At 36.7% G+C, this 60261-nt stretch overlaps 1 protein-coding gene and 1 pseudogene across 12 annotated transcripts; one reads left to right on the forward strand and one right to left on the reverse strand.

Moving 5' to 3' along the window:
* Positions 1-14755: 14755 nt before the first annotated feature.
* LOC148880550 (uncharacterized) lies at positions 14756-25676 on the reverse strand (annotated as a pseudogene). The gene is made up of 3 exons (XR_016109616.1): positions 25554-25676; positions 16033-16195; positions 14756-15593 (listed from the first exon to the last, which is right to left on the reverse strand). The product of XR_016109616.1 is annotated as an uncharacterized LOC148880550 (transcript).
* Positions 25677-30117: 4441 nt separating this feature from the next.
* LOC148880551 (dynamin) lies at positions 30118-55648 on the forward strand. 11 transcript variants are annotated; one of them, XM_088962488.1, is made up of 8 exons: positions 30257-30919; positions 32317-32405; positions 36853-36928; positions 39876-39936; positions 50358-50407; positions 50490-50813; positions 52989-53027; positions 55259-55648. In XM_088962488.1, the coding sequence occupies exons 3-8, from the start codon at positions 36914-36916 to the stop codon at positions 55442-55444; spliced, it is 675 nt and encodes a 224-aa protein (XP_088818614.1). In that variant the 5' UTR covers positions 30257-30919; positions 32317-32405; positions 36853-36913; the 3' UTR covers positions 55445-55648. The 11 variants fall into 11 exon arrangements, with proteins under 11 accessions (XP_088818609.1, XP_088818614.1, XP_088818618.1 ...); XM_088962492.1 differs by having other exon boundaries at positions 50490-50747; XM_088962490.1 differs by having other exon boundaries at positions 39876-39921.
* Positions 55649-60261: the final 4613 nt, after the last annotated feature.

Consider the following 60261-nt stretch of genomic DNA (forward strand, 5'->3'; position numbering starts at 1 on the left):
GGTAGGCAGCAGTCTGCCGATTTGGACATGAAGCGGCTTAGAGCGGCTATGCGGCCGTTTAGCCTCTGAACCTCTTTTACTTTCCGAGGTGGTCTCATATCTAGAATGGCTTTTATCTTGTTCGGGTTGGCCTCAATACCGCGCCGATTGACAACGTACCCTAAGAATTTGCCCGAGGTGACGCCGAAGACACATTTGTTGGGGTTCAATTTCATGCTAAACTGACGCAGGATTTGGAAGACAGAATCTAAGTCTTGTATTAATTCTTGTGAAAACTGAGTCTTGACGACCATGTCGTCTACATAGCACTCTATCTTCGTGCCAATCAGGGGCCGAAACAGCCTATTTACAAGTCTTTGGAAAGTCGCCCCAACATTTTTTAGGCCGAACTCGGTTATGAAGCTGGTTTTTTCCTCATCGGATGGGTCCATCCGGATTTGGTTGTAGCCTGAGTAGGCGTCCAGGAAGCTTAGCAACTCATTTCCCGAGGTCGCGTCCACTAGGCAGTCAATTCTAGGGAGGGGGAAGCAATCTTTCGAGCAAGCTCGGTTCAGGTCGGTGTAGTCGACGCACATGCGCCACTTGTCGTTTGCCTTTTTTACCAACACCGGGTTGGCCACCCAGCTCGGGTAATGGACTTCCCTTATGAAGTTTGCTGCGAGGAGCTTCTCGACCTCCTCGTCGACCGCCCTCCAGCGTTCTGGGGCTAAGTTGCGTTTCTTCTGTCTAATGGGTCTGATTACAGGGTCAGTATTAAGTTTGTGAGTTATCAGGCTGGGGCTAATGCCGGGCATGTCAGCCGCGGACCAGGCGAAAATATCTAAATTTTGAAGTAAAAAACTCATCAGTTCGGTTCATAGGGGTTCCTCGACGGAAGCTCCGATCTGAAGTGTGCGAGCTGGGTCCGTAGCCGAAGTCGGAATTGCGACCGTTTCCTCCAAGGGCGAAGTTCGTTCCTCACCTTGCTCCGCAGGCCGCTCCAATTCGATGTCGTCGGCCACCTTGGTTTTTCCCTTCAAGGCGGCAACATAACACTTGCGGGACTCGAGCTGGTCGCCCCGCGCTACCCCCACACCGAAGTCCGTAGGGAACTTCATGGCCAAATAGTAGGTGGAGACCATCGCCCGTAGGATATGCGTGATCGGCCACCCTATTATGGCATTGTATGGGGAGGGGGTCACGACCACCAGGAAATCATGGTTGAGTCTGACCGCACAAGGCCATGTGCCGACTTCCACAGGTACTGTTATTTTTCCGAGGGGCCTAACTTCCTCTCCGCTGAAACCCACCAGGGGAGTGTTCGCGGGCTTCAGCTCGCTCCTCTGTAACTGTAGCTGGTCAAACGCTGATTTGAAGAGGATGTCCGCTGAGCTGTCCGAATCTAGGAGTACGCGTCTGACCTCGAAGTCGTTGATTCTTAGCTTAATGAAAAGCGCGTCATCATGGGGGTAGCGGACCCCTCGCGCGTCGTCCTCTGTGAAGAAGATTGGTTCTTCGGTCTTTGGTCTCTTTGGGGGGTTCCGTTCCTCGAGGGCCGCTGCCGAGGTACACCCCGCTACCACCGAACCTCCCGCAATTACATGGATGGTTCCCCGAACTGTTTCTCTTCCGAAGGCTGTCGCTGCAACGGTTCGGCAGGTCTGCTGCTAGACTCGGGGGCATCCTTTTCATGCTCCCCTTGCCGACCGACCTTATTGTTATTATTGTTGTGCTATACAAAGTTTCTCAAGTATCCGCGATGGATGAGCTCCTCTATCTCGTCCCGGAGGTTATTACACTGCTCGGTACTATGACCATGGTCTCTATGGAAACTACAATACAAATTCTTATTTCTCTCGCTCGGATTTCCCTTTAGGCGAGGTGGCCACTTCACGTACGGGGCGTCTTTGATCGTTATTAAGATCTCGGTCCGCCTTGTGTTTAACGGCGTGTAATCCGTCCGAACTGCTAGGGGAGCTCGGAACGACTGGTTCGGCTTCGGCTCCCGGGCCAGGTTTTTTCTGTCGATCGGGTTGGAGAGCTCGCCTTCCCTCTTTCTTTTCTCGTTCCCGCCTTCGGTTCGTTGGTTGATTTCTTCCTCTGTCCTCATGAACTTATCCGTGAGCTTGAGGAATTCAACCACGGTTGCGGGTTGGTTAGCCACCATGTGCCATTTGAATTCTTTGTGCGTCACCCCTCTTTTGGCCACCGCGAGCTGCACTGCGGGGTCGAACCACGGTATCTGCAAGCATGCTTCGTTGAATCGCTTGATGTAGCCTCGGATGGATTCTCCTTTCCTTTGGACTACTCCGAAGATGCTTTCCTTTGTTCTGGGGCACCGTTGGCTGGTGACAAAGTGTGCGGTGAAGACCTACACGAACTGGGCCCAGCACTTTATCAACCCGGGGGCCAGGTTCCTATACCAAGTGCGGGCTACCCACCTGAGGGTGGTGGTAAAGGCCACGCACATGCACGATTCGCTGGCCCTAGCGAGGTGCATTTGGGACTGAAAGGCGTCAACGTGGTCGTTGGGGTCGAAGGAACCGTCGTACTTGTCCAGAGGTGGGAGCTTGAAATTTCTGGGTAAGGGGACCGCCAGGAGTTCTGATGCGAGGGGGGAAGGAACCGAGAGAATCGGGGCAGCTCCTACCTCGTCCGAGCTCGTCTCTTTGCCTCTGAGCTCTGACAAGACACGGGTGGTGGTTCGACGACTTCGCCGGCGCCTTCGTTGTTGAGTGGGCCTTGTACTGGTGCTGCTAGCCTCCGTGTTACCGAGCTCGATGGGCCCGGAATGCTGGTAGTCTGCCGCCAGGGCGCCGAATCGATTTTCCGTGAGCGGGAACTCGGGCTTGGAGCGCCGGGGTGCCGACCTCGCGGGCGAGGTTCTTGACCCGCCTGCGAGTTGCGAGGCGGGGATGATATTTTTCTCTCTTCAGCCTGGGGACGAGGCCTGGCTGTTAGGGAGGTTCTGGGGCTGGGAGGCCTTTCCCTGGTGGGGGCGTCCATCCTGCAGGGAGGCCTTGACCGGCCTCGGAGCGGGGTGGCGAGGTGGAAGTAGTGGTTGGTTCAGTGGCAGTTGGGGGAACTGCTATTGATAGTGATACTGGGAGATGTTGTGTAGTACTTGGTGCTGGTGAAGCTGGTGCTGCTGGAACTGTTGCATTTGGGCTTGCATTGCCCGCATGCACTGCATCAGGTCGTCCAACCGGTTTTGGCTGGCTGCCAGGGGGACGACAGTCGGTTCAGTAAAGGTTGTCTCAATAGGGGGAGGGAAGGGGATGCTTGCGGTAGGAAGGTTTACGGGCGCCACTGCTTGTGGCGTGTTCAAGCTGGGGATCCCATCCACAGAAAGGGGGATGGTGAACTGTCCAACGCACACCACGGGGACTTGAAGTTGTTCCCCGGTGGTGTTTGTCTCTGTGCCACGTCCGGCGTTGCTAGAGGAGGCCATGAGTGTTGGGGTTTTTGAAGAAAAGGGGTTATGGAAGTTTGGAGGGAGGCTTTTTGGAGCGTATTCCCACAGACGGCGCCAATTGATGAGGCGCGATCCGGCCGGTCTTAGCTGTCAACGATCTTGCTTCTGAACTGGGTAGCAGGGAACCTGAAACGGAGGAGATGAGGAAGCTCCGGGGGGGGGGGGGGGGAACCCGGTGTAGCGGCTCCGAAGATCAAGTTAGAATCCTTCAAAAACAAGATAACACCAGATAGCGCAAAGTTTGCATACCTTCTTTGTTGGGGGGCAGGGGGCTCTTATAATCACTTCGCGCACTCACTCCGAGGCCCTTGTCAGGTCGTGTATGATTACCCTTGCGCTTGTCAATTCGGCCTTCGTCCTTTCTATTGGGACAGAACCGTCACTGCCTAACCGTCTCTCTAACTGGAGATGGCGGTGTTAGTGGCGGTGGCAGGTGGCTGTTTAGAGTGTGGCCGCCGAGCATCAGATCCCAAGTCAGTCAGGTGCGGCGCCCTCGGGCACGGACTTCCTCAGTGTCAGGCATGGTACGACTTATTTGGTTTTGGTGCCCAGAAGGTGATGCGGAGTGGTGAGCGAGGCGAAGTCTTGAGTTCAGAGGTATCTATAGGGCAGCAGGTCAGTTCGGCGTGGTGTATCCCGAACTGTTACAAGGTTGGCCAGTTCGGCGAGGTATATCCCGAGCTGTTACAAGGTTGGCCAGTTCGGCGAGGTATATCTCGAGCTGTTACAAGGTTGGCCAGTTCGGCGAGGTATATCCCGGGCTGTTACAAGGTTAGCCAATTCGGATTACTCTAGTTTTGGGCCAAGGATGAATTTGGGCCCCCCGTAGGGAGTTCGGTCCGCTGGTGTCCCCTTGTTCACGCCTTAGATTGGCCCTTTTGCCGAGCTGTTGTTTCTGCCACATGTCGTATAACTGTGAGGTCGGGCCAAATCTTCCTTAATCAGTAAGGATACCAAGGGCTTTTCGGTGCAATTGCATTTTGTGATAGCGAAGCTTGATCCTAGATTCGTGTTTCAGTTTGATGGAGAGCTCCCTCTCTCCCCCCAGCCTCCTCCTCCCTCCTCTCTAAAATGTCTAAAATGTCGGATCTAAAAACTAGTGTAACAATGGTCGTCGTTAATCTAAAAATCGGCATAACTCTTAAAGGGTAATTTTGACTTTTTGAAAAATTTTAACCATCACATGTCGTCACGTAAACAAGGTAACGGATAGAATACTAATGATAGGGACCAACTCGGTAATTTTAAAAACTTTGGATACTACAGTCACATTTTGAAGTTTGTTTACTAACTTAACATTACCTCCAAAGTTCAAGGGAGTAAACTAGAATTTTCCCTAACATATAAGATAAACAAAAGTGAAATAGTTTGAAGCTCAGCAACTATAAAAGAAAGGACAATTATCTTTTCTACTATTTTATATGTAAAAACTAGAAATATATAAGGACCCATTTAGTTCGTGGGAATAAAGGTCTGGAATTAGAATCGAAATGGGCCATTCTGATTCCAACTATTTGGTTGGAAGGAATTGGAATCCCATTCCCATTCCCATTCCGGTATTATCCCGTTTGAGGGAATGGCCATTCCCTCCCCCTCCCTTAGGAATGAAATCTCATTAGAGCTGATTTCATTTCCCATTCCAATTCTTATATGAACCAAACAAAATATGGAAATAAACCATTTCGATTCCGGTTTTTATAAAATTTGATTCTGATTATGATTCCAATTGTTATCCAAACATACCCTAAATTTTTTATAAATAATTGTTACTTCATTTTTCCCTTAAAATATATATATATATATATATATAAACAATATCTCGTGCATCGTCAAAAAGGTCTCTTTAGTGCTCATTGGGTGGGAACTGGGAAGGTTTTGATTCCAACAAGGTCCCAACAAATAGCAGCTTATCGAATCTGGTCCAACAAGTTGCATCCTCTGAATATTTAAGATGGATCTTAGTATCTTTCACAAACCGCCTGTGTAATATGGATGTTACACAAACAACTTGTATAAGCTATTTTTGGTAAAATTCCCGAAAAAACCAAAAATATATTGTCATTATTGTAGAAAAAGAAAACATTGTCATTCAAAAAATGGATAAAATACCTACACATACTTTGAATTTTCTCAAGTTTACTTAAACATATCCTTAGTTTTATATACTTTGTGATTCTTTCACCCCCCGTTTTTTTATATTTTTTCAAAATATACCCTAAAATTTTCAAACTCATATGAGCAATGAGGATATGAATAAAAAAACACCAAAACGCAATAGGTCTCCAACCCCCAACAATAGGATGAAAAAAAAATATATTGAAATAAACAAAGAAATGTGGCAGTACTGCCAAAAGGAAATAATTTGGTTCATTTCTATCTGTGACTATATCTTATCTCTAACTCTAAGCCGTTTTTTTTTTTTCTAAATATTCACTACTACTATTTTTTTCACCAATATTTAGTGTTCATTTTGTTCTCTTCTCTCCTCCCATGCTCTTATTCTCTTTGCTTTTCTTCTTTCTTTTTACACCCCACTTATCCTCATGTATTCCTGTCTAAAAGGCATAATATGATTTTAAATTTTTTTTGGATGAACTCATATATGACTTTTTCATTGACAAGGGGTATGTTTTAAGTCCAGTGGGTAAACCCATAAGGCATATTCAAAGTATTTTTGAAAAAACTCAAGGAATGCTTAAGTCCAAGTTTTTTAAAAACTACCCGGAAATAGAACTAGTCAATGGACCGGTTTTCAGTTAAGCGGTTCAATCATCTGAGTTGAATGGTTCGAACTGTGACATCATAAATAAATTAAAAATAAAAATATATTTATAAATAATAAAAATAGCATAAAATTAAAAAAATATATATAGAGAAAATAAAACCATCTAAATACAAAAATAATATAGTACAAAACACATAGAAAATATAAAAACAAAATACAGAAAAATTCCATAAAAAAATACAAAAAAATAAAAAATATATATATAGAAAAATAAAACATGATATGATCAATTTAAAATTTTATCATATTGAGTTTTCCAATAAAAATTAAGCAAGATTAATTAAGCAAACAATTTCAAAACTCACTGCCAGTCGTTGCTACTCCTTGTTGTTGCTTATTACAAAAGAAATCAGCCGTAGATGAAGCCCTTCTGTGAGGAAGGCTGTAGTCATCGGCCATGTCACTGGTCGCCGTAGATGAAACCCTTCTATGAGGAAGGCTATAGTGGTCGGTTGTCGTAGATGAAGCCCTTCTGTGAGGAAGGAAATCCGTCATAGTTGCTAGTCGTCGTGATTCACCTCAGTCAACATCGGTCGTGGTTGTCGCAGGTCGTCGGCCGTGCGGTTGGGGTATGAGGTTTGAAAGGAAGGAAGGCTGGAAGGGTAGAACGAAAACTAACCCTAACTCGTAAGGCTGGAATTGAGGGACATGAATGTCTTTTTTTGTTTTTTAATTCAACGAAAATAAATTTCGTAACCCACAAACCTATGCTCGGTCTGAACAATTTAGCGGTTCGATCACTCGGGTCAACGGTTTTTTAACCTTTTCAACGGTTATTTAGAAAATAGTAGTTTATAGTATAACCGGACCCGGGGGCTGACAGGTTACGGGTTTTTCCGGTCCGATCCGATTTTGAAAACCATGCTTAAGTAAATTTATGAAAACCAATGATATGTTAAGTCTTTTATCCAAAGGCTCTCCCAAATGTGCCTAATTCTTGTGGTCAGAAATGGTGAATTACACGTTGGCACGGTTGGTAGTTAGCCTCCCTCTTTTTGACCATACGATCAAGAGATGACTTCTAACCATCGTTGGATTGGTAGGCTTATAAGAGATTCCTCTCCCTTAACCGAGTTCAAATGGTCGGACAAGCCCCCAAAAACCCAGATACCGGGATATGAGATGGAAAGAGAATCCCTCCCACACATTGATCGTAAATCGTAATCACATTCTTCTTTACGGTCAGATCTGGTTCACGTGGCCCTATGGTGGGACCCCCAACTTTAGAACGATAGTAACGTGGCCTCGAAGGGTGGTGGACCGGTGGTCACGTATAAAGCCACCACCCTAAACTCTCACGCAAAGAGTCAAATTACTCAACTCATAACAGACAGATGCGTGATTCTCTCATTCTCTCTCTCTCTCTCTGCGCCAGCGCCAAATCCTGTTTCAGCGGACGGGGGATTCTTGCATTCCCACAACCCCTACCCAAGCCGTCCCTAACACCTGTTTGATCTAATCCCCTCTTCTGCTTCCCTGAGAAGAGAAGATGCACAGATCGGCGAGCGCTAATCGAACCTCAGACGAATTCTTCCTTCACCACTCCTCACCGGCTTCGTCGTCCAAGACCTCTCCGGGTCTAACTCTGAAACCAACTTTAGAGGGCACCGACGAATTACCGACATATAACCCACTTTCCTATGTAGCAAAGAAGGAGAAACAACGTATCAGAATTGCCGAGAACGCGGTCCACCTGATACCCTTTTTGCTGGTTCTATGTGCCATCATTCTCTGGTTCTTCTCTAATCCAGGTAAATTGCCTAGATCTCAATGACTCGATCGTTTATTCTTCATTTTCAATCTTCTTCTATCCTTTTCCTTTTTTTTTTTCCTTCTCCTTTCCTTGGAGAAAGAAGTTAAAGAGTTAAATACTTGATTTCGGAATTAGTTTCCGCTTTCTTTGTTAGGTTTTGATTTTGAGTTTGTTCTATTTTTTTTTCCTGATCGAGAAGATTTATGTATTCATTTCCTCTTATTTGTTTGATCTTATTCTGCCGCTATAAATTTCCCTGTAATAGGGTTAATCCCATGTTCTTGTGGGTTAAATGGTTAAGATTCTTCAAACTTGGTTTCTGTTCTTCATTTTTACAAATTACAACTACCCCCTTTTCCCCGGCGGCCCTTTTTCCTCGGTTAATTTTCTTCTCTTCTGATTGTAGACCGGCAAGACTTCCATTGAATTAAAATAACCATTCAAAGTCCTATTGTCTACCTTCAATATATTTTTTGCTGATTTCAGTAGAATTTGTAAAAATAATTCCCAATCCTTTTCTTACTGTCCTGTTCCATTTGACTATTTCTTTTGCCTGTACCATTTTTGAGTTCCTGATGTTTGTTTTTCATTTCTGATTTGAAAGGCAATATGAAAGAACCAGAGATGCTCAACCCAGAGAGAGTGCACTATTTATTATGATGAATCTTCATTATTGTTGCTTTCACATACAAGCAGAAATGTAGAATTGGTAAGTAATGATAATTCAATTGTTGCCAGAACCGAGGACTTGACGGTGGATAGCAACATCTACGGACTACAGCGATGAAAGCCGGGCCGGTTTGCTGCCGACCCTGGAGCTGGAGAGCTTGGATAGACCCTAGCAAATGACAGATCATAAAGCCAGAGGGACTTTTGGTATACAAAGCTGAACAATGATCACTGCGTTTGTTAAATGATCGGAAATGCAATCAGATGAGCAAAAGAATCTGTTATAGATGCATTCTTTTCAAGCTGAAACACTGTTTCTGCAAATGATCCAACAAATTATCTATACCTTAACAATTTATCAATACATAATAGCAAGGAACCCATTTAACATAACAATAAATAAAATGATCCAACAAGTTTATATTTGCTTTGTGACTTAAAATTTATATTTTCCGTATCCCCGCTAAAAAATTAGAATGATCTCCTCATACAGCATTTCCTCTTGACCTTCCAGGATTAGCTGACTTGAAAGCTGACTTTTCTTCTTGCCAGGGGTTCAGAGATAAGTTGGACAAGACAAGTTAAGCAAGGCCCCGTTTGGTTCGCAGGAATAGGGGTCTGGAATCCGAATCAGAATGCGTATTCCAATTCCAACCGTTTGGTTGGGTGGAATTGGAATTTCATTTTCATTCCTGCTATCGTATTTTCCCATTTGAGGGAATGACCATTCCCTGCCCCTCCCTTAGAAATGAAATCCCATTCGTACTGATTTTAATTATCATGCCCATTCCTGTTTGAACCAAATAGACTATAGGAATAAATCATTCTTATTGGTTCTGATTCCAATTTCAGCTCCGAACCAAATCAACCCTTAGGTATGACAATATTATTCCGAACCCAATAGTTTACAGCACTGGATTCTACCATTGCAAATGCTACAATACAACATTAATTGCACATATTAATAGTGGAAGTTAGAGGCCTATCCCTTTTTGCAACAAGAGCTTAGAGAATTATCTACTGATTTCAATAACATGTTTTTTCCATGTGTTTAGTTGCAATGCAACTAAAATTGTATTGATGCAAAACCATGGCAGCGCAAATGATGAGTGTAAATTCTGGCCTATTTTTGTTTCAAATTTTAGCAATTTTGTTTGGTTGCAATACAAATGAAATAAATTAAGACATGAAATATAATAAGTTAAATCCTAAACAAAATTGAATGAGAATTTGCATCTTTTTATATTTGCACTGTCATGCATTGTATTAGTGCAAATAAAACTTTACTGCAACTAAAAACAGCCTAAGGCTCAGTTTGGGAAGAGTATAAATACAAATATGTACAGTACAAATACATCAAAACAAAAGACAAGATTTTGCACTCTACATATTTGTAATTGCACTCCTTCAAAACTGAGCCTGGAAGGAGTACAAATACAAAGATATAGAGTGCAAAACCTTGTATTTTGTATTATCTTGTATGTATGTGTTCTGTACATATTTGTATTTAGGGTAAAATACAAAAACCTCTCTTATAGTTTTTGATAATCATAAAAACCTCCCCTGTAATTTCACTTTAACAAAAACCTTCTCTGAATTAAAAAAAAAAAAATTGATGGAAACCTCCATTCCGTCACTGACCAAAACAGAAAACGTTTAACAGATCCATATTTTTTTTCAAATGCCCATTTTACCCCTTTGTAAAATGGATATTGAAATAACTAACTAATAACAATTGCCAGTGAAGAATAGTTGTCGGATGTTAACTTCCTAGGCATTCATTTGTCAAATGTTAACTCAATGCTAAATACCTTTGAGAGAAGACTCACTGACGATAACTGCAGAACCCCGAAGAGTGATGATATCCTTGGCAATTGTTCTTGAAGCCATATATGTATCTTTCTGCTCTAATTCAACAAAAATGGTTGCTTCCTTTTCAAGAATTGGATGATAGAGTCACAGAACAAAGTATGTCACAAAAAAAGACCTAAAGAGCAGGGAAAATGGATCCAACGGTTCAATGAAATCTAGAAAGCAAGAGTTTGGGTTGGGATCCCATAGTTAAATTTATCACGATTCTAAGTAGGAGCAGAATCTTTGTATTTATCACTAATTCACTATGTCTAAAACTAGGTCACTGAGAAATAGAGATGACAACAATTCATTGAAGAGTTGTGCTTTAGTCCCATCAACCTTGAGAGACAATGGAGATTATGCTCATATGAATATATGAATGCTTTAAAAGATAATGGAGATTTTGTGTGCAGTGGGTTTTATTGTTCGAGGTCTGAAAATTGGTCATTTTGGTTTTAGAAATTGGATTGTGTGGTCAAATGCTTCCACAATCACTCACAATTCAGAAGCCGCCATTAATCTCTCCCTTTGTTTTTTTAAGCTGAAGGTTATACCCTCTGTTTTGCTATTTCACCATGGGGGTTAGAATTTCAAGAACAGGAGGAGAAACTCATCTCTGCATGCCCGTGGAAAAAGAATACTAGTTCGAGTTAGACCAAGAGAAGGCTCGAAAGGCACTGAAAAAAACTCAAGGAGTAACTCCAAACCCTCTCTCTCATAAAGAAATAACTCCTCCAAAGAAAAGGGTTTCTTCTTCTATTTCGTTTCGGTCCTTTGTATATGTTCTAATCGTTTTCTTCACATTTTGCGAATAACACAACTCTACTTTTGTGAGGCCTTATTCTTGCATTTGGAGGATTGCCATGCTGCAATGTAGGTATTTCCATAGTAATGGTCCTTCACCGGCAAATGTTATTGGTTGGCTTCATCCCTTCTTCACCGGTTAGTTATTTCAGTGACTATTTTATAAAAAGGTAAAATGGTATTTTGAAAAAAAATGGATCAATTAAATATTTTCCGTCTGGGTCAGTAACGGAAGGGAGGTTTTTGTCAAATTTTTTAAAAGTTTAAGGGATATTTTTATTAAAGTGAAAATATAGAGGAGGATTTTATCATTGTCAGAAACTATAGGGGAGGTTTTTGTATTTTACCCTTGTATTTATAATCTTTCCAAACTAGGGCGGAGTTTGATATATCTGAAAATTCAGATCTGAAAAGTTAAAAAGGTATTAATATGAAAAGAGGCATTAGTGCTTTTCTACTTTTCAGATGCTCTAAATACTTTGGCTTGTTTGTGTTGGACCAAACTTTCAACATCTGAAATGTATTGTTTTTACTATTTTACCCCTAAAATAGATTATTAAGCTCAATTTGTACTATTTCATATAAAATAATTTATCAAATTCAAAAATAATATTGAAATCATACAAAAAATTTAATAAAATATATAATAATTACGAAAAATAATTAATAATTAATAAATAGAATAATTAAATCAATAAAAAAATAATACGCTTTATTAAAAATAATAAAATTATTATAATTTAATAAAAATTGATTGTTATAATATTGATCTAACACAAATAAAAAATAATTAAATACATAATAGTTACGAAAAATTCTGAATAATTAATAAATAATGTAATTAAATTAATAAAAAATAATTACTCACTATTAAAAATAATGAAATGATTAAAATTTAATAAAAATTAATAGTTATAATAATATTGAACTAACGCGAATAAAAAATAATTAAATACATAATAATTACGAAAATTTGTTAATAATTAATAAATAAAATGTTCAAAATAATAGAAAATAGTTACTCACCATTAAAAGATAATAAAATGATTAAAATTTAATAAAAATTAATAGCTATAATAATATTGAACTAATGCAAATGAAAAATAATTAATAATTAATAAATAACTTAATTAAATCAATAAAAATAATTACTCTCTATTAAAAATAATAAAATACTTATAACTTAATAAAAATTGATAGTTATAATAATATTGATCTAACATGAATAAAAATAATTAAATACATAATAATTACGAAAAAATATTAATAATTAATAAATAACGTAATTAAATTAATAAAAATAATTACTCACTATTAAAAAATAATAAATGATTAAAATTTAATAAAAATTAATAGTTATAATAATATTGAACTAACGCGAATAAAAAATAATTAAATACATAATAATTACGAAAATTTGGTAATAATTATTAAATAGCATGTTTAAAATAATAAAAAATAATTACTCATCATTAAAAAATAATAAAATGATTAAAATTGAATAAAAGTTAATAGTTATAATAATATTGAACTAATGCGAACGAAAAATAATTAAACGCTGATGGAGATGAAAATTTTGTATAGTTTTCATGTAATGTAACTGTTAGAAACAAAAGACAAATGGTGAATTAGGTTTTTGGCCAAATAAAAGTCTTTGGTATATCAGTATATGCCTTTGAATGTCAATACAACTTGCTCCACTGCATTATGAAATGTAAGGGTGCGGGTCGTCATTGGGATGGGCTGGGTTTAGGGTCAACCCAGGTCCAAAAATTAGGCTAACACTTGAGCTGGACTGAGCCTGCCTGAGGTTAAGCCCGATTTGATACATTCAGGTTGGTATTGGGCCAGGCTCGGGGGTTGGTCAATTAGTCTACATTGCAATTTGGAATACATGTGTGTATATATTTATGTATTGTAAAATGCATGCAACTAAGCATAATTGCATATAAGGCTCAGTTTGGAAAGAGTATAAATACAAATATGTAGATTGCAAAATCTTATATTTTATAGTATTTTGCATATATTTGTATTTGTACTATTTTCAAACTGAGTTTAAAGTTTGGAAAGAGTATAAATACAAATATGTAAAATGCAAATATAAAGGTTAGAAATACAATATAAAAATATAATTTTTGGATAAATCAAATTTTGTGAACCCAAAATGGCTTCGGCTTGGTTGTATATAAATATATTCTAAGTGTTTTATGAGAGATTGTAGTTGATGGGCAGCCCTCCAATATGTATTGAACGGTTTATAAATTCCTTTTGCTAGGTTAGGCTAAGGTCGAAGAGGAAGATGAATAGAAAAGGGAGAAGTAAACCAAATGGATTTGATTTTCATACAGGGCTTTCTAAAAAAAGATTAGATTTTTCACACGGGCCTTTTGGTAAAAGACTTAAACATACCCCGAGTTTTCAATAATTGATTTAAACATATTTTGAAGTTTTAAAATGAACTTACATATCTTATCTATTGACTCCACTGGATTTAAATATACCTTGATGGAAATGTTAAGAACTATTTATATATGACATAATGTTAATCTCTTTAAATTAGACTAGGGAAATTGTCTAAAATCCATCATCATGTGAGATTTTATTTTTTAAAACTCGTCATCCGTTAGAATACCTTAAAATTCAATGACCGAAGTTGTCCAAATCAACCTAAATGCATGTGTAGCTCGTATCTGACTTCGCTAAAGTCGTGCCTGCGCCACAGGCTTGTTTCACTACGAAGCCCTTTTGAACTCTAGCATTAATCCCTTGGTCACATAATACGATCTTTACGCCGACCTTCTCCGGTATTAAACTACCAACCATGCAAAAATTCTCAGTTGTAACACTGAACTCCATTAAGGAATCTGGTAATGGTTTTCCACTATAAGGCGACACGTCGGAGAAGTTTTTCCCGTTTTCAAGGCTATCGTAAGCCGGGAAGTCACGGTCCAATGTGTCCGCACCTATGGTAGTTATCCAAGGAACTACATTCGACAAGCAGCTGTAATAATTCGGACCGGCGTTTCCAGCAGAGCAAGAGATGAGTATTCCTCGCTCCATAGCCGCAGATGCTCCGACGGCAACACTATCATTGTAATAATCAGCAATTCCGCCACCGAGAGACATGGATATAACGTTAACTTCATCATCGCGGCCAAGATATCGGTGCTAAAGCAATCGCCAGTCCAGCATACTTTGTAGAAAGCAACTGGGGACGGGTCCGAGTCCATTGCCGTCGAAGTTGGGCTTCTACAATTATTCACTGTAAGAGACAAATCTGCCCAGCTGAACGGTCGGTGGTTCAATCAAATGGCTTCTGCAGTGTATCAAGCATTCAAGCCCTCCTCTTTTAATGTGAAACAGGCAAGTTTTTGTTTTCAATAGTTTTTAAAAGCTAGAGTCGTACCAGAAGTCAATATCTCTTTACTCTATCTTGGGGAAAATCTGCTTCATTGCAACCCAGTGTTCTTAATCTTCAGTCTCTCTGAATTCAAAAATGTAAAAACCAGAGGAAGAAGATTTATGAAATAAGCTATCGACCAATTCTTCTCACCACAAAATTACATTCCCAGAACAGTTCAATAAAAGAAAAAGAAAATGAAAATGAAAATTTACGACTATAATCTCTCCTCCTCTTCCTCCAAGGAGAGCTCACATCCATTAAAAAAGAAAAATTAGAACAAAGCTCATTGGCTCTGCTCTTGGGTCTCTCTGTTTCCTGTTTAGTTCTCGTCAATGGTTACTCGCCTTGGCTTTCTCAGTATTCTCTGATTTCTCACCGGGATGATTCTGTATTTCTGTTGTGATCATCCTTGTTTTTGCTATTATCTATGAATGTAGAAGCCTTGCTCGAGATGGCTGTCGCCAAGAAATTGGAATTTTGATGGCTTCACCGGCCTTCTGGTCCCTGTTCTCTGCATCCCTCTCACCGCCTTCTCCCCCTTCCAACTATCCAAAGAGCTTCTCGTAGGAACAGGCGAGGATCAGTAGAGCAGAAGCTATAAGACCCAACATGGCCGCCAAGCCCCCAAAGAGGTACAACACCGGAGAGAGCCATGGCGAGTGCTGGCCCGCTCCAGCCGCAGTTGACTTCGGTGCTAACGTTGTCGTGGCTGTGAATCCAGTGGCCACTCTGGTTGTTGTGCCAAAGGTATCACCCGTGCCTAAAACTCCGACGATCACCTCACTGGTCGAGTCAGATTGGGAGAACAATCCCTCGTTCTTATCTAATCCGACGAACTCTGGCGTCCGAGTAGTGTGAAGCTCGTATTTGACTTTTAGGTAAAACAGAGAAAAGGTTTGAATAGTGTTGTCTTTTTGGTACATTACAAAATAGATCCAATATAATAAAGAGTAAAATAGTAAATTAATGATGTCTGTTAGTGAAGTTATCATTATCTCACTGACATGGTGAGTTTTGAACGTTTTAAAAAATTATGATGAAAACTTTTGCATTCCATGCCCTGTATAAGCTTTTCAAATACCCATATGCCATAATAATCCATGAACAGAACATCAAATGAAGTCGAATTGCTACAAAAACGTAAAGCAAAGATAATATCCAACAATCTAAACTCCAAAAAACAAAACATCTTTCAGTGACCCATATATAGAAAAATTTAGAAGATCTATTAACACCTCGGGCTAACCGCTTGTAAATACAGACTAAAATTGTTCGACAAATAATTCTTGAGTTTGCGAAGGACCACGTACCATCATCACACTTGATACCTTCCACCGCTTTCCTCAAACGATGTTGAATGATATATAAATGAAAAAATCTTGTGTATTTGTCTCCTTTCACGCAACCACTCTGCTTCCAAAGTAACTCTAAACGTGCTTGCAACTCTTCTAAGTATGACTGCGAAGAATTTAGCTATTGCAAGTGTTACTTTGTTGGTTCAAGCCTTTGAACATGAGATATATCATCTCCAATCTTCCGCGTATCATACACGTCCAGACTCCACCTACCCAACAATTTCTGCACTCGAACTAGATTCGTACTAACGCCACCCCCCCTCCAATAACCCCTTGAACACCATGTGTAAACGCCCCATTTTTATACCTTTTATTTCGAGGTTAAGCATGTTTCAATAAACCTCTCATTCGATATGGGGGCATTTTTTAAAATTTATAAAATTTGAGGCCTCAGAAATAAAAAAGTCAGAAGTACGTAGAGTCCAAAAATTTGAATCCAACAACAGCAAGATCATCTAAATCTGATACTGTTTACTCATTTATTCTAAAACTCAAAGTTGTAATCGATTCTAATTGTTCGATCGGAGTCATTTTGATCATAAACCTAATTTTACATCAAATTAGAAATTTAAAACCATAGGTATATAGAGCCCAAAGTTCCAAATTTGACAATACCAAGATCACTCGAATCTGACACTGTTTGCCCCTTCATCTTAATACTCAAAATCGGAACCGGTTCCGATTGTCCAATCAGAGTCATTTTGTTCCTGAACCTCATTTTATATCAAATCAAAAATCCAAAACCATAGGTATATAGAGCCCAAAAATCCAAATCCAACGACACCAAGATCACCCAAATCTGACACCGTTTACCCCTTCATCTTAAGATCCAAAGCCAGAATCGATTCTGGTCGTCTAATCAGTGTCATTTTGATCTTAAATCTCATTGCATATTAAATTAGAAATCCAAAATCATGGGTACATAGATCCCAAAAATCCAAATACAACAAAACCAAAATCATCCAAATTCGACACCGTTTACCCCTTCATCTCAAGACCCAAAGTTGGAACCAGTTTCGATCGTCTACTCAGAATCTTTTTTTATCATGAACCTTATGCCACGTGAAATCTAAAATCCAACCTTATATATGGATAGATCTCGAAATTATGAGTTCAATGGTATTAAGATCGTCCAATTTTGACACCATTAACCCCTCCATCTTGAGACCCAAATCTAGATTCAATCTAGGCCTTCCGTTGAAACCCTCTTCACTACAACTTCGAACCTAGGGCACCACGACCAAACCTTTCTCTCAACCTCTATAACCAACTTAAAATCCAAAATTTGACCAGATAGGAGCCTCCAATCAATCAAGCCAGTCACATAAACTTAGAATGTCTAATTTAGGTAAATTGATGAAATCTTTCACACCATGTCTTGATTGATTGAGAGGATCTCTCCGAGAGGTGTCTTGACAGCTCATTCTCTCAATCAATCTCTCTTCAAAAACCCTTTACCTCATTTGTTGATTTCCCTTGTTTCCTATCTCAGCCCTCAATTCCCCTTTCAAAAATCTATAAATACCCATCTTTCTCACATTCAAGATACATAATCTAACTTAAGGAGAGAATTCTACCCTCATTAGCCTAGAGAATACCCCCCCCCCCCTTTACGTCCCAAACAGCCATTGCCTTCATCCACTCACATCCAAGGCCTTCCCCTCTCACTCTCCAATATCCCTAGAATCCCCCCATACCAATATTACTATCAAAAATCCCCCAGGTTATATTTATGTCCATAAAGTGAAGCATGAAACATTCTTGAAGCAACAATAGTGCAACAGAATTACAATCATAAAACAACTATCCTACATCTTTTGAGCCACATAACAACATCTTTGACCTCCCAAATAACTAGGAATTCATCTTATAATCAGAGATTTATTCTTGGTGCAAAAGGTATTCAACAATGTGCATTACGGGCAACAACCTAGATTAACATTGATTCAAAATTTGCAAGTTGTTGCAAGGAAATCATTTCCAAGGTATGATAGTTTCTTTTTTACCGTTCAACCAATTTAGTTCATCTTTTTATTTCAATTACATCTCCTTTTTTTTTTTTTTTTGATAAATATAGTTACATCTCCTTTTCATATTTAATCTTTTGATTCTTATAAATAGTTTAGTTGGAATCTCTTTATTCATATTAGTAAGTAGATGATGATAATGATAGTAATAATGTATCCAAAATTTTCTATAAATATGTATTTTATTTTTAAATGCTTTTTATTTTTTATTATTAATCGGATACATATTGCAAAATCCAAATATGATTATATAAACACCTCATCTAAATATGTGATAATTGGACCAAGTTGTGAAATTTTAAGTATCATTAACAGGTCTACCTACTTAGCTAGATTCTTCTTTTTATAATAATTTTTTTGGTATTTTTTCTATTCATTTATCAAAGAAATGTAAGATTTAAATAAAGGGAATTGAATGAGATGAAAAGTAGTAGTACAATTTACAATTTAAACCTTACAATTAAATAGGGACTAAATCTTATTTATATTTTTAATAGTATTGTAAAAATAGAATTATAGATGCGTTCACATAATCTTTTTTATATTTTTCTGCAAAAATAATTACGATATGTCACACTTATTTTTTGTTTAATATGATAATTAATTAGTATTACACATGCAGCTGAATGTTTTTTTGCAAAATTTATGTATTTTTTTCATTTTTATATTTTTATATTTTATTAATTTTTATTATTTATTTATGACATTTAATATTATTTATTCATGACATTAATTATTGTATTGCACCTATTTTTTTTTTAATTTGATTAATAAAATATCATTAATGTGTCTAAATTTATACATTTTGGTAATTTTCTGTATTTATTTCTATTTTAAAAAATTTATTACCTAACTATGACTATATAGGTTTATCAATTTGACTCAGATGGTTGAATTACTTAGCCACCACTTTGATAAAGAATGGTTTTGTTTTTGAGCCAATTTTAAAATATATGGGTTCATATTGTTAAAAATATTGATATAACTTAAATAACTTATTGGTAAAACATAACTTAAATATAGGATTTAATAGGAGAAAATGGGAGTTAATAACTTTAAGTATAAGACTTAACGAAAGGGTATTAAATGAGGTGGAAAGTAATAATTGAATTTATATTTTCAACCCTTGCAATCAGAGATGTAATAAATAGACAAATATGGGCATTTTGGTAGCCATCAAAAGTTGGCATTAAAATTGTAACAAAATGACTTTCATACCTTTTGTCAAACAAAGAAATAGAGGGTAATTTTAGTTCTATATATATATATATATATATTATTTTGTTCATTTATGAAAAAAAATGTAAAGTTTAAATAGAGGGAATTGAATGAGGTGAAAAGTAGTAGTTCAATTGGAAATTTAAATCTTCTAATTAAATAGAGACTAAATTAAAAAAAAAAGAATATATTTTGAGTATTTTAGTCAATGTTTTAAAATGGGACCATATCAAACAGTTGAACCGTTTGCCCCAGGAAATGGTCAGGTCATTGATTCCATTTTGGCCTCAAACCGCTATTTTACCAAAAAAAAATGTTGAAATGGTCAGGGAACTGCTGATCCAAATGGTTTAACCGTTAAAATGTTCGACACGATTAACAATTCTCATGTTGCTTTCAAACTAATTCCAAATTTTTTATTTATTTTAAAAATATAAATTAGAAAATAAAAAATGATAAAAGAAACTTTCATATCTCAAAATCTTGTTCAATTATTCCAAATAGCCAAAACTAGTTAGGGTTTTTAGTTATTCCATTTTGATTTTGATTTTTCTCATTTCTATGATTCTTTTTAAGTTGTAACAAAAAGAAAAAATTACAACTCTAATGAAGAAATTGAAAAATCAATGCAAGAGATAAGAGATTAAGCATCGATCTTATATTAAAATCTAGGATACTCTAATGAAGCAAATGTTATAGGATAAGAGATTAAGAAGATGACAAATAGTGTTGTACCTGTGGTGATAATGAACACGGATATGGCTGCTGCCGTCAATTCCTTCTTCTTAAGGCAAATAATTCTGCAACAATGCTCGATGAACATGGTGACAACCACCTCTGATGATGCTTCCTTTTCTTCTTCTTCTCTTTATTTTTTTTTCTCTCTTCTCAACTTTAACCAGTTGCCTCCTTCTTAGGGATGATCATTTCAGCTCATCCCAACTCGAAAATTTCGAGCTTGGACCAAGGTTTTGTTTAGGCCCAGCCCGACCCACATATATTTAAATATACACATTTTGTGTATAATGTATGTGTATATATATGTACGTTATTTTATATATAAATATTATAATATAACATGTATAATTTATACTATATATAATATTTTATATTATATAATGTATAAAAAAAGTCTATATACATGTTATATGTCAATTAACATAAAATATTATATATGTAATGTTTTATATATGAATGACATAGTTTCGGCCCAGTCAAGGCTTCCATTACCTGGGCTAGGGCTTATGTCTTAGGCCCGAAACCTTGGGCTAACTTGGGCCTAGACCTAAGCTATAGCCCTTATTACAAGTGCAAACCTGGCTTAGCTTGGCCCGATCCATGATTACCCCTACTCTTTCTCAAAATCTCACACTCCCCTCTCATAATAATGTATAGATATGGTGGACTTAACCTAATCCTAACCTAATGGTCAAAATAAAAAGTTGCATTATATTTTACGTCTTACTAGTTTAACCCACTCAAATTATATGTTTGAACCATTAACTCAAAAGACGAAAGCCAAATCGGTTATATTTCAGGGTCAATTTTTAAATCATTGATTTTAGCCAAAAGAAAGTTCCACAATCTTATTTATATTTTAATAGTAGTGTAAATATAGAATTATAGATGTGTTCAAAATTTTCTAATTTTTTTTGTATTTTTGTGTGTAAAAATAATTCTAATATGTCACACTTACTTTTTGTTTAATATGATAAATACATGATATTATACATGTGCTTGAATATTTTATTTTTGGATTTTTTTTGTATTTTTATATTTTATTTTTATTCAGTTATAAATTATTTATTTCATTTTCAATATCAATTAAAATAATTTTGCTTATTACACTTATTCTTTTAATTTGATTAATGAGATGTCATTAATGTGGCTAATTTTTTCTACATTTTTTTTAATTTTCTAAATTTATTTCTATTTTAAAAATTTTATTACCTAACTATGACTTCATAGGTTGACTAATTTGATTTAGATGGTTGAATTGCTTAGCCACCACTTGAATAAAGAATGATTTTGCTTTTGAGTCAGTTTTAAAACATATGGGTTTATATTGTTAAAATATTGATGTAGATCTAATTAGTAGCATTTATTAGTGAAAAATAACTTAATATATAGGGTTTAATAAGAGAAAATGATATTTTATAACTTAAGTATAAGACTTAATGAGAGGGGATTAATTGCAGTGGAATGTAATAATTGAATTTACATTTTCAATCCTTACAATTAGAGATGGATTAAATACGTAAATATGGTCATTATAATAGCCATTAAAGCTGACATTAAAAGTAAAACCAAATGACTTTTATAACCTTTCTTAAACAAATAAATAGAGGATAATTTTAATTCAAAAAATGTTTCTCACTATATTCACACTTTTATATATGGTATAGATTAGATTATTTTCTTCACATTTTCTTTTCTTAGTTTTTTTAGAATTAAAATTTGTAAGAATCAACCTTCCACTTCGATTTATAGCAATTTTCCATGCATTCTTTGTTTTCTAGACATGTAATTCAACCAGGAATAGTTGTTTCACTTATGAATTACAATTGGCATTAACATTGTTTCATATGGTGGTTACATTCATCCTCACCCACCTGATAGCATGCTTTAACATTAAAAGTTTTACCAAAACTTATTTTCACCATCATCCTCACCCACTTATATTCATCGTATATATTTTTTTTTCTAGATCAATCCCATGCATAATTATTTGTTTGTTCTATTAGGATTCTAGCCTTGCCAACCTATAACAATGTTATTTCGATTAGGTACACTAATTAGATCCATAGCCTCCAACAACTTAACTCTTTTTATTTTTGCAATAACAGTCCCATTATTCTTTCCATTAGATTCATTCTATTTGTTTCTTTTACTTTTTAATCATCCCTTAGATCGTAAAGTCCTAATGTTCATCTCCATCGCATTATCTAGTCAAAATCCATTACCTAAACTAGTTTTTAGTCATTCTTACATTAGTATAGAATAATTAAAATAACCCTCAATCTGTTTTTGCATTTAAAAATTTTCTCACTTAGTTTTTTTTTATATGTTTTTAGTAAAACACATGACACTTGCCTTTTACTATTCCAACATACATCTTTTCCTTTTGGCACTCCTTGGCATTTAACTTCCATAATTCATGTATGCTTATTTTTCTTAAATCTCTCATTCCCTTAATAGATCAAATTACTAGAATTATAACGTTTTGTTATTCTCTTGCTATCACAATGTGTGTTAATTTTTCATACTTTTGGAAAGTCCCAAATTATTAAAATTTCATTGGAAATTGCTGAAGTAGAGGTCGGTTTAATAGGTCATGTGTGGGTATCCAACTCCTTCCTATACCGTACATGGGTCCTCAAACCCATCAAATCTCATCCCCATTGGGTCTAAGAATCACCAAGAAAATAAAAATGTTTTTGTTGAAAATTCTTGGGTTTTCCTAAATTTTCCATTCAAAAGAAAATTTGGTGGCAACTCCAATCCATGTTCCACCATCCTCCCTCCGGGTAGGGTAGCCACACCATGAATCAATTACAACATCTTTACAACGATTGTCATGAAGCCACGTAGATTCAAACTAGAAACATGGATGTTTAGGCTGGTAATATTCAACTGTATCTAACAACAATGGGCAATGATCCGATTCAATTGCAGGAAGGTAATATATAGTAAGGAAACAATTCATAGCATTCAACACTAATCAAAGCCTAGTCCAATCTTTCACTCACATTTGCCCTCCCAACTCTCCCATTATACCATGTGAACGGGTTACCTAAACACCCAAGGTAAGTTAATTTGCAACACTCTTGAATATTTGCTAGAGGATAATAGCTAGCCCAATACCATGACGTCCTCCTCTCTTCTCTTTAGGGGTGGAGATTGCATTGTAATCCTCAATACTAAGACAGGGACCTAGGTGATTAGCAACAACTCCCTCTGAAAGACCATAAATAACACTTTTGTTACATCTTTTTTTATCACTTTAAACTCTTGTGAGAAACTACTTAGACTCTAAAAGTGAATTGTCCACCATTCTCGCAATCGTACACCTATCCTAGTAAAGGATCTCAATGTCAACATCTTCCTGCTACCTTACCCACAATCCACCACTCCAACCTGTTGATGGAACTATACAATGGTTATCAAAACCCAACCATTGAAGAACTCTTCTCCCTTACATCTCAAAAGCCTTTGATTCACAAACAAAGAGAAAGTCAACATGATGCCCCTGGTAAATGCATTTAGATCCTGAACTATAGAGGAGCACTCAATAACTCTACAATTCCAAACAGGAATTCTCATTGAGCACTGAGGGGTTGTTCTAGGACAATCCCGATTGCCCTTTGATTAGTAACATCCACACTAATACTATGTGTATTCTCCATCAATTTAGACATAGCCACAATATTGACACTATCATCTAAAAGCAATTTTCTCTTCTTTGCCCCTACCACCAAACCAAACTAGTATTAAATGTTATAACAGGCAAGGTTCGAAATATCGATATGTATCGGGCTGTATCAACTAATATATATCATATCGGGGGCTTCCCAATACGCCCCTACAGGGGGTGTTTTGGGATCTTGACCGGTTCATGGGGTGGGTGGACCTTAAATAGACCCCTCTGAACCAGATTTGAAAAAAAAAATAAACTAAAAAAATAAAGAAACAACTACTGATAAACTTCGATACGCCTCTACCAACGTAATGGGTGTATCGATATTTTGAACATTGATAATATGTGGATATCTATTAACAGTTTCAACAAGTGTATAATTATAAATATTCTCCATAGTAGTAGTTAAATCCATGCCACTACAATTACAACTATCATCATATATGCAACTACCAACAACCCCTTCTCCCCCACAACACCATTAAACACTAGAAACTATCGCCTTTATGACAACCTTTCACCACCCACTACAACTCTTGCCTTTGCACTCCTACCTTCGTGTATGGGGTAATGATTGGAAATATTGGATTTTCTTCCATTAGATGACCACCTAAAGGCATTTGGTGAATGTGAAGTTGCACCACCTATCTCTACCTATAGCCACAAACCAAATTGCAAAGGTTCTATAACTACAACTCTAGTGTCACCAGTAACTTCATGATCAACTTTGTCTCTACAATGCTTCTCATCATGTCCTATCTTGCCACAAAAATAACAAAAAAAGTGGCAAGCATTCATATTTCACATTCACCCATAGCAAAGACTTATCATGCCTATTCACCGAGACTTTCTATTTTAAAGGCTAAAGAATATTAATTTCAACCATAGGCACATGACTGGTCCAACACTTTTGCAACTCCAAAGAATTATTTGGGACAACCCTACCAATATGAGTTGCAATCCTCTTACCCACACATTTAAGATGAAAATCCAATGGGAGTCCATGTAACTAAATAGTAAAATTAGTTTTTTGTAAAATCCAACTCTTCCATTAAAATACCAGATACCCACCTCTTAAAAACTAGTAACAGACTAAAAATATCCCAAGGTCCCCTCTCCAAAACAAAGCGTATATCAATCTCATGTTCAAAGAAGAATAGGTACAGTCCTTTCGGAGTGTTTTCAACCATCACCTTCATTGTAAGTCCCTAGGTTTTGAGATGCATAATCTTCACAGCCATTGGATTCACCACCTTCTCCCTAATGGTTCGTTTGGTTTGTGCGACTAGGATGGGAAAATTGGAATATTCTTCAAAGATTCTTATTTTCCTAGGTTTGATTTGGGCGAAAGGGTGAGACGTGGCAAGAACACACGTCTCAATTTTTGGGATGCAAGGTCTCACCAAATAGGTGCGGCCTCACTTAGAAAGGAAGCTGAGTGAGGAAATTTCATCAAGGGAGGCAACTGGGCATAGTCTTCTTCTCAGACGTCGTCCAACGGTTTACTCACTGGCGCCATCTCTAGTTTTCATTGCCATAAAACAGCTTTTGGCGTTTACCTATTCTAGATATGGCGTCGTTCTTCCATCACTGTTTTTTCACCATCATCGTCGCCACCACCACCACAAAAATTGCCGAGGTACTGGGTTGAGAAAAAATGGTCTTTCTTCCACTGATAACTTTCATTTCTTCTCCCATGAACAAATTGGTTTCATAAACCAAACACAGGTGACAGGGTTGAGAAAAAAAATTCCCTTCTCATCCCATCCCATCTCATCTCATCCTTCCTCAGCAATCAAATGGATCCTAAAGACCTTTCCTACTAAACATTTCTCCCACTTTTCATTGTCACCATCTCTACACAACTCTTCTACATCCACCCCTTCCTCTATACAACCAACCTTTGTAAGCCCATGCCTAAGATCATCTTCTACCATATACCATTCCATGAAGGAACACTAGAAAAAAAAAAACTCTACAAATGAGAGTGAAGACTTGACTCTACAGACGAGAGTGATATAATACATGCGTTCATTTAAGTCATAATATGAAATGAATCATAGGTGGAGTTGTTGGTAAATAAAATCCAAAGACCTAATAAAAATCCATGAGGTGGACTGAACTTTAAATTTTCCTAATATGTTTCAATTGAATTTGATTATGGAACAAAGATTCCATTTGGGAAGAGTATAAATACAAATATACAATTTAAATAAAAGGTTTGAAAATATTGTATACGTGTATTTGTATTGTGCATATTTAGTGTTTTCAACTTGTCATTGATTCAACTAGTTGAATCGTTTAAACCATTATCCGGCCATGAATTTTGGTATGATTCTAGTAAAACCTAGAAATTGGTCAAAAACCATTGATTAGGTAAAAAATTATTGGACTTAGGCATTAGCCCATTAGCCTATCAACCTAGTGACCAGGTCACAGTTGCACACTAAATATGTATGCAAACTTCCTAAGGTCATAACTTTGTGCTCTAATGTTCGATTAGGGAGGTCTTATTTTTTCTTTTTATTTTGGACAACTTTTTGAGATCTATGCGTGCCAAGGTGATGCATGCCTCTTGGCCCCTTAATTTCATGAAAAAACCCCCCTTTTGGCATCAAATTGTAATTTCTAATATATATACATACAGACACACATACACATGCACATGTAGAGCATAATTTTACATTATTTATTGATAAAATATGTGTTTGTACACACACAAAATAGTTTGGCATGGAGGTAAAATCAATTGGACTTCCATATTGGTTTTTAAATTGATTTATATTTGCACTCTTTTGAAATTGGGCCTAAGGATCATAGATTTTGGAACGGGTCAAATATCTCATGATTTAGAATACACTACATTTTGGGATACTCAATAAACATTAATTTGGAATATTTTCAGAAAAATATTTATATTTGAAATCATAATGCTTTGGAACACACTATCCCCACAACACAATACATTATCAATTGTGTGGTGAATTTCAAAACCTATTGTTTTAAATACATCATAATGTGGCTCAATAGCATCACATTTTTTTTTTGTGGCTACATCCTTGATATATACTTTTCTAAAATTGAGGCATGTAAGTCGAGAGATAAAATAAGGAATTTGAATATCCTTGTTACGTTGGATTTGGATAAACCTTATCGAAATTCAATCCAATCTATTCAATATGTCCCCATCACCAGGCTATCCCTATTAACGGGGACAAAGTTATCCCCATCCCCACAATTCTTTATAATTTCAACATTATGTTTTTGTTTTTTATTTTAATAATTAAAATTTACAATCCTATTAGAAAAGATTCTAACATATTTAACCATATTTTTAAAAATATTAACATATAGATGTATGTGTATATATATATACATATATAAACGTATGTGTATAAATACATATATATTAGTGGGGATTGGGGTCCCCGTGGGACAGGGAGTGCTCTCCCCGTCCCCACACCATCCTCATCAATGGGGATAAAAATTTCCCCATCAGGGAAAAATCATCCCCATCCCTGTCCCATTTGGGGCAAATCCCCACAGGGATAGGGGAAATGGGGAAAATTTCCATCCCTAAGTTTAATAAACAACACTATCTAAAATTAGTTATTGTTATTTTTGTATTGTAAAAAAATTATTAAAAATAGTATATAGTATATATATGATTATTAATTATTATATAAAACAATTGTATATACTCTTCATGTTTCTATTATTTATCTTTAACTTAACAAATCCCATGCATCACCCGCTAATTGGTTTTTAATACATTAATTTATATTTGCACTCTGTTGAAATTGGGTCCAAGGCTCAGTTTGAAAGGAGTACAAATGCAAATATGTAGAGTACAAAACCTAATATTTTATATTGTTTTGTATGCATTTGCACTATACATATTTGCATTTGTACTCTTTCCAAATTGAGCCTAAAGATCATAGATTTTGGAAGATGTCAAATATCTCATGTTTTAGAATACACTACATTTTGGGATGCTCAATAAACATTAATTTGGAATATTTTCACAAAAAATATTTATATTTAAAATCACAATGCTTTGGAACACACTATCCCCACAACATAGTATATTATCAAATGTGTGGTGAATTTCAAAAACTATCAGTTCTAAATACATCACAATGGGGCCTAATAGCATCACATTTTTTGTGGCTATGGTACATAACATCCTTGATATATACTTTTCTAAAATTGAAGCATATAAGTCGAGAGATAAAATAAGGAATTTGAATATCCTTGTTACGTTGGATGTGGACAAACCTTATCAAAATTCAATCCAATCTATTTGCATCCCTAAAAATAGGGGTGCAAATATGCAAATGGATCGGATCATCTGATCCTATTTGGTCAAGTTCGGATCACCCTTGTTCAGATCTTTGGGTTGGATCAGATAATAGGATCCGATCAGAAATCATATTGAATTTGGATCACCCCTATCCAATCCGAGAAGATTCAATCCAATATATACGCTATATATTTATTTATACAAATATACAGTACATATATATGTTATTTATTTATAAATATATTATTTATATTGTATTTCTGTAAATTTGTTATATTATTTATTTTTTATAAAAGCATGTATATATATGATGAAAATAATTAAAAAATATTTTTTTTGTTTTTTCTTTTATTTAAATTGATATTTTTTATTTTTATTTTAATAATTTATTAATTTTTAAATAAAACAAATTGGATTGAATCAGATCCAAATATCTGACTTCCCAAATAGATTCGAATTCATATTCATGTCTATCAAATCCAATTGGATCGTATCTACAATTAACAGTACTGGATCTGGTTCAGATATATTCCGATTCGAATCCAATCCGATCTGTTTGTATCCCTACCTAAAAGAAAGTAAAACAACTGTATAAGGGGTGATCATGGGCCACGCTTAGCACCTATGATAAGCGACTATGGCCTATGTGTAGTTCTGGACTCGAGGGCTAAAATTTCTTGATGAATAAAATCAGAAATTTCTTTCAGGGCTAGGCTGGTCTACAAATCTGTTAATGGGTTTCAGGCCATTGATCTGAGTAACCTCAAGGCCGCATTTGCGAAAAATCATACTCTATCTTCTTATCTGATCTTTAGGCTGGGTTTGGTTTAGGGCTTGGGCGGCATAGGGCTGGGTTTTTATCAAAATTTGAATGAGCCCGATCTGAAGCCCAAGCTCAAAATAATATAAAATATTAATTTAGGTCACACTTAGTTTGGTGCAGGGCAAATCTATTGCATCTAATTCAATTTTGCATTTGTTTATTTGTAATTAAGATTTTTATTCCTATCTGATATAAAATTTGTAATTTTTGTTTCATTTGCACTCATTGGTAGTATAAGTTTTGTATTTCAAAAACTGATGTAAATTTTGCACCACCTTCCTCCTACCTGAATCCTCTTATATGAAGTGGGAAAAAATTGATAGATCCAGAACGTCCTATTTATCAAGGTTTTAAAGACTGACCCAGAAATAGAACCGCTATAGCCACCAATTTTTGAGTTAGCAGTTCGACCATTCAGGTCGAATGGTTTGGACCAGTTACATTATTAGGGCAAATGCTAGTTTTTTATACTTTTAGGTAATAGGTTTTTTATGAGAAAAGAGAGGCTGCGGTTGCCTGCTGAAAAAGAAAGAAATAAAAAGAAAAGAATGAAAGAAAGAAAGAAGGAAAGAAAGAAGATAAAAGAAAAAAAGGAAAGGAAAGAGATAAAGGAAATAAAAGAAAGGATGGAAGGAGGGAAGGAGGAGGAGGAGGAGGGAAGAAGAAGGAAGAGGTGGAGGAGGATTCGACCTTCACTGTTGATGATAATGGCGACGACATATGGCGACAACAATAGAAATGCAGATCTCAGATATGAGATCTGATTTCTTTATGGTCTCCAACCTTTGTAATCTTCTTTTTCTCTTTGTTGGGATTTAGTGATATCAGATGTGAGATTGTTCTTCTCTCTCTCTCTCTACTATGCCCACGAATTGCTGTTTGGATTGAACGGGTCGATGGCTCAACCATCCAGGTCAGTGGTTCTTTGACCAAGTCAACGGGTTTTGGCCCATGAATGGATTAAGGGTAAAAACGGAATCGATTGCCCAAGTCAATGGTTCTCTGAACCGTTTGAATTAACAACTGTTCAAAAAACACTGCTATTTATTATATCGTGTTTCATCCAATTTTACTTGAGATCTATAATTAGCTATGATTACAAAATTTACAAGAAAACCAGGAGGTTTTTCTAACATGAAAAATGACAAAATTTACAAGAAAACCAGGAGGTTTTTAAAAATGACAAAATTTACAAGAAAACCAGGAGACTTTTCTAACATAAAAAATGATTGGTTTGAGTCTGAATCAGTTCGGAACAACCAATCGGTGCTGTCAGGTAGACCCTACCCATTGACAGCCCTAATCTGAAGGGTCGGGTTGGATCAGTTGGGATTGACCCAGATGATTGACAGCCCTACAATATACCTCCCCTCGCTCCACATTGTGAGTTTGTGACCTTGTATACGGCAGTGTTTGGATCCAATACCCCAGCCTGGACGACCTCAGACCCGGAGTGTTTAGCAATTGTGCCCTCTACGGTGCACGGGATGGAAGAGTCCGGATCAGACCTTTACAGAATGTACGTCACACCAATTTCATAGCATATTTTCTATAAATCTTAGCCCTATAGTACAGGTGGGGTAAATCTTGATCGGATGCGAAATCCACGGGCAGGATGCAATTTAGAGAGAGAGTTATAATTTTAGATTTTTGAGATAGAGTTGATTTCCTACTCATTTTGCTGCCCACTCTCTACTCACTTTTCCTACTCACTAGTCGACCCTGATCGATTTTTGTCGAGTCGAGTCCGCGCGCGCACACAATTCCACTTTCCCCACACGCTGAGCTCCAAATTCTAACAGGCAGCGGCAGGGGATTATGGCCATGGAATGCCGTATAAGGTCGCTGCTTCTACCTTAACTTCGGAATCCAGAGGAAGAAAAGGTTTGTGGTTGAGACATTTTGTCGAATGGAGAACAGCAAAAGTACTAATCTTTCGAGGAGGCTTGCAATTCAAATAGAGAATCCGTTTGCTTTGAAGGTGGGTCAAGTCTTTACAGGTTTTGGCATCGGTTGTGGTGTTGGAATCGGCGTCGGACGCCCTTTAAACTTGGGTACGTCTCTGTGTGTGTGTGTGTATCCTCAACATGAACTTGGGAGGATTTTTCAGGGGAAATGATGGTGCAAATCCGCATAAGTCAGCTGGTATTAATCTATGTAAAATTTTCAAGCGTTTATTATTTTAAAATTGTTCCTAATTTATTTATTTTTTTCATTCTGTAGTTAGAGGTCTTGGCATACCTTACAGTTCATGATGCATTTGATACAACATTTTGAATAGCATTCTCTAAGAAGGAAACCTTGAAACAAACACATTGTCTAGCAGATTAAGTCACCTTCATGCGCTCATTTTCTTTATATGTAGAGAAAACAAGGAAAGTCTGGTTTCTTCTGTCCAACAAAATGTGGTGTTTCTGTATCTTGTTGGCCCTTTTCTTTTTTTTCACTTAAATAGAAAGTTTACGATTATTAGAAGAAATCGTATCCAGAGTATCAGATATCAACTATGTTAAAGTTTTTATTGTCGGACTATTGAGCATGTTCAATTAGTCATACACTTCGCAATTTTGTGAAGAAGAGTTTGATACTTTTATACTTATTGCTTATATACTTGTCACCTATATTTATTGCACATTCATTTTATCAGCTATTGACTATTCAAGACCTAAAGGAATCAAAATGCTGTGCATAATTATAGTTTAATATATGCCTCTGCAGTAGTCTTTGTTCAAAGTAAATGAAACTTCAGTTACCCTCCAATCAGTCTAAACATCAATTATGAACAATGGTTCTAAGTTCCAGCATGTAGGAGAATGTGAAGTTGCTTTAACTTGGGCAATACACATGTATCAGATGATACACCATTATCTTTCAGATGATAAAAAATGCCTAGAATTACCATATCAAACAATTTTGAATTCTGATGGAGATAAGGTGGTTTTGGAATTTGAATGGCATGAATATCGTTTCTTGGGATTCATCCTTTATTCCACAGCAATTAATTCCTTTATGTGTTACTGTAATTTTTCTATGCACTGATTTCAACTTGTTTTATTGATGTCTGTATTGAGTTTTGATACTATTATCATGCCCTGAGTCTAATACCACTTTTACTGGCTTCTCAATTCATTTCTTCTTGATTGCTTTTTATACACCATCACATCATTCCTCATGCATCATTGCCATGATCTTGAATTTCTGGAAGGAACAAAGGAAGGTACAAGCCTTCAAATTTTGATAGTTTCTTTATCTTTATGTATCTCATGATGGTTAGGAATAGTAAAAGGAAAAAAATCCACTTTATTTGATATGAAACTGGATTATTATATGACCATTTACTCATTTAAAAAGATGGATTAAGTGCTACCCTGATGCGTACTCCAAACACTCATGTTTTGTTTCTGTTAGTATTCCTGGTGGTTGAACCTTAGATTTCATCCATGTGGCCCAGGTGCAATACCAGCACTGCAACAAGTTATGAGTGCAACCAGAGGAGCAACGGATGCTTTTTCAGGAATTGGAAGACATGTGAACAGCTCTGTATGTTGAACCTAAACTCTTTTTTATCTTGTTTTTTCTTTTTTGTCATTAATTTCTTTTTTTTTGGGGGGGGGGGGGAGAATTACTTGTTTGCTTGTTTGGTTTCTATGTTGAATATTTTGTGATTGAAATGTTTTTAACCATGTCCCCTTTCCTATTTGCATTTTCTATGTTGAACATTTTGTGATTAGACAAGGAGACCCATTATCCCCTTTCCTATTTACATTGGTTGCAGAAGTGCTGGGGAGATTGATCTCTAAAGCAGATTCTAGGGATTTGATAAGAGGCTGGAGAGTTGGAAGAGAAAACATATCACTCACACACTTGTTTGTAGATGATACAATTATTTTTTTTGTGAAGGAGGGGATATCAATAGGATTAGAAATCTTAAGCTCACCATACAACTGTTTGAACAAATGTCAAACTTAAAGTGAATTTTGAGAAAAATTGTATAGTTGGAGTCAATATGGGAGAAGGGGAATTATGTGAGTGTGTAGACATTTTGGGATGTGTAATATCAAATTGGCCTCTAAACTATCTTGGATTACCATTGGGAGATAACCCTCAAAAAGATGAGTTTTGGGCTCCTGTTGTGGAGAGGTTTGAAAAGAGACTTTTTAACTGGAAGAAAAACTATTTGTCTTTGGGAGGGAGAATCACTCTAATTAGGTCCACACTTGCTAACCTTCCGGTTTACTTTTTATCAGTATTTAAGGTCCCGGTCAAGGTGGCTAGCAAGCTGGAAAAACTAATGAGAGGGTTTCTATGGGAGCTAGGAGAGGAGAAGAAGGACCATAGGGTTAGGTGGGAGGTGGTGTATAGGAGTAAGGAGGGAGGTCTGGGAATTGGGAAAATAAGGAGTAGAAATCTAGCACTACTAGGGAAATGGTTGCGGAGATTCTCATTAGAGAGAGAAAGACGGGTTAAGATAGCGGGTAGTATTCATGGGATGGCAGATAATGGATGGGATTCTGGGATTCTTGCAAGGACTACAAGAGCATTTCCCTGGAAAGCTATTCAAGCTATTTTGCCCTTGTTCTCTCCCTGGATAAGGTATGATGTGCACTCAGGTAACCTCACTAAATTTTGGGAACACTTTGAAAGATCAATTTCCAGGCCTTTTTGCTATCTCTACCATGAAAAATGAACCAATTTCCTCCTTTCTTGTACCTTCTAATTCACCTTTTGGTTTTGGTTGGAACTTGGGTTTGAGAAGAGCTATCAGGGACACAGAGTTAGATTGTCTTTTAGCCTTATTATCCGTTCTGGATGGGGTTTTCCTTTCTCCAACAAAGGCAGATAATAGAATCCGGACTGTCACTCCTTCGGTGTCTTGTGCCTCCTTTTTTAAGACCCTATTTGAAGGGATGAGAGATCCATCATATGGATGACCGAACCCTGCAGGTAGGTTGGGTGAAATTTCAAAAATTTCTCTCTCTCCCATGTGGGAATCACATTCATTGTTTTAGAAAATCTGCATTTTCAAGGATCAATCTTGAACTTAACCGAACCAGATCTGAAACCAAAAGGTAGGAGAGGGATATACCTAATACAGAGTAGCAGTAACTCCCAACGAAGGTGTTCACACCCAAGGAAAGCTCCAAAGATTGCTCCCACTGAAGATGACACAGCGGAGGGTGGAGTAGAATTAACAGGTTTTTCATAAGAACCGAATCCTTCAGTAAGAATTCGATGGAGGGTATGTGAGCACGACTTCAGATCAGTTTTTCTCCAAAAACTAATATCAAGAATCTTCTTGATCGCTCCTATAATGGAGATCGAACTGGCAATGGCAGCGGCAAGAGGAGGGCGCAAGAGCAGAAGATGGCACGATCTTACTGTAGTTGTCTTCTCTTTTTCTGTGATATGAAATCTGTTGTGATGAGATGATGTTGTATCTAGAGGTTCACCGTCCTCCTCCTTTTATAACCTTAAAGAGAGCTCCTAATCTCATTAGGAGTTTCCTAATCCAAATTTGTATTTGGATCAGGACTTCTCTTTAAGAGATAAGTATAAGTCCTTATCTTATTTGCAGATTAGATCAGCCCTCCTAATCTCATTAGGAGTTTCCAAATCCAAATCTGTATTTGGATCTAGACTCTGAGTGGATAGGGATAACTCCCTATCCTATATGCTGATCCAAATCCTAGATCCGCCCCCTTCTTTAATTAATCAAATTAGACCAGTTCGAATTGGGCTTTAGGCCCATTAAGTCCGTGTGCTCACTAACCTTCCAAACTACTGCCTTGTTGGGCTTCCTTGTATGGCGTGGGACCCAAACATTGATCTACACATCAGCCACATGGGTTCAGCCTAGCCTCTGTTACAAGGCTTGGCCAAATTCATTGTTATGGGCAGTGAACCCCTGAGCCCATCACCATGGGCTTTTAATGGGCCCAACACTTACACTAAGTGGTCCCTGGGCCAAGCCACCTTATAAAAACCCAGGGACTGTGGGCAGATGCAAGATTAGCCCATCAGGTACTACCCTCAATGGTCTTACACTTAACCTCTCAGCCCATAATGATCAAACACTGCCCGACAAGAGAGGACCTCTCCCTCGGCTGCAAGGAACAGTACTACACTCTACTCGCATGGATCTCGGGAATTAAAACCTTTTGCAAACATTTTGAAACCGTAATATATATGTATATCTTTATAAATATATTTTGCAAAAACAAATTTCAACGATTGAAATCGGCTGCCAGCAGCTTTGGTTTCCATCAGAGAGAGTGCATCCCCGATCATTACCTTTGTCCGACAAAGGGGCTGATCTTGTCACTATGATCACCCACTCAGATGAATTCTCGGACTGTCCCAACATACCCAGGTTTTGACCCCCTCTAAAGATCTCACTGATTGACATATCAAATACAGCCGAATCTAACATTTGGTGCAGTATCATAATCGAATCTAGGGGTCAGGTGTAACATTCCAGTTTTGCCCACTAATCACCAAGGTCCAGGGCAATATTGGAATTTTGGTCCGGTTCAGGGTTTCAAGTAAACATACACTGCATGTACCTCGGGTCTCATCCTGGCAGCTGAGACAGGCTACCCCAACCAATTTGGCGGCACATCAGTGTCAGCCTTATCAGGATAGATCTCCCCAGATCGATCCATCGACTGTGAACATTCTAAACTAACACGAGTCTCATATGTGTCCAATTTAAGGATATTACATAGAAAAACTCCATAATAACATGAATCAAATATGTACTTTATTCATTTACAATAAATGTCATAATGTACATCATTCCGATTGGAGCTAAGGGCATACACTGTCTAACACTATTACCCCCCTCTTCTATTGGTTTGTCCTTCCTGGTTAAAGAGGTGTGGTGTCAACCCATTCCTCCTATGGTTGGGAGTTTTTGTTGGGAAGCCTTCCTGGAAAGAGTTAATACAGGGGATTTACTTCAAAGAAAAAGCCCTAACTGGTGTGTCCTCTGTAAATCTAATGGTGAGTCTGGATACCACTTACTAATTTCTTGTTAGTTTGTTAAAGGTATTTGGGAATGGTTTACTTCTTTGTTTGGGTGTAGGTGGACCCCTCATTTGAATGTGCAAAGTTTATTCACATCCATGCCTCGTTGGACAACAAAAAGGACCAAGATCACGTGGAGATGTGTTAGGGCTGCAGTATGTTGGACTGTTTGAGAGGAGAGAAATTCATAGATTTTCTTAGATAAGGAGAGAAGCTTGGAAGAAATCTTGGAGAGTATCTATGTTAGGGTGATACATTGGTTGAAAACTTTAGATCTGTTTATAGACTTCTCAGTTGATCAAATGATAAGAAATTGGAAGGAAATTGCAGATTCAGCTTTGGTGAAGAAGACCTCATGTTCTTGTTGGACACCTCCACCTCAAGGGTTTACCAAACTGAATTTTGATGGCAGCAGCATGGGTAATCCAGGGCCTTCTGGAATAGGGGGAGTGATAAGAGATGAAAAAGGGAACTTGTTAGCTATGTATTCCGGTCCAATTGGGGTGGGCGATTCTCTAAGGGTTGAGACTCTAGGAGCTCTTGAAGGGATCCAAAGGGCTAAGGACATGCGTATTAAAAAACTGATAATAGAAGGTGATTCTGAAATTGTAGTGAATTGGCTAAAAGAGGATAGCTCTAAGCTCTGGATTTACAACAATGAAAAGAGGAAGTTTAAGTGGCTGACTAAGGACATCAAAGTTCATTGCACATGGATAAAAAGAAATGCAAATTCCTTGGCGGATGGGCTAGCTAGACAAGGGGTGAACAAAAACTCTCTCTTTTGGGCTGTGTTGTAAGTTTTTCATGGTTTGGGTGTACATTGGTATAGTAGGGAGTTAAGATTCTTTAGCTCCTTTTTTATGTAACTTCCTAAGTTCTCAATTATTAATAAAATTTACTGTTATTGATAAAAAAATGTTTTTAACCATGTGTACATTGTATTTTGGCTTTTGTTTATTAGATGAGAAGATTGGGAGCAAAGAACATTGAAGCAGGAATTGGATGTGGAGTTGGTTTTGGCCATGGCTTTGGAGTTGGTACGTATTGTTTCCAATCTTCTACCCATGACCTTGTAGAACCTTCAATTTGCCTTAAATCAAAATATTCACGTCTATTCCTTAGTATTTGTTTCATGTAACCAAATTATCTCATTCTTTTTATATATCTCTACTGTGTTACAAATTGGTGCTAATCCAAAGTGCTATTATTGTTCATTGCCAATAATGTTTTCTTCAAACCAATGTTTTAAAGGTGTGGGAGGGGTACGCCTGGAGGCATGCCTCCAAGCCAGGTGCCCCAAAAACACCCTGAGGTGTATGCCAGAGGCGTTTATACCCTTGAGGTGTATGCCTCAGGTGCAAGAGGCATACACCTCATATGCTTTTTTCATGAGATGTTATGCACACCTCATACAAAAAGTCAGAAAAAAAGAAAGGAAAGGAAAGGAAAAGAAAGGGAAGGGAAAGAAAAAGAAAGAAAGAAAAGAGAAAAAGAGAAAAGAAAGAAAAGAAAAGGGAAGGGAAGGAAAAGTAAGGGGAAAGAAAGTGTGCCGGGGGCGAAGCCCTCCATCCCCTTTTCTATGCAGCCCAATTTGTTTTTTTTTGTGCTACCCTTTCAGCTAGTGTTATGCATCTTTATTCTTCTTAATATAAAATATTTTTATTAAAAAATGAAAATAAAGAAAAATGAAATCCTCCTTCCTCTTTTTGCTCCTCCCCTCCTTGTTCCTCCTCATCCCCCTCCTCTTAAGGAGGCTTATGCTTCCTTGTGTTCTGAACTACACCTCACGCATCCAGGTAGTCGAATTATCAAGTGGATTGTTATTCCGAAGAAAATAGAGCAATTCTTATGCATGCCTTGATATACTCTCCAACAAGATTGGGATTAGGAATGGCAACTGGGCGGAGACCATATTCCCTGTCCCTTAAACCAATTTTGAAATAAATCTGTTGGTTCGAGTGGTGAAGTGTTGGTGGTCTTCTTTATCTTTTATGTTTTCTTTAGTCTGTTACGAGCCTTTAGTTATTGGACCTAAACCTGTTTTATTTTATTATGCCTATGTGTCCCATCACTAATCAGGGGCATTCTAGTCTATTCCTGTAACATCTTATTGTGAATATATATAATAGCTTCTAGGGCTGGCTAAGAACACATTGCCGCCCATTCACAAACTTATCTTTTCTTCTTTTCTCTTCTCTTCTTCTTCTACTGCTGTATTTCAGCTAACAAAATCCCCATCCCCAACCCCAGTCCTTGCCAGGGATAAAAGTTATCCTCCATCCCTGATCCCCGATGGAGACACGTTCTCTTGGGTGTAGGGCCCAAGGAGAGGTTTTCCCGGCAGTTTATGCCTTACTAGTGGTAGAACAGATCTAGGAAGAAGGACTGAGTGGACAGTCCTAGTTGTTGCCTGGGAGTTAGAACAGATCGCAGGGGGTGGTCACAACCCAGGTTTAACTTCCAAAAGTGGTGTTTCTTGACCATAGAAGCTGCTCTCAGTCCAGAACTGGTTACAGAGAGTGCTTCAGTCCATTTATAGAGGGTGCTTTCAGCCTAGTAACAACTCTGGTAAGTCTGAAATCTTGTCCCTCTCGTTGAGATTACAACTGTGGTTACTGTAAGAGGAAGAATATGTCTTCAATATCAGGAAAAGTGTCCTCTAAGGACAATAGGACTGGTGGGAGGTCTTCAAACCTGGAAATCCCAGATCTGCATAGCTTGCAGATTACCAATGTGTTGTTAGATGAATACAACTTTAGAGAATGGTTTGTTTCAGCCAAGCTTTTCATTACTTCCCAGGAACTTATGGGTTATATAGATGGATAGAAGAGGAACCTAAAGAGGATGATGCTGATTATTCAACCTGGTATGTCCTAGCTGCTTGCCTCAATGACTCTAAGAGTAGGAAGGACTGTTCAGCACTTCCCTACAACCTCTAAGATTTGAGAGGTGTCAAAAACCTACGGACAATGGAAAAATAATGCAAAAATTTATAGGTTAACCCAAGATATTGTTGCAGCTTTGCAACTTTAGGACTGTGGCAAGAATTAGACCACCGCCTTGTATGTGATTAGGAAAATACAAAAGATAAGGAGAGTCATGATAAACAAATTGAAGAAGGCAAAGCTTTTAAGTTCTTGGCTGGCATAAACCCGATGCATGAGAGCATAAGATCCCAAATTTTGGGAAGGAATGAACTTCCCGATTTACATCATGTTTACTATCTTGTAAGGAATGGAGAGGTTAGAAGGAAAGAGATGTAAGTTGACATCCAAGTACAACCTGTTGAGCATTCAGCCATGATTTCTTCAACCCAAAAGGGGGGCAAGCATTCATATAAGAGGCATCACAAGTGCTCTCATTGTGGAGGTGACAAACATTTGAAAGAGACTTGCTGGATTCTTTATCCTCACTTGAAACCAACTGCATTAAGGGAAGACAAGAAGCCTCAAAAGGGTCAAACAACAAGTGGAAATGTTGTCATAAGTAACAACAGTGAAAGCCCAAAGAACACCTACAGTTGCACCTCCTCCAATGGGACAGACCACTAGTTCCCGCACATTAGGGTCCTTTGATTTCACTGCTAATGAGGTAGAAATCCTTAGCCGAGCCATGGCTCATCTAAGAAACAATTCCCTTGCCTCTACTTCTCTTGCCAAATCAGGTATTGTTTCTGCTCACAGTGTGATTAGTCCTATAGTGTCTAATTCTTGGATTATTGATTCCGGTGCTACTGACCATATGACACACATGTCTTCTTTATTTTCCTCTTATCATTTGATGTCTGGACAAGATAAGATGAGAGTTGCTGATGGTTCCCTCTCCACCATCTCTAGGAAATGGGAGGTTAACTTAAGTAAGGATCTCTCTCTTAAATCAGTTTTACATGTTCCCAATCTTGCTTCCAACTACTTATCTGTTTCTAAGCTTACCAAAAATTTAAACTGTAGCATAACATTCTTTCCTACTCATTGTGTTTTTCAGGACATATTGACGAAGAGAATGATTGGGAGCGGTCATGAGTCTGGAGGTCTCTGTTATTTTGGTGCATACATCAGTTCAGCCTTATAATCATCTGCTTTTAGCGGTCGGGATAATGAGGAGTTAGTAACTAGGTTACATTTGTGGCATGCTAGACTATGTCATTTACCTTTTTCTTCAATGCAATGATTGTTTCTTGATTTGTTTAAGTGTGTTTCGAGTAAGAGATTGGTTTGTGAAGTGTGTTAGTTGTCAAAACAACTCCTTTTGATTTAGTTCATTCTGATGTATGGGGCCCTTCACCTCTTGCTTCTATAAATGGCTTTCGTTACTTTATCAGCTTTATTGATAACCATGGCATTTTGTGAAATGATTGAAACTCAGTTTTGCAAGAAAATTAAGCCAGTCATCTTGTGCTAGTACCCCTCAACAGAATGGGGTTGTTGAGCGCAAAAATAGACATTTATTAGAGGCAACTTGAGCCTTAATGTTTTAGCACAAGGTTCCCAAGAACTATTGGTCTCAAGCAGTCCTTATAACATCATATATGATAAATAGAATGCCATTTAGGGTGTTGGGTATGAAAACTCCCTTCTCTGTCCTTTGTCCTAACCTTCCAAATTTCCCTCTTCCTCCTAGTCTTTGGCTGTGTGTTTTGTTCATGTTAAGGATCCTAAGAAGACTAAGATGGATCTTAGGGCTACAAAAGGGGTCTTTCTAGGGTACTCTCCCACACAAAAAGGTTATAAGTGCTATGATCCAATTACTAAAAAAAAATGTCACCAAGGATGTGGTGTTTTTTGAGTCCCAGTCCTATTTTCAGTCCTCCAGGAATCCTCTTCAGGGGGAGACTAGTAGGATGGAAGAGGGTTTTTCTCCTTCCTTTTTTGTGCCTCTTTCAGGCTCGGGTCTTCCATCTTCTCCTCCTGATCCTCCCAGTTTTAGTTGCCTAGGTGAATCTAGTGAGACTCCCATTAAACCTGTTACTACTCCTGATTGCCCAGGTGAATCCAGTGGGACTCCTACTGAACTTGTTACTGCTCCTAATGTTGAGGATGTGATTGATAACATTAATAGACAATAGAAAGAAATGAGAATTGCCTATAGAAGAAAGAAAAAAGATCCTCCAACTTGTGGAATGGTTCTAGGTAATCCTATCACTCATACTCATGGTTTCAAATGTCGCAACATTTCGTTAATGTCGCTCGACATATGTCGATGTCGAGGTTCACCAACATGAAAATGGATGGTAATATAAAAATTACATTATTTCGGTCGACGTTTCCTATATTTTAGAAATATCGACCAAATAAGTCCAAATAACAAAAAAAAAAAACGCTTTTTCCTATTATGTCGACTAATGTATATTAATAATATAATATATTAGTTATATTAAAATAATACAGTATATTAATATAAATTATTCCATTAATAATTTCCATTTAATATCAAATAAAATATTTATAAAAAGAATTAACAAAAAATAAAAACAAAAGAATAAATTAATTACTTTATAATATAAAACATAAAATATTTTTCAAGTAATAAAATATTTATTAAAATTAGAAAGTTTATTAAATTTTATAATAAATCATATTCTAAATTTAGTATAAAAAATCAGAATAAATTTATTAAATTTTATACTAAATCATAATTTATTATAAATATAGTATTAAAAATCATAATAAATTCGTTAAGTTTTATAAGAAACCAGAATTTATCATAATCTTAATACTACAAAAAGGAGAATCAGTTTATTAAATTTATAATAAAATATAATGTATTATAACTTTAATATTTAAAAAATCAGAATAAATGTATTTCTATTTACTAGTCTGAAATAAATATATTATAATTTATAATAAGTCAAAATTAAAAATAAGAAAAGAAAATATCGGATAACCTTGTAAAAACATCAAAATGCATAATAAATCAGTAAATTGTCATTTACTAATTTGTTATTTATCTTAGTTTCTTAGCTTTATATAATGGTTGGGATTAAGATAATAGTATAGAAATATGTATTAATGCTTCTTTTATCATTTTACAAAATATCATTGCATATTTCTACATATTTCATAATATTTCCACAATGTCTCTAATTTTTACAATATTTCCCCTTGACATTTCCGACATATGTCCTATATTTTGGTAAGCGACATTTCCATCGACATCGACATTAAACTTTGCTCATATTTTTGATTTGGATCTTCCCATTGCTCTTCGTAAGCCTACCTGTTCTTGTACTACTTGATACCCCATTGTTGAATACGTTTCTTATTCCATCAAACTCTTGTTGGATTCCTCCACCTCATGGCTTTATTAAACTAAACTTTCATGGCAATAGTATGGGTAATCCAGGGCCATCCGGAATAGGGGAAGCAATAAAAGATGAACATGGGAATCTGTTAGCTATGTTTTTTGGACCAATGGGGGAGGGAGATTCCTTGAGGGCTGAGATACTTGCTGCTCTTGAAGGGGTACAAAGAGTCAAGGATATGCAATTTAGTAAGTTGATCATAGGAGACTTTGAAGTTGTGGTGAACTGGTTAAAAGAGGATAACTCTAGGATGTGGAGTTGCAGCAATGAAAAGAGAAAATTTAGGTGGTTGACTAAGGATATTGAAATTCAGTACAAGTGGGTAAAGAAAAGTGCAAACTCACTGGCAGATGGTCTAGCTAGGCAAGGGGTGAATGGAAACTCTATATTTTGGGCCATATTGTAATTGTATTTTGGTGTTCAATGATTGTCTAGGGAGCTAAGATTGTTTATCCCCCTTGCTTTGTGATTTTTCTTAAATCTTAATTAATACATTTCACAGTTATTGATAAAAAAAGTTTCTTATTCATGTTTATCTCCTCGTTATTATTCCTTTGTGTCTGCTCTTTTTTTTGTTTATGTTCTTGGTAGGTACTCGGAGGTAGTGTTTAACCCAAGATGGAGAGAGGCGCTATGAATAAGGAAATGAAAGTCTTAATGTAGGTCAGGACTTGGGAATTAGTGGATCTACTAGAAGGGAAAAGCACTGTGGGATGTAAGTGGGTGTTCACTGTGAAGCATAAGGAGGATGGGTCTATTGAAAGATAAAGGCCAGGCTAGTGGCAAAAGGGTTTACTCAGAAGGAAGGGATTGACTACAATGAGACTTTTTCTCTAGTTGCAAAGCTTAACACAATCCGAGTTCTATTGTCATTAGCTACAAATTTTTCATGGGAGCTACATCAGTTGGACGTGAAGAACGCTTTCCTGAATGGTGATCTACATGAGGAGGTATTCATGAATCCTCCACTTGGTTATGATTTTCATTGGAAGGTATATAGGCTAAGGAAAGCATGATATGGACTTAAGGAATCTCCTCATGCTTGGTTTGAAAGGCTTTGTGGGGCCATGAAGAAAGTGGGATACACTCAGAGTGGTGCAGATCGTACCTTGTTCATAAGAAAATAGGGTAGCAGGCTTACAACACTTATAGTCTATGTGGATGATATGGTGATTATTGGGAATGATCCGGAAGAGATACAAAGATTGAAGGAGTTCTTGGCATCTGAATTTGAGATCAAAGATTTAGGCCATTTAAAATACTTCCTTGAAATTGAAGTTGCAAGGTCACAAGAGGGCATTTATATATGTCAAAGGAAGTAAGTTCTTGATCTTCTAGAGGAGACAAGTGTGATGGGGAGTAGACCAATAGATATTCCAATAGAGCAGAATCATTGTCTCCAGGAATCGATTGGAGAGGACTACCCTGATAAAGAAAGATACCAAAAGCTGGTGGGAAAATTGATATATCTATTTCTTACCCGACCTGATATAGCTTATGCTGTGCATATTGTCAACCAATTCATACACTTTCCAAAGATTCCTCATATGAAAGCAGTTGAAAGGACCCTCAGGTATTTGAAGACATGTTCAGGGAAAGGAAATTCGTTCAAAAAGCATAATAAATTTGAAATTGAGGCGTATGCTGATGTAGATTGGACTTGATCAATTGGAGATAAGAAGGAAGTCTACTTCTGGATATTGCACATTTGTTGGAGGGAATTTGGTTACTTGGTGAAGTAAAAAGAAAAACGTGGTTGCAAGATCAAGTGTAGAAGCTGGATATCGGGCTATGGCACATGGTGTTGCAAAACTATTGTGGCTTAGGACCCTCCTTGGTGAGCTCAGGATGAAGGTTGATGGTCCTCTAAGGTTGTACTGTGACAACAAGGCTACCATCAACATTGCAAATAACCTAGTACAACATGATAGGACTAAGAATATTGAGATTGATTGACACTTTGTAAGAGAGAGAATTTTCTCGGCTGAACTTTGCATTCCTTATACACCTTCTGAGATGCAGGTTGCTAATGTTTTGACAAAAGGACCGTCTTCAATGAAGTTCCTAGACTTACTTGGCAAGCTAAACATGACTGACATCCATGCTTAGCTTGAGGGTGAGTGTTGGTTCAAGTGGTTAAGTGTTGGTGGGATTATTTATCTTTAATGTTTAAGTTCTTTAGTCTGTTATGGGCCTTTAGTTATTGGGCCTAAACCTGTTTTATTTTATTGTGCCTAGGTGTCCCATCACTAATCAGAGACATTCTAGTCTATTCCCGTAACATCTTATTGTGAATATATATAATAGCTTCTAGAGCCACCTGAAAACACATTGCCGCCCATTCACAAAATTCTTCTTCTTCTTCTTTTGCTGCTGCTGCTGCTGTATTTCAGCAAACAAAATCCCCATCCCCGACCCCAATCCTTGCCAGGGATAAAAGTTACTTCTTCTTCTTCTGCTGCTGCTGCTGCTGTATTTCAGCAAACAAAGTCCCCATCCCCGACCCCAATCCTTGCCAGGGATAAAAGTTACTTCTTCTTCTGCTTCTGCTGCTGCTTCCGCTGCTGTATTTCAGCAAACAAAATCCCCACCCCGACCCCAATCTTTGCCAGGGATAAAAGTTATCCTCCATCCCTGATCCCCGATGGAGACAAGTTCCTTGTGGGGACCCAAATCCTTGAAAATTTTAAATTAATAGTATTTTAAAATAAATTATATTAAAATAAAGAAAATTTTAAAACATAAATAATATTTTAAATATATTTTAATATATATATATAATTTAAATAATTTAAATAATACCATATATATAACATAATATATATAATTGGGGGTGGGGTGGGGCGGGGACTTCATTCTCCATTCCCGACCCTGACCCCGGTCGGGGATCCCTATTAATCTCTATCTCCGTCCCCAACCCAATGGGGTTGGGGAGGTCAGGTACCCGACAGAGATGGGGAAAATTGTCATCCCTAATTGGGACCAGAAATGGACAATTTCTAATGTGTGAGAATAAGATTATAAGCATAAGTTAGATACCTATTGTTTGCAAGCCAAGGATCTAGTGACCACAAGTTTGCATGCTTACCTCAAATTGAGATGAATAAGATCTACCATTCTATTGCTCTGAAGGAGGATGTTTATGCCAATTTTCTGCTTTAGTAATCACATTCTTTGTTTCTGCATGAAAAAGAGGACAGAACATCAGAAAAAAGGAAAAGGGCATTGAATGGATCTTTGCAGTCATTCAACTAGGTTATTTGCTTTAGTTGAGTCAAGCCAGATGGACAGTTTTAAATTCTGGTTCCACACTTTTTTCACCTGACTGGAGACTGAATTTGGAAAAACTTTGAGTTTCCAGTTGAAGAGCATGGAGGTTTTAAATGCTGAAATAAGAGAACAAACAAATTTATGTAATCACCCTATTTATTTATTTTTGTTTTTCTATTTCCTCCATTTCATTCTTATATATATTTTTAGATAAATCATTTTATTCTTATGTTTTACAAACTTTTTGTATCTTTATTTATCTTTTTTTTTATTCTCTGCCATTTTCCTTTTTTTTAATCTGAAATTGGGTTCAAAATATTTTGATTTTCTGAAGTTCCAATGTAACTTAAATCCAAAAAGTGGATGATTACCCCAACTCCCACATGCATCCTACGTGTAATCAAACCTAATCCTTCAATAAGCAAATATCACCTTCCATGTCAGCAGTCTCCCATATGGAGGAATAAATAATTAGAGCAACTTACTCACAATGAAAAGGATTGGGAATTAGTTAAAGCACAATCAATCCATCAAAACTTGGGCCACCTCTTCAAGTTTACTTTTACATTGTTTTTAACGAGTTTGGTAAATATAAAACAAATACATAATGAAAGTAGCAGATAAATATAAAATAATATAATTTTTATTATTCATATGATAAATAAAATTACTAAAAAGTAAAGAAAAAATTTTAAATGTGAAAACTTCCAAAATAGTAGGGAAAAGACAAAAGATAGATCAGTAGAAAAATGTGCAATTGATATACTGTCAATAGTTCACCAAGGTCTTATTGCAGCTTTCTGGGGGAAACTCACTGTGTGTTTAATGCATTTAAATCATCATTTTTTATCAAGAATAATTTTGAATAAACGGTTATCATTGAAATAAATAGAAAAAGGGAACTGATTTTGGCCCATCCCATAAACACAAAGAACCCCTGTCTGTAATAACAAAAATCAATACATAGGGGTAAGGGGTATTTCAGTCTTCTAAAACATGCACATTTTGACTAATGGTTAGGGGTTGTCCCTTTATAAAGAAGGGGATGTGCCCAAATCACTCCCCACAACTGAGAAGTATATTTTTTCCCCAAAAGTAAAACTAATCAGACAGAATGGAAATCAGTGGGCGAAGATGTGTTTGAATTATTGCATTCATAGTTTTTTTACTAATACTATATTTTGAAGATAAATTATTATCAGATTTTTTTTTTTTTGAAAAAGGTAAGGCTACAGTTGATTGCCAAGAGAATAAGAGAAGTGAAAGGAAACTAGAAAAAGAAGAGCAAAGAACAGAAAATTTAAAAGGATAACTGTTAATGGGCCCCATTCACCTACTTTGCACTTTGCAATTCATTTTCTTGCATTTTGAGATAGTTTTGTAAGGAAAACATGACTGAGACTAGGGCTGTTATCCTTTGGTCTATTTTGGAAAAAAAGGAGCTAGGCTGTGTTTACTGGCTTAACAAATATATAAATCTTATTGTACATACAATCTCACAATTAATAAAGCTTTACTGTTATCTATAAAAAAATACAAGAATTTTTAATGAGAAGAGGCTATCTTAAGAAGCAGTAATAGAAAATATCCCTATCAAAGTGGTGAATTGGACATTATGAGGTCCATCGGTTTCAGATCATATCAAGCTAAATTTTGATGGGTGTAGCATTGACAATCCAAGTATTTAAGGGATTGGAGGGGTCTTTAGAGATAACCATGGGGCTGTGGTAGCAATATATTCAGGACATATTGGGGTTTAGGAATATACAAAAGCCAAAATCCTAGCAGTTCTATATGGAATAAGGATGGCCAAGAGGCTGAATATGAGAAACTTAATGGTGGAAGAAGATTCTAAGGCCATAGTAAGCTGGCTAAAATATGAAGGTCAAGGAACATGGCAATATGATCACACTGAAAGAAATCAAGCATGTAGCAAGGGAGGTGATTATTTCAGTTAGGTGGCTACCTAGATCAGCAACTTATATGGCTGATTCACTTGCAAAACAAGGTGCAAGTAGAGAGAAGATGTAGTGGAGGGTCACAAATGAAAGTTATTTATAAAAGATGTAAACAGAAACAGAAGGGCAGGTGAAAACCAGCCCTACAGAGGGAACTAAATGCATGTACATGACATTCTTTTTCATAAATCAATGAAGTTTGTTAACAATAAAAAAATAGTTGTGAATTTCTAAAAATGTGTAAATTACTAAAAAATAGAAATATGTAAGCCAATGTTTTAAAAGGCGTGGGAGGCGTACACCTCTGAGGCGTATGCCTCATGTGCTTTTTTCATGAGGCGTGCTAGAGGTGTACGCCTCATGCGCCTCATGTACATCTTATATAAAAAGACAAAAAAAAAAGAAAACGGAAAAAAAGGAAAGGAAAGGAAAGGAAAGGAAAAGAAAGAGAAGAAAAAAGAGAAAAGAAAAGGAAAGGGAAGGGAAGGGAAGAAAAGATAAGGGGAAAGAAAGTGGTTTGCCCCCTGCCCCTTCGGCTGGGGGGCTTCGCCCCCTAGACCCCCCCACCCCCTTTTTGATGCAGCCTAATTTGTTTTTTTTGAGTTAGGGGGGGGGTGTCTTGCTCCACTTCGACAAGATCCCCCTTTCAATTAATGTTATGCATCTTTATTCTTCTTAAAATAAAAGATTTTTATTAAAAATAAAGAAAAAATGAGATCCCCCTTCCTCTTCATCCTCCTCCTAACCCCCTCCTCTTAAGTAGGGGTGCAAGTCAGGTGGGTTGGGCCAGGTTTCTGTATTTTTGAATGATACTTGGTAGAGGTGGGGGCAACTTTTTCGTCATATAGGGTAGCTGGTAGATATTCCAGAAACACCTCAAGTGGTTTAGCGTCTGAGACAAGTTGACACATGAAACTAACAGATACTTAAGGAGTGATTATGACAATGAAACAGTAGTTTGCTGAGTTTTCTAAATTACACTAATGGTCTCTTCTTCTTTGCTTTTTTTTTTTTTTTTTTTTTTTTTTTTTTTTTTCTTTAAGGTATTTATAGCTGTAGGCTGAAGTGTGACATGCTCATGAGGCATGAGACAAGGATCCTATCTTTTTCAGCCATCAAGTCAAAGATTGTGCACCTAATCAGCATGTCACATTGCTTAAAGAAAAAAAAAAAACTTAGAAGGTTAGGGAAATATTTGGTTGCAGTTTAAAGCTAGAAAAGGAAGGTAACTCTTCCTGAGGCCCCACCTATTTCTTTGGACTTCCTATTGTGCCATCAGAAACCAGGTCCCAGATTAGGAATTTCAACTCAATTCTCTTTTGAAGTTTGCATGGGCTGGGCTCTGTGATAGTCCTTCTCTTGTAGGTTTCACTAAGTCATGTGCGAGTTCTGTTCACATTGCACCTTAACCATTATTTCAGCCTTAAAATTCTCATGTGAGTATTTGCTACTGCCACTGATCATTTTTTCTTTTATGGGGTTGCTATGTAAGGAGAAGAATGAATCAAATGATGCTCTAAGCTTCACCTGATATAAGTGTTGACTGTGTGCCATACTGGTCATTTTTTTCTATTATAGGGTTGCAATGTAAAATTGTATTGCTCATCTCCACAAGTTAACATGCTTCCTCCTTTTAACCTATATCTTTAAAAGCAAGAAGTGCAACTAAAGTGCAAGGGGCCACAGTCAGGTGCCACAGGTTTAGTGGAATGCAACTAGAGCTTGAGATGTAAGGTGTAAAGTGAAATGCATTCTTGAACAAAGTCAGGTGCCACAAGATAAATGGTTTAAACTACAAAAATCCTAGCTACAAGCTACAACAAGCAAAATACTCATTCAAACATCAAATTCAAGGTTAATTCATTAAAACATGACAACGAGCCAGGCGAGGGATCATAGTTGTCAAGGCGTCGCCTAGGTGCCCTTGGCTGGGAACCTAGCCCAAATGCCTTGACTTTTAGCAACTAGGCGCTTGCCTAGGTGACCAAGCGCCCACCTAGGCAACAAAAATGACAAGGTGAGCATCTTTTATAATATCATTTGTATTGCTGTATCTTATTAATGTATGCATTAATACATTTTATATATGCTATATGTATCAATATACTTTGTTGTAATGTTTTACTATTGAAATTTAAAAGATCAAAGGATTTTGAGGAAAGAAAAAAAGAAAGAAAGAAAGAGGAAAGAAGGAATAGAATTATAAAGAGGTTCTGTTTTTTTTTTTTCTATTCTCTCTCTAATTAAATAAAACAGAAACTCCATCCTTGTTTTTTCTATTTTACTTTCTATCTTGAATATTTATCATATAAAGTTGACCTTCTTTAGCTGCTAATTAATTCTCTACTAAATCCTTATTATAGAAATATTATTTTTAAAAATAATTGAATTAATATATGTAAAGGATTCTTATCTTTTATATGTGATGATTTGCCACATTTTTAGAGGAAATTTAATGTTCTTAATAAGGAGAACTGTTATTTTTTCAATTAATATCTTGTGGTTGTTTAGATCTGAATCCATTTGGGATCTGTAACCTGTCCTGTGTTCTGAGTAGCCACTTGTTGTTAGCTCTCCTGTTGCAATGAGTCTTTTCTGAATTAATAAATTTCTTACTTTACCTTTCAAAAAAAAAAAAAAAAAAATAATATATATATATATATACATGCTGAATGGTATATAAAACTAGGGAACTAGCCAAAAGTTAGATTTTTATATTATAAAATTTTTATTGCCTAGGCGACTAGGCGCCCTAGTGTCACCCAGCATCACCTAGGCGCCTTGAAAACTATGTTAGGGATATCTCACTTACCATTGAACCTAGACATACGCTTTAAGGCACTGCATTAGATGCACATTTTAATTATTCTCCAGTTTATATGCATACATTTTAGAAGTTTCTCTTTCTAGAGGTATCATTTTGATGTTTAATGGCAGGTCTTGCTATCAAGCCAAGGGTGATTCATCATATTCAATCTTGTCTTGGAGTATGTGATCCTCTTGCATCACAATTTATAGCATCTATTTCTTTTCCACTAATCTAACCTAATTCTTATCTTTATTTTTCAGGAAGTACTAGCAAAGATGACGATGAAGTTCGGGAACATTCCTGGTCTACCTAGTCAAAATGTCCTCCCAGGGTCCTTGCAGAGCAGTATGAGCATGATAAATGACATCTCAATGCAAAACCAAATTGGAAATATCATGCAGTCAGCATCAAAAACTATGGAAAATACATCTCAAGTCCCATCTAAAGCTGTAGGTATGAGCACTGGGTCTAAGTACACATCTTCATTGGACACTTCCCTGGGCAGTCGCACCAAAAAGGTTATCAGCAATTTCTTGCAGAATTCTGTTTTGAAGGATGGGGAGGAAATTGGGTCTAATAATTTGGTATGTCATGCAAATATAGTAGCATGCATATTTTACTTTTTTTTGAAGAATGCTCTAATATTTTCTTCAAAAGGGGCTAACATGTAAATATTATGCATCAAGAAGATGGAGAGCACATAAAGGGATGTACACTGATGCACAAAATATGAATAAGCAGCTCCCCCAATAACAAAAAAATGACATGGAAATAGAACTATTACTATACAAAATAGCCGACCCAATTCTTGAATTAACAAGAAGAAACAAGTGCATATGCTGTAGTTTTCATTTCACTAGGGATCCATCTATTCTGAACATTCTAGTTCTCCAAGGATTCCTGGATCTCTTTAGCAAATGCACTAGGTGCCATGGACCACTGGCCTACTACCCACACTTTAGCACCATTGGATGACATTGGCCTAGTCTCCCTCAATGGGCAGCTATGCAAGATTAGAAGAAGAATGATTTCTGATATGGATTACCATTAGTAGAGCTTTAACATACACTTTCAAGGAATCTGCATCTGTAATGGTCCTGCTAAATGCCAAATATAAACCTCTTTCTGCCTTGGGTGATACACCTCCAATCTCTGCCAGTGCCAGCACTGGATTCCCTTTGGAGCAGCTGTCAAATTAAGTATGACTTGATCCATCCACAGCAGGGGGAATGCAAACTCTCCTGGTGGTTCTCCTGGGAAGGGTTCAAGTCTGATTGGTCCATAGTCTAATGCATATTGTGCATTTGCAATTTCTGATTCAATAGATAATATTGTTGCTCTACATTGTACTTCATCTGTCCATGTTTAGCAAGTACTATTCCTAGGAAACTGTTTCATGGTTATGCTTCTCTTCAAGTTGCCATTACCTTCTTTGTCCAATATTTATAATTCAAGTGCATCTTATCAGATGGTTGGAATGAACATTATCTTATTATTTTGTCTTCCACTGGAAAACCATATGGTTGTCTTAGACAACTATCCAGAAGCCACCAGGACAAATGCTTAGAGCAGAATTGGTTTTCTGATTTTGAGTGGACACTAGACAGGTGCACTTATCAGTTTGGTGCAAGAGTGATTTTTTTTTTTTAAATAGGAAATGATAAAAAAACTAACTATATTTTTAGAGATACTATTTTTATTTTCAGAAGAATTTATTTATTTTATTAAATGATTCTTTACATTTTTCTTCAACTATCATAACATGGATTAATCTTTCTACATGGTTCTTTGGAATTTTGACAGATTTTTGTTTTGTTTTATCTTGTGTTTTGATGAAATTTTATGTTGTGGTAGGTAAATAATCTTGATCACAAATCTATTGCTTCTTAAAGACTTTATCATGTTATGATGTTATTGATCATTAACAGATGGGTTTTATTGATAGAAAGCAATGTAAAAGATGTACACCAAGAATACACGATGTAAAAGGTTACTCAAACATGGAAAAAGAAATACAACCAATCAATCTAACCCTGCTCCATAAAGAGCCCCTGACTATCCACTCCTCCACGAGCAAGTGAATCAGCCAATAAGTTAGCTGATCAAGGAACCCAACAGAATTCTGCTTGTAGATAAGCATACCAACTTGTCAGATCTTTTGTCTGAGATTCCAAGGGCCAATCATGTCTCCTTTTAGTCAGCTTATAATTGTTTTAGAATTGCTTTCCACCCCTCCATGAGGGTATTTATCCCATCCTAATTCCTGACCATCCACTCCCCAATGAGCAAGTGAATCAGCCAATAAGTTAGCTGATCAAGGAACCCAACAGAATTCTGCCTGTAGATAAGCGTTCTAGCTTTTCTAATCTTTTGTCCGAGATTCCAAGGGCCAATCTTGTCTCTTTTTAGTGAGCTTATAATTGTTTTAGAATTGCCTTCCAGTATTAGCCCATGAGATTGTGCATCCTTGAACTAATTCCAGTCCTTGTAGAACAGTTGTTAGTTCATCTATGACAGAATTTGTCATTCTCAGTGTCCCAAAAGTCAACTTATTGATGTTATGACTTCTGATTTCCCTCAAAAGCAATGTGTTGAAACTTGAAACTCCTTACAACTGGAGAAAATTAATTTTACTACTCGCAGTGCTTTTCATTCAACAACCACATGACTTTTATGCATAATACTAAGTATTTAAAGTTGGTATTACATGGGCTGTCTTATGGTGGGATGATATGTTTATGTTCATCTTTCATTTACAGGTGGAGCACTTCCGGTTGGAAAACAATGTTCTTCAAATGGTAAAATTGCCCCTCCCCCTCCAATATTATCTTCTTGATATCTGAGTTCAGTTAAGTAATCAATAATTTTGAGACACTGAGGACTCTGTTTCATTCTTTTTGGCTCTGTGATTGAACCTAGAAATTGTGAAGCCTAGACACCAACCCATTGAATACTCTATAGAACAATGAAACACTTGCTCCTGTTTCTTCACCACAGTAGCTTGTCAGCCACTGTTCCCTGGTCTAACTTTCTTTCCTTTTTTCTTTTTGTTTTTTCTTGGTGAGAAAACCTCTTAGTCTTTGTTAAGTCCTTAAGTTTGCTGGACAGGGAGCAAGTTATTAAGAAACTCCCAGACACAGCTTAAAAAAATAATAATAAAGAAGAAAAAGGGCTTTCTTATAAGCCCAGTTAGTCCTATTGGTGGGCTGAAACATTTTAATAAAGAAAGGGGCCTGTAGTCTAGTTTAGTGAACAACGGGCCCCAAGTTAATTGGGCTTGTTTGTAATGCAATAAGCATTTAATGGGCCTACAGTAGAGCCCATTTATTTATAAGGGGATGCCACTTGTCCTATTCTAACAAGAGGGCTATTTTCCCTCCTTTAACCACTTGAAGTGGGGGGACACATGTCACCCTAGGGTAGAGTTATTTTCCCTCCTCTAACCACTTTAAGTGGGGGGACACATGTCATCATTGGGGAGGAGTTTTCTTTTCCCTCCTTAACCCACTTTAAGTGAGAGGACACTTGTCACCTTAGGAAGGAAGAGTTTTCTTTCCCCTCCTTAACCCATTTTAAGTGGGGTGACACTTGGCACTCTAAGAAGAGAGGAGTGGGAAGTTACTTAACCACTCCCTCCTCTATATAAACCCCTCTTCTACAAGGAGAAGGGGCTAATGCCTTTTTGTTGGCTAATTCTATTCAGTTGATAGAATTTATAGCAACAAGAGACAAATCAAAGGAGAAAGAAGAGAAGAGTGTGGTGTGGAAGAAAAGGGAGAAGGGGAGAAAGAAGAAGGTAGGGATTGCAGTATTTCTCCTCCACCTCTTCATTATGATACTCCTACAACTTCCTCTATTAGACTTATGTCTTTTCTTATACTCCTATCACACACTTTCCTTCTTTGTTGTTATTATTTCCCTTTTTTTTTTCTTCTCCTTGTCTCATTTTAATCATATGTGAGGGAGACAACCATCTACAGCATTGTTCATGAAACTTGGCTGATTATCGTTCCTCTCAATCTATTAACCTATGTGTGAGGGAAAAAACCATTTACAACCTTGTTCATGAAACTTGGTTGATTATGGTTCCTCACACCATGATAAATGCACATAAGCACAATTTAAAGGCCATTTGCAGCCTTATTGATGAAATATGAATTTTTATGATACCTATTTACTTGTTATGTATAAAAAGTTTATTTATTTGCTGGTTTTCTCTTAAATAAAGTGAGAATATATATCAGAATTGAAAATTCTGTAGAAAAATGATACTTAATTTAGTCTCTATTCATTGGTACTTTCTCTGCCCCTAGAAGAGATGTAATTAAGGGAATATCTACGTGATTTCCCAAATGGGGCTTATACCCAAATAACAAAAAAACCCAGTTATTAGTCTAATTGGGTGAATTATGTTCAGTCTCTATTCATTGGTACTTTCTCTGCCCCTAGGAGAGATGTAATTAAAGGAATATCTACGTGATTTCCCGAATGGGGCTTACCCAAATAACAAAAAAACCCAGTTATTAGTCTAATTGGGTGAATTATGTTATGTGAGAAATTATACTAAAAAAAAATTCCACTAACAGTCTTATGAAAGAGATTAAAGGGAGTAAAGAATTAACGATATAAAGGCAAACTCAGAGCAAAATCTGGTGCAAAGGAAAACCAACCTAAAGAAAGAAGAAAGGCTACCAGAAAAATAAAAAAAAAATTACTGGCTTCTTGGTTGATCTAGAAATTCATTGGAATGAAATATTCAACTTGGATGCTATGATGCAGACTTCTTTCATAGTATGATAGTGTCCAGTAATCACTTATAGACCTTTGCAGTGACACTATGTCATGGAGAACTGGACTTTAACCAATAACCTCTTGAATCTAATGAAGCTAGAAATTCTGAAATTCTGAGCTAGCCATTTTAATCAGACCAAAACTCCCTCTGAATCCTTTCTGCATTTCTTTCAAGGTGTTAAACAACTACTTGTTTATGTAAGCTATTTATTAAAATAAAATATTTCTATGCATTCAGGTATTGAAACACCAGCAAGTCATCGAAGAGCTGATGGAGGAGAATGAAAAGCTTCGTCAAATACTTGTTGATGAGTTGAAAGTTCCAGAGAGCAAGCTCAAAGCCAGGAATACGAGTAGAACCAAATCACTTTTCCCATGTTCAGATTGTTTTGAATGTCGCAGAAGACAACAAAGATCAAAATAGAGATGTATAACCTCAAGACAAACATAAGCTTTAAAGTTGCAGCAAGCCAACAATAAAAAGAAGGCTTTAAATTATTCTTTACTATACGCTTGTTAAACCTGGAGTCTGGACATTTTGTTCTGTTGTTTGAACATTTTCTCCTGGACGACAGTTTAGTCCAATTCATTAAGAAATAATATCAAAAAGCAATTTAATGGTATCAAAGGCAAATTGAAATGGAAGGAAACAATCACTTGAAGAGTTGCCTTGTTGAAAAGCATTTTCATTAGGTTGTCTTTCATCAAACCATTTAATCTAAATTGATAAAAAAACAGATGCACTTGTTAACCTGGCCTTTCTGAAAGTAATATTTTCAACCCAAAGCATTTTTGTTAAACTGGGGGATCTGCAAATCCATCATAGTATAGCATTTACCCTGTTTGAACAATGTTAACCTCCATGGTCTTCAAACTCTAAATCTTGAGACGAAGATCTCTACCTTTGGGTGTTTCTAACTGCAGCTTCAATAGCTTTAATAACAATTACCGACTCTCCTAATTGTTCTACATTGTAGACTAACATTTTCATTGGGAGATAATAAGAATACAATGTTCAATGTTCTTTCCTTGACTATGGTCAGTCATGCTCATTTGATGCAGAAGTCTGTCAAAGCGTCTGCAAGCCCTTGCAGTGAAACTCTATTTGACTTGTGTTTGTCTCGTTTAATAGGTGTGGGATCAAAAGCTAAATAACTTAATGGAATTCTAACCAGGGATAACTTAACTAGGAGGGGCATGCCTTTGGAGTCCAATAATTGTGTTGTGCGATGGGCATGTCGAATCAGTTAACCACTTGATGTTACACTGTGACTTTGCCCACGAGGTTTGGTTAAGGATTTGGTAAGTGTTTGAAGTGCAAACCTGCAACCCAGAATCAGTGGTAGACTTCTTACAGAGCTGGAGTGTAGCTGGTCTAACCAAGAGGGGGAAGGTAGCATGGAATATGAGACTCAAGAATGTTCAAAAACAAAAGCAGCTTGGTAGACTCAGTTTTTCAGAAAATCTTGGGGAAATTGTTTTCTTGGCTGGCTATGAACAAACTCTGTGGGGAAAGAAATCTCAATCCCTTTTTGGTATATGATAATATTTTTGTAAAGCAGAGGGTGGGGGTTTAGGGTTGTATGGGCATTGGCTGCGCATCCCCCTTTTTTGTATAGCAGCTTGTATTCTGTTTTTAGTTTTCTTAATAAATTTAAACCTTACTTTCTCTCTCTCGAAAAAAAAAATCTGTTTATGTATAGGACCCAGATTCAGATTTGGATCAACAAGGTGTTAGATCCAGCATCAGATCAAATAAATGAAATGAAATACTTGTTCGCACCATGCATACTTCTCAATTTTTGTTCCTGGTGAAAGTCTTGTTTGCAAATTATTTCATTATAAACAAATGGTATCTTTATATGCCATCTGGGTTGATTGCACTTTTTTATGTCTGCCGATGCATCAAACCAGATCGATGAAAACTCAAGCCAGTTGTCATCTTTATGGGTGTTCACCTCTATGTATGATTCCCTTTTTAAAAATTAATAATATAATAACATTTTTAAAGCCAGCATAAGGCTAATGTAGTAAAAGAATTAGCTTATTCCAGGAAAAAAAAAAGAATTAGCTAATGGGGTGTCTCTAATTGTTTTATTTTGATTTTAGATGGGATCCAAGTGCAAAGAAATCCATCATCTAAGAAAGAGTTATTGAAATGTTGTTAAATAATTGAGGCCATTTTTTATTTCAAAAATTATATTACCAAAAAAAAAATGTTTGAGAAAATGTCATTTCTCTTCAAGTAAATGGATTGGTCCCATAAACCATGCAAGTTCTGAGAAAAGTAAGAGCATTAAGTATAGCTGAAATGAATCATTGCAAGACTAATAAAACATAAAATCAGAAACAAGCACATTGAGCTTAATCAGTGACAGGATGAGGAAGAACCAACTAGCTAGGGTGGCATTTCAGGTTTTAAAAACTATAGTTAGAACAAACATTTTCCTTGAGAGAGAGAGAGGGAGGTGGGGAAGGTTCATCCTTCCTTAGAATAAACCAATTTGGCCATTATCATGGAGAAGGTCAACTCATGTTTTATTAAACGAGTTTTGATGTAGATTGCATGGTTCCGACTTATTTGTTGGAATTGTTGGCATTTTTTATTCAGGATAAAGGTTAGTTGGTAGTAGTAGTAGTTGAAGGTTAGTAATATCTGGACTATAATTGATGTAGTTGTTGGTTTTGAATGTTGAAAACCGGTGACGCGCTATCATGTTCATGTAGCGCAGAGTCTAGTTGCTGATAGTGATAGGGATGTTTGGGCACAAGGATACGCTAGGCATTTTCAAAGTGATTTTTTTCTTAGTTTTCTTGTTTGATGACAAGCAAATCATGAAATCTCTGTGTAACAAGCAATCCAATTAGGAAACTGGATTCAGTCAGAGCAAAGTCCGTTTAAACAATCATCATAGTCTTGTATTGGGAATATCTCTCCATGAAATAAAGTGTATGCGTACGGAAATGTTCCCAATGCAAGACTGTAAAGGCTGTTCAAAAAGTGCTCAAACATGTCTTACACTAACTGAAGCCGATCTCTCCAATTAGGAGGTAGAGGATGCATATTTTGTTATTACAAATTACATTACAGGGATCAAGGGGTGGGGAAAGAGTAGGGTGCATGTGAGGTCCATCGACCTTGCCACGAAGGCGAATAATCTGCAATTACGCAGGTTTGATCCCACACCTCCAATTAACTACGTGCATTTGATCCCGCACCTCCGTAATGGGAGGTATGAACTAGCTTGTGCACTAGGGTTATAATTGTTGAATTGAGGAAAAACAAAAACACTTCCTGCAGGGATGTATTCTTCTCTATGTTTGCATTTTGTTTTGTATTTTTGGCACAATCACATCCAATAAGGGAGTGTTGGCCAATGCAAATGAATTTGCTTTCTGAAACAAAAGAATGTGAATGGCTTTTGCTGAGATGGAAATTGTTTTTGTTTTTGTAAACAAAAGTTATAAAACCATTCACATTGGCCAATACCCGCTAAAATTTCAACTTATGTTCTTAATTGAGTTGTCTTTATTTTGTTTTGGCTTTTTTTACTTCTATTGAAAAAGGATTTTAGAGAGAACAGATATGCTGGATTATCAATTCTTCTTTTACCTTCAAATGGTGGTTTTATCCAAAATTTTATTTCTCTTCTTAGAAAGATGTAATTGTAGATTAAGGAGTTGTTTGGCAATTTTTTTTTGAAAGATCTTCTGGAAGCTTTGACAGTTAAAAGACGATGTGAGCTTTTACATTATAAGATCTTAATAGTTTAAAGACCATTGGGTTAATATGCATTTTTTTTTGTGCGAATATAAATTGAAAAAAAAGGCAAAAAACTCCATTTGAAACTTTCAAAAAAAGCTCAAAATGGGCTTTTTATGTCTTTTTGAGACTACGATTTATAACAATTAGATCTTTTTCCAACCAAACAAAAAAATACCAAAATACAGACTGCCAGGTTTCTAAAAACCCAACAGCCATGCAAAAAAGATATGCCAAACATGGCCTAATTCTGTGTTGTACAGTCAAACCCAAAAATGATGAAACACGAGTAAGCACTTTTTATTTTGTTAAACAAGTTCCAATACAATCATTATACTCAAAAATCAAAGCAACAACGAATGGATGATTTTAACAGAGGATTTCAATTCCACAAGTAAACAAGGATTAGGTCCATTAACAATGCACACCTCGGCCATGAAGGTTGACTAGCTACTCTAAGAAACAAAGAATCTTTGGAATTGCTATTAAGCAACTATTAATCAACTAAAACAGAAAAAAAATTATGGTAGAGCCAGACTATATTCCCCCAAGGTTGGTGAAGCTTTGACCTGTGCTAACCTGGTCCACTAATTCATCTATTACCAAAGTGGGTTTGTTGAACCATTGCTGTCTGGTGGTGGGGATCCATGGCCGAAGAAGAACCCAAGTTTGACAATCTGAACCGTCCAATTAAGAGCTTATTTTTTGGAGCAAATCTTTTGTTTACCCTTAAATTTGGAACTTGTTTCAACGACCACATGCCACTAATTGTATTGTTAAAATTTTAATTAAATTGCTGACCAATAATTTTTAATTAATTAAATTAATTAGTCATTATTTGGGGGGGGGGGGGTTATGTGTGGAAGAGGGAACACGTAAACTGTCTACATGATGGCATGATTTGGCGAGGCATATTTGGTGGGTCTGTGACTCTGTTCTCAAGGAGAGAATGTCTACAAGCCCGACTAGGAAGGGGTTGGTCTGGCCGCTGGCCTGGGTCATTTTGGTCCTATTTCCATGTTGAACCGGGTTAGTGTATATGCAAATCCAATGAATTATGAATTAATGATGTCATGGATGTGACATTGAGGTTGCGTTTGGTTGTAGTGCAAATGATAGTGCAAATGATTTGGATGCAAATTCTGATTGATTTTTATTTAAAATTTTACCTTAATTTTATTTAATTATACTACAAAATGAAGTAAAATAAAACCTGAAACAGAATGAAGTAAAACCTAAAATAAAATTAAACCATAATTTGCTTTCTTTTCAATAAAATTATACTGCAACCAAACACAGCCTAAAGGGTTTTAATTAAGCTGGGCCAACCTCCACATGCTAGATCATCAACCGGACTAAGGTTAAACCATTGATATTCAGTGGGCTACTTGGGCTAACTGGGCAGGCCAAGGTTATGACCCGGCTTGGCTGGTCTCACATGGGACTAGGAAGTCCTCTATCTCTGAATTTAATTCAGT

This window comes from Nelumbo lutea, chromosome 1, assembly GCF_056320005.1.
Source record: "Nelumbo lutea isolate HS-2025 chromosome 1, American lotus-T2T, whole genome shotgun sequence".
NCBI lineage: Eukaryota > Viridiplantae > Streptophyta > Magnoliopsida > Proteales > Nelumbonaceae > Nelumbo > Nelumbo lutea.

Excerpts from the sequence above, each read along its gene's own strand:
- LOC148880551 (XM_088962483.1), top strand. The coding sequence starts at position 30,775 with ATGGAGAACAGCAAAAGTACTAATCTTTCGAGGAGGCTTGCAATTCAA. Across the intron at positions 36,929-50,357 it reads TGGCCATGGCTTTGGAGTTG|GTCTTGCTATCAAGCCAAGG; the intron begins GTACGTATTGTT and ends GTTTAATGGCAG. Across the intron at positions 50,408-50,489 it reads ATATTCAATCTTGTCTTGGA|GAAGTACTAGCAAAGATGAC; the intron begins GTATGTGATCCT and ends TTTATTTTTCAG.